At 37.9% G+C, this 72,089-nt stretch overlaps 2 protein-coding genes and 1 long non-coding RNA gene across 5 annotated transcripts; 1 reads left to right on the top strand and 2 right to left on the bottom strand.

The window, feature by feature from the left end:
- Window positions 1-29,482: 29,482 nt before the first annotated feature.
- LOC311436284 lies at window positions 29,483-31,117 on the bottom strand. Its single transcript, XR_014692720.1, has 4 exons — window positions 31,037-31,117; window positions 30,570-30,760; window positions 30,272-30,384; window positions 29,483-30,193 (listed from the first exon to the last, which is right to left on the bottom strand). It is a non-coding gene; the product is annotated as an uncharacterized lncRNA (long non-coding RNA).
- Window positions 31,118-36,948: 5,831 nt separating this feature from the next.
- On the top strand, window positions 36,949-44,743 carry GNPDA2 (glucosamine-6-phosphate deaminase 2). 2 transcript variants are annotated; one of them, XM_084518602.1, is made up of 7 exons: window positions 36,949-37,083; window positions 38,086-38,254; window positions 38,566-38,663; window positions 39,175-39,357; window positions 39,703-39,887; window positions 39,981-40,155; window positions 44,070-44,743. In XM_084518602.1, the coding sequence occupies exons 2-7, from the start codon at window positions 38,127-38,129 to the stop codon at window positions 44,126-44,128; spliced, it is 828 nt and encodes a 275-aa protein (XP_084374728.1). In that variant the 5' UTR covers window positions 36,949-37,083; window positions 38,086-38,126; the 3' UTR covers window positions 44,129-44,743. The 2 variants fall into 2 exon arrangements, with proteins under 2 accessions (XP_084374728.1, XP_084374729.1); XM_084518603.1 differs by having other exon boundaries at window positions 36,976-37,083; window positions 38,086-38,250; window positions 38,562-38,663.
- On the bottom strand, window positions 44,408-63,751 carry GUF1 (GTP binding elongation factor GUF1). Of its 2 annotated transcripts, XM_084518601.1 has the most exons (18): window positions 63,524-63,539; window positions 62,446-62,557; window positions 61,562-61,696; window positions 60,895-61,043; window positions 60,558-60,638; window positions 60,048-60,125; window positions 59,586-59,669; window positions 59,212-59,276; window positions 57,276-57,479; window positions 55,633-55,772; window positions 54,340-54,463; window positions 53,664-53,796; window positions 51,366-51,509; window positions 50,524-50,657; window positions 49,497-49,598; window positions 48,627-48,746; window positions 47,716-47,752; window positions 44,408-46,764 (listed from the first exon to the last, which is right to left on the bottom strand). In XM_084518601.1, exons 10-18 carry the CDS (start codon window positions 55,736-55,738, stop codon window positions 46,627-46,629), a joined length of 1,038 nt encoding a protein of 345 aa, XP_084374727.1. In that variant the 5' UTR covers window positions 55,739-55,772; window positions 57,276-57,479; window positions 59,212-59,276; window positions 59,586-59,669; window positions 60,048-60,125; window positions 60,558-60,638; window positions 60,895-61,043; window positions 61,562-61,696; window positions 62,446-62,557; window positions 63,524-63,539; the 3' UTR covers window positions 44,408-46,626. The 2 variants fall into 2 exon arrangements, with proteins under 2 accessions (XP_084374727.1, XP_084374726.1); XM_084518600.1 differs by lacking the exon at window positions 61,562-61,696 and having other exon boundaries at window positions 63,524-63,751.
- Between the last annotated feature and the right edge of the window lie 8,338 nt (window positions 63,752-72,089).

The raw sequence follows: 72,089 nt of genomic DNA, 5'->3' as shown, positions 1-72,089 counted from the left end.
GCTCTACTGCCTGCTGTTCTCTGAGATTTGAGGAAGGCCCTGTAGCTTTCCATGGAAAGCAATTTTGTTTTGTTCACTACACCCATTAGACATGAGTGATTAAAAAAATAACCAAAAATGTCATTTCATCTCCTGAAGAAAATCTAAATCCCGACTGCAAAATCATACTTCATACTTTCTGTCCTCAGTGTGTATCCTTTGGATTAAGATACACATTTAACAGACATGTGCAGGATATGGATTTCACATGTCTTAACATAATCATCTAAAAGTGTTTTATTGGAATACTGTAATTCATTAAATATATATATATACAGCAGCGATTTTCTTACATTGTTTAAATTGCTCACATCATTAGGAAAGCATAACTTGACCCTAGCTACAGTAAAGCTTTTAGCTCTTGGAAATTTCAAGGACTTCAGCTGTAGCTGTAGAGTCAGAGGAGAGAAATAGAAGAAAATAAGTTTGGCTCACAACCACTGGAAAAAGTAAGCATTGCTGTAAATGTAGTTAAACTCTTACTTTAGTGCACTGAGTCTGTATGAAATGACTTGGCTTGCCTCAGTTATGGCATCAGATTAAAACTAGATGTCTGAGTCAGATACTGCTTCTGCCTGTCATTCTGACAGAGTATGTCTTCCTATGAAAGGACCAAATCAGCATCCCTTAGTGCCTTGTTAATCAACGTTACTGGATTATTTAGGCAGGTGAAAAGTAATCCCTCAAAAATTTGGGGTTCTTCAGTCATGTCTACTGCCAAAGTATTTTCTGCACTCCAAAAGCCTCATTCAGCTTGAAAAATTCTAGATATGTACTGTGAAGAAGGCATCTACAAGACATATACATTAGTTTAGGTTAGCTGATTCCAACAGATACAAGGAGATCCACAATGTCCTTCACAGACCAAGAGAAACTCTGCTTTTAGAATTATCCTTGGCAATGTTTAAAGTGTACTTAACTAAGAATATAAAGTAGATAAGCAGCAAACCTTCTATCCGCTTTTCTGTAATTTGTACTACCTTTGCCTATAAATCAATAGATGCAATAGATCTCATTCCAAAGCAATCGTTTGCATACTTGATTGAAGTTGGGATTTTGCTTCAGCTCCCAGTGGTATTCTTCTGCCATTCTTCTGCCATCTATTACCACCCACCCAAGAAGGCCTGGAGGAAAGCAGCCAGGTGATGCTTTCAACTGGATAAATGAGCTGGAATCTGAAACAGCTTCCATGTGTACAGCCCATTGAGATAGGGCATCTGTCACTGATTGGTGATTTATTTAATATCTTCCTAATATCAGCAGGGAACTATTTGTTCTTTGACCTTCTTTCTTCCTCTAGTTCTTCCTTACCAGAGAGCAGAGAGGTAAGATGAAAATAGTTTCTTTAAAAAAAGGTAATTTTCTGATCAAAGCCTTTCTGCCATACCGTGTTCTTACTTTGAAGTACAGTTTCATTTATTTTTAATACATATATTTTCTAAAGTTTGTTCCAGAATATCTAAATATACATAAGTATCTATTCTCAAACTCTTGTTTAAATATCTAAAATAGGATAATATTAATAATACAGTGAGAGGGGTGTTCTTGAATTGTGGATGCACTATATGTATTAAAAAAATTAATCCAGATTGAAATCATTTTATCAAAAGCACAGGAAATTTGGAGATAGTGACCAGTCAGAATCCAAGCAAAATACACTTGGAAAATTGTAACTTCTCTTTCTTTTCCTTATAAAATCACTTTTGTATTTTTCTATGGAGAAAAATATGATAACACATTACAGTTAATCCCGTTCTTACTATAGGATATTCTTTATTGGTGGGAAAGAGAGAAAGAAAAGATGTTTGTTTAAGTGATTTGGTCTCTCTGAATTAAGTAGTTTGTCTTCTACTGCAAATATTATGCTCTCCATATAGGACTTAGCTGCCAAAGTCCACGCTTTAAAAACTAATCAGAACTGTCTGTTCAAAATAAAAGAGAAAACATACGAAAGGTTTGCAATTAGTAAAAATACATGAGAATATATTCAAAGATGACTGACTGACTACCACTTTGGTTCATTTCATTTAATGGTAGATAACTTTCTGTCCCATTGTAGGAATACCAGTCTGACCTGGAAACCAAGAATTTCAAAATCTCTCTCTGCGAAGGATAGTGTTATTAAATTTATTTATTTATTGTCATTAAGTTAGGGGTTAACCATTCATTCATTCTGTGTGTCCTACAATATGCCAAATCATGTTATTTAGAATATCATATTAATGTCCACTTCTATAAGAAACGGCAACAATTAAAATTCTGTATAATTGTACTTTTGAAATCAATTAACTGTCACTGGAGAAACCTTATTCCCAGTCCTAAATTTATTTTACTGGGAAAATATGAAAATCAGGAAAGTTTTGGGAAATACCTTATACCTTGATTATCTGTATTTTGCGTCTCTGTCATAAACTATGTCATCTGCTTTACTAGAAGTCACACAGTCATTCTTCCAGACACATAACATCTGGGGCAGTGGTGAAAGACGATGTTAACATACACTTCAGAAATCAACTAGGGAATGAAGATGCATCTTTTCAGATGGATTTATTTTAATTATTCAGAGTACAGTTGGCATGGTGATTAGAGCCACACATTTGTATATAGATTAGTTAACCCCTTCCTATATGTATTTGAAAAGAAAGTTACATTACCATCAGCATCTTTAAAAGAATAGTAATTGTGGGCATGAGCCTTTAAATACCATTTTTAACCAGCATCCACAACTTTTAATTTGTCTTACATTTACTTTGGCATTTTGATAATCATCTTTACCTTGGAAACTGTTGACAGTCCAAGGCTGACACTTTTCAGTAATTAAGGAAAGAATCAATTACAGCGATTTGCAATAAAGCCCTTAAAGATGAGGGAGCAAGAAAGCTATCTCTTTCTGTCACTTCTGTGCTGAGTTTTTAGTTTTGTTCAACACTTTTCTTGAAACAGGTTTTAGAAATCAGCTGTAATTTCCCTGATGTACTATATCAGCTACCAGACAGCACTGCAAAGGATTGATCAGATGAAAGTAAATGAAAATTAACAGAGTCCAGGAAGCCAGCTGGGATATATCTATTATTTCTCTTGCACAACAGAATCTGTTCCATGTCAATTTTGAAAACATTTCTGGGACATAATTTATTTTTGTGATATTAGAGGGAATAGCACAGAGATTTTCTGAGAACTTTAAACAAGAAAAAAAAAAAAGCCTTCTACATTAATCTTTTATGGAACATGAACAAAATGTACAGATCTCAAATAGCAAAAAATAGCACATCCTCTTTAAGAAATGTGTAATTTTCATCTTACACGTATGTCACTTTCAAACCAGAGGGAAAAATCTTCGTGAAAGAACAACAGATTGTTCAAACCTTCTCACAGAGATTCACTTGAAGGAAAAATCCAAAACAGCATTTACTTAATGATGACAGTGTCAGTAGTTAAGAAAAATTGTCCATTCTAAGGAGTAACAAGAATCAGTCTGATCGCTATTTACAAGAATACAAAAACAATAGGTAAAATTATTTTAAAAGGAGCTGTTGTTTTTCATATACCAGTTCCTTAACTTTCATAGGGAAGACAGATGGCCTCTCTGACTGGTGTATTGCAAAGGAAATGGAAGGCATATTGGAAAGGGTTGGACAACAGCCCAAAGTAAAAATTGTAATTTTGATATAATGCAGTTGAAACACTGCATACAGCAATCATTTGATAATGTCTAGCTGACTGCCTTACTTAGCCTTAATTTCAAGACCTGGAATGTTGTAAACAGATCAAACCAGATGTGTCTTTGTTTGAGAGAAGAGCCTGGGAAATGCATTTTGTAGTTGACCTTGTCTTCCAGAATGCAGCCTCGAGCCCACTCACCTCATGCCAAGTTCAACGAACTCGAGTCCATTCAAAAGAGACAAGTTCTGGAGCACAGTGTGTTTGTGAAGATGAAAAAAAAAATAATGTAGTTTTGCTGCATAGACAAATAGTCTTACAATAGTCTTTTAAGTAGGCTATTGTGTATAGTAAAACAAAGGAGAATCATCAAAAGTATTTAAAATTTAAAGCAACTCAAAAGACAACTCAAAATTCCAACTCACTGTATCTCTTTCTTATTTCTTCTTCTGTTCATATCCTCTTTAAGAGACATGCACACCAGAACAAAACAAAACAAAACAAAACAAAAAAAAAACCTTATCTAATAGATGCTTATTTCAAATACATCTACAAAGACATGTTTCTGATACCATTGAATTTCACTGTACCTTATCCATTATCTGGGTAAAAAGGCCTGTACACATATGTGAATGGGTTGTACAAATCTAACGCTAGTACTTTACAACTTAAAATGGCTATTAAAAATAAAATAAAAAAATAGGCTCAGGCTGAAAAATTAAAAACAAAAGAAAAAATACAAGGAGGCTTACAACAGGTTTTCAATATCTGATAAATATTATTAATATTCCAGTGCACTGTTCAGTCCAGTGCCATGAAGAAATTGAGGGGTTTATTTTTCCAACTGTATTAGTGGAACTGTGCTCTTCGCTATATAATGTCTTCTGGTTCTGAAAGAATGGTATCAGTTCAGATGCATACTTGCCTTTTTCCTCCAGACCACAAAGACTCTAGGGCAACAGTAGTCATTCATTTGTTCCTGAGGTCATAAAGACTCAAATAAAGTAAACTTGTTTCTTGCTGTTACCATCAGTCATATCTGTGAGGAAATGCATCTATTTCACAAATATATGAATATCCCATAAAGCAAACTGTACTGATTGTACAGTTTTTCCAGGTATCAAAATATCAGATCCAATGGAGACTTACAAAATATAGCCCTAATACTAATCTATAGGCACTAATCTTTATCTGACACAATTTAGCTGTGCCTGAAGAAGACAGATAGAGTGCTCTGGCTTGGGTGCAATCATTAACTCATTCAGATATTTATCTGAGTTATCATAAAGTAGCACAAACTCTTTAGCCTAATGCATTTTTCTATGGGAAGACATTGCTGTGTTTTGTAGCTGGAAGGGAAAAGCATTGTGACACAGGAAGGAAAGAATGCCAAGGTATAAATAAATGCAAAATATGAATGAGAAAGAAAATTGCAAGAGGAGGAAGGTGATGAGGCTATAAATATAAAATTAAGGTGAATCAAATGACAAGTCTTAATTTTTCATGATGGCAATTAGAAGCAAGGAAAATGCTGTCAGTCTGGAATTAAGAGGAGGTTGAATCTGGCAGCTCAATTATCAGATTGACAATCAGCGTTGTAAAACCCAATATAGATTCATTGCACTAATTATTAAGGAGGGAAATACAGATACTAAGTAGTTTCTGAAATATCTTTCAAATAAATCACATGAGGAGTTTAAGGATTTCAAGACTAATCCTATGCTTTACTTGTCATTCACGATAACTGATATTCATCCTACATTGGGACTGATATGTTTGAAGATACACTTTCAGAAGACTCCTAATATAAGACAATGCACTTTAAGACAGAATTGCCTTCTATCATTTTTCTGTCTGGAAGTGAATCTACACACTGTATTTTCTAGTATTTTCTAGTTTCTTCCATGTCTTTGCCATGAGGAATAAAAGTTACTGATTTGGCAGTATAGTTGCCAAAGTTGGCAAGATGGAGCTATGCATACACACAAATTCAACCTAAGCCCCTAGCTATCCTACAGGTTGCAGAATGTGCCTCATATATAAATAACATACAAATAATTAGTCTATTTGGGAGAGTCCATTTTAAGAAACAGAAAATACAGAAAACATGTGGCACTTCAGAAGTATGGCATATGCTGAATTACGTGAGTAAGCACAAAGGACTTGGACAGGCTCCTTGCCAGCAGCCAGATTTCAGTTTTGATGTGGCCACTGTGCTCTGAGGTGAGGAGAGTTTGTGTCTATGCTTGTAAAATAAATGGACCGCAGACAGCATCCAAAACTGCTGTGTGCTGAGGAGCCTGAAATGGAATGTTTACCCTCAAGCTCATGCAATGACTTCTCACAAGACCCAAGGCAGCAAGATCACACCTCTGCTACTTTTTTATAACTGCCAGGGAGGAGGAACAGAGATACCATTAGCACATATTTATTTAAAATTAATTAGAAGCAGCTGAGAGTGCAAATGTGGTACCGATATGTAACAAAGATGGACAAAGTCTAGAACATTATCACTTAGTTTGACATCAATACTGGTAAAAATAACAGACCAAATGATAAGGGAATTATTATGGAAGTACAAGGCAGACAACTGCTAAATAAACATCAACAGCATGGGCCTGTGAAGAACAGATTGTACCTCATAAACCTGAATGACTTTTTTGTTCACACCATGGAAAGAGAGACCAAGCAGAGAGGTGATAAAAGTATTTAGCTTAGTCAGTCTGCAGAGAGAAGCAATAAACTCCAGAAAGACCTAACAAAGATGGGCAATTTGATAATATACCAGAAGATTACAGTTGTGTGAAGTTCATGGAGATGTGCAAAGCAGAGAGCAATTTCAACTACACAGATGCTTTTTGAGCTAAAAGTGGTCTCACCTTGCAGAAGAGGCTGATGTGTTACTGTGAGAACTCATTAGCTCCAAAGTCTATGAGCAAACCCCCCAAACTCAAGAGTATTGAACAGATCCTGCTGCTACACAAGATGGTTCTAAACAGCCTTCCTTAACATATATCTCCCACCAACTTCTCACTACATGCCACCAATTAAATTAATTTTAATATAGGGAATGGTATTCTCTGCTTTAAAATGTGTTTATTTTTTCCTTCCAGAAATGTTCCTGACATTTAAAAATTTAGTATAAAGGCAATTTTAGAACATCCCACTTTTGAAACAGGTACCATCTGGCTATATCATATTTGACCTACCATCTGGCTATATCATATTTGACCTCAACACCTTCCCTCTTATTCATTTCTCTCTGGTTTCTGATTGTACAGTGTTATGGTATGGAGGAAAGAAACCAGACACTATTTAAGTATGATTGTCAGCTCATTGGCAAGCCATCTCTTCAGAGGAAAGTAGCTAATGCTGGTTGTGCATCATGTGAGAAAGATTGGCCTCAGAAAACAAACAGGGCTTGCTTCTTGTAGCTAGGCTGCCAACTTGATCAAGAAAGAGACTGCACAGACCAGCAAAAACACCCTCCATATCTGCTCCTTCTTTCCATCCCCACTGTTTTTAATTCACTTCAGAGCTAGGACATGAGGTCAGCATACAGTGAGGATGGGAATATGCTGCCACTGCAATGAATACTGCAACACCCAATGGCTTTGGTGTGTGACCAGCTGCTGCAGTGGTAGGAGGTGATGGTGATTTTGCAGCTCCCCAGCTCTGCTGAGTGCCTAGGACCTGGCAGGCCCAGGGGTAGTTCTTCAGTCTCAGTGGGAGAATAAGGGCTCTACTTGGCACATGTACGCATGCCTGTGGTGGAAGACAAAGCACTGACATCCTGCAAAGAAAGGATTGTGAGTGACTTCAGGGTCATGACCTCAGTGCCATTGTTACATCTGGGAAGTCTTCAGCTGTGGTCGAAGAAAAGGTATATGAGTTCTTAAGTTTCTAATAGTTGCAAGATATTTACTGAGTTTTTCTGATTTACCTTTTCTCCCTGCTTGCCTCCCCCTTCTCAAGGTGATTTGCCTTAAAGCATACAGTGGGCTCCTATAGATTTGAAAATATCTCTCTCTGAAATCTTCCGGTTAATGATGGGAAGCTGACATGATTTTAGAGCAGATATCAAGGAGCTGTTATAGCTTCCAAAACTTCTCTGTCTGCAAAATAAATTTTTAGACTGTATGAAATTGCCTGGTTTGAGCTTTCCAGTTTGTATCTGCAGATAAACAAGATGCCATAATGGTTGTTGTCCTGTGAAGTGTGACATTCATTTTATACAAGGGTGTAAAAGCATCCTGAATCTCTTTGAGACACTTCTCCTTTACAAAGTGTTTGGGTAAACAATGGAAAAAAAAAAAAAAAAAAAAAAAAAAAAAAAGCACTGGAAACATCACTTCTCCTGCTAGACTTCCTCTTTCAATTTCCTTAGCTGCATAGGGACCATAACAGCTGAGGACAGATTCCTACTCAGTTCCTACTCAGTTGCATTAATGATAGCATCTCCTAAGTGAATGAGGTGTGCTTGAGCACTTCTGCAGAGAGTATAACAAGAGAAGTGTCCCTACAAGCATTGCAAAGGTGTTTTTAATGTCATGATGTTAGAAACATAAGAAAATGTGATTCCTTTCCTAGAAGCATTTCACTTTCTTTAATCACATCCTCCCCATGCAGCCTTATGAAGTCAAGCGATAACAAGGTCTTATAATATTTCTCCTTATGAATTCTTAATAGAGCAGTGAAAAAGATAATATTAACTACAATATTAAGGTGTGTTTTAAGAAGATATATTTGATTTCTTCTTCATTGGTATTAAACCTGTTTCAGAGTTTAGGGCACAACTGCAGGATCAGATGGAGCAAGCTCTTTTGCATGGTTCCTTAGTAATGCCATCCTCAGAGCTGTGCTATATAATTTAAAACTGCAGCTACGTTTGGCAGGTGGTGATTACACCATCTTTCTTGAATTTGCTGACATCAGCCTCCCTGACAGATGGCTGTCTGAGTGCATATGGAGAGAAGATGATGGATAGCCTATATTCAAAAGGCAGTGATCACTCCAGCAACGAGCTCCATGCGTCATCCAAGTTATATGGAAACTCCATAAATCTTTTTCTTTTCTCATTGTAATCAGACTGATCATGTGCCAGGGTTTAAAGAGAGGGTCCATCCAGGTAGTTTCACAGCTCAAGGTTTGCTGAATTTTGTTAATTTGGAACTGATGCCTTCTGAAGGAGGAAAGAAGCAGATTGGTATTTGAGTTTGTTGTCAGATATGTGTTTCCATATTCTGCAACATCTTGCCATACAGGGAGTATTAGACTGAACAGCAGAGCTGAGAAGATCAGCATTTCCATAATTTTTGTTTCTTTTTATTAGTCTTAGCAATACTAATACCAAAGGTACTCTTCAGACTGAAGCTAGCATTCCTTTCCCCAAAAATGTCCTTCTTATCAAGTGTCCATTGGCTTCTTCTGAATATTTTCCACCTCTGAGAACAAGTATGATTGTGCAATTAATTCCTCAGTCCTCAAAAAAGATGTCAGTGTTGTGAGCTGACCCAGGCTTCAGAAAGGTTCTCAGGGAGATGAGGTAAGTTATAAATTCTTAACCAAACAAGTCTATCCTGTCTTCCAGACACGACCTTTCTCTTTCACAGTGTGAACTGTATTATTGCCTACAGATTTCTAGGGTACACTCAGAGCTGGTAAACCAAAGATTGCTTATTTTTTTCCTAATCTTTTCTGTAGACATGAGTTCGCAGTGCCATCACTACTACAGTTGTTTCTTTTCTTTCTTTTTTTTGTTTTTCTTTTCTCATTTGCTAGAAGACAATTAAGATACAGAAAGCTGTCTTCAGCTAGTCAATAGCAAGAATCTGTCCAAATTGTCTTATGAGAGCAGTCCTTTCAATGGCAGATCTACTAACCATCCACGGTACCTCTATTCAGCCACATAGGCCAGGACAGGGCTTAGAAGATTTCTCTGTTGGCTGTGGCTGTGAGAAGGACTTGTGAATGCTGTGCCCTTAACAGCACAATTAAGGTACACCCATGTGCAGTAAACATTAGCTGACATGTTCCTAGTTATCCAACAGCCACCCTGCAAGGCTAAGGCATTCAGACTCACTCACTCAGCTGAAATACTAGCTTAGAAATATTTTTGTGCCATAAAAACAACCTCAATGACAAAAGATATTTTTTTTTGGTTGCTCAGTGTATAAAATATAAAATATTCTAATGAGACCGGTAAGAGAAACGTTCCTGCTTTGGCTCCAGAGTGTTGGTCAGGAGTAGAGTCCCAGCAGGGGCTACAATCTGCCTTCCCAGTACTACACCCTGTTCATCCCTTCTTTTTCTACATTGTTGGTTGAGCAGGATGTACATAAAGAACCCAGGACTGTCAGGCTCACACACAAGCCCAGCAACTGAAAAAGAAAGAAAGAAAGAAAGAAAGAAAGAAAGAAAGAAAGAAAGAAAGAAAGAAAGAAAGAAAGAAAGAAAGAAAGAAAGAAAGAAAGAAAGAAAGAAAGAAAGAAAGGAAGGAAGGAAGGAAGGAAGGAAGGAAGGAAGGAAGGAAGGAAGGAAGGAAGGAAGGAAGGAAGGAAGGAAGGAAGGAAGGAAGGAAGGAAGGAAGGAAGGAAGGAAGGAAGGAAGGAAGGAAGGAAGGAAGGAAGGAAGGAAGGAAGGAAGGAAGGAAGGAAGGAAGGAAGGAAGGAAGGAAGGAAGGACAAATACTATCATACATGCAATCATCGCATGGTAATTCCTACATGAGCCTTCTAACACTAATGGTCTTGGCTAGACTTCCCCTTTGCAGTCTCAAAGAATCATCACAGAAATCTGTAACTTTTGATTTAACTCAAACTGTGTAATTATTCATGCTGAAATATAAGGTTTTTGTGGGTTTTTTTTGTTTTTTTTTTTTTTTGTTTGTTTGTTTTTTTTTGTTTTCCCTTTAACAATAAAATTAACTAGGTTGTTTGAGCAAGTCACAGTTTATGCACATTTAGTGCAAATACATGTAAATCTCCTTCTGCTCCTTCACCTACATCTTTTTTGTTGTTGTTGTATGGAAAGGCTAAATGATTCATTGTAGAAAGCTTTTTTTAAATCTGCAGTAATTTGATAGTATTTGATAACCTCTAAGACCTCTTGCTCTACAGATACCAAGTCCTTATAATCCATTATCTGTCACACAATTTCTAAACGCTGCCAACTGACTGTCTCCTATTGTCTAGCCACAGTCAGATACAGGCACCATGTGAGTCCATTCTGAGCACTGCATATGAGACAGCATCAAATGCTTAGCTATTGCCATTACTAGGTGAATCATGCCATGCCACATCATTTATTCAGGCCATCAACATAAAAAGCAATATTTCATAGTTCTGTCCTAATAAATCAGATCTGTTAAGTTGAAAATCCAGTAAGTGAATCACTGGCATTGAAACCTAATGGCCCCCAGATGAAATGCTTCATTTTTCAAAGCCTTTAATGGGCCCAGTCATTTCTTATTTCACAGGCTTTAGCAGATATATCAGCTAAATTAAAAGAACAGCATTGCTGGACATTGAATGACAATAAAAATATTGGCACTGAAAGACCAAGGGAAGACATACTGCATTCTTCTAGACAGTCTGAACTTTACTTCTAAACATTTGAACTGATATTCTGTATTGTTCTTATACAACTCATCTGCACATAGGTGAAGATGTGTAGAGAAAATGTGTCTTAAGAAAATGTATTAATTTAAGAAAACAAGAAGCCAATTTTGCACTAAAAAAAAAAAAAAAAAGTCTTTAAATGGTATCCATTTACTAAAGTATTTCTTTGTGGTGTTCAATAATAAGTTGAGCATTCACACTCATACTAAGGTTACAGAAAGACTGCACAAATCCTCAGAGTACAGAGAACAGTAAAGAGATAGTCAGGGCTATCCACTGCCATTAACGACAACCTATAGATACACCTACACATTGCTTAGTCAAGTACATACCAAAACCGATATGAGAGTATTAACTATTGCTCAAAATCAACAGTATAAAGCAATGCTCAACTCCCAAGAAGTCTGAAAGTGAAACAGTACTAGCCAGCAAGCTACTGCTTCCTTCTGCAGCATAACTGCCTTGGTGGCACAGGTTGGATTCCCATTGTTCAAATCAGCTGCAGGATCTCAAAAATACCTTTTCATGCTTATTTTCTAAGGTGCTAATCAATGTTTTATGACTAGTTAGATGCTTCTGTCTTCATAGATTTGGCCTGATTTTTTAACTGTAGAAATCTTATCTGTAAGTGATACGATTCCTTTTTCTGTCAGCCTTGGTGGATCAAGACCCCCTTAACAACATGCTTGCTCTATTTTAAAAGATGTATACAATTAAAAAGAGGAAAAAAAGGCAAGATTGAAACCATTATCACTATCAAAAAATATAAAGGTAATAGAGTGCTTACAATTATGAAAAAGTCATTGTTTTGCACATATACATGTATACATATATATATAAATCCTAAAAATACCTCCTTCCTAGCACATATATTGTCAGGCCTTGAATGTTTGTGCTGATAATTTTCCAATATTCATGACTACATTGCCTAATAAATTATATGCTGCACTCTCTCTTTGTATTTGCATATATCATTTTTTAGGTCTTGAATTGCAGAGAACTAGAATGATGTGAACTCTCATTTTCCCAGCTGGAGCTCAGCTGCGTGTGTCTGGGTCTGTCTTGTAGGTGTCTGCCTTAATAGACAGCAGAGCACTGTTACAAGATTCACTCAAGCACATAATGGGTACAGCACAAATTATTTGGAATCTCCTGCTTCAGATGACATAAAAACAATCTGTTTTCCTACTGTGCATTGGTCAAAATTCAGCAGCTTTCTATTTTCTGACAGAGCACTTCAGCTGACCATAGATTTTTCTTGCTGTACCTCACATTTCTAATGCTCATGTAATCAGAAAAATAATTGTATCAACAAATTTAAGCTTGTATGGAAAGATGAGAGATCAGCCTCCTCTTGCCTCATCTAATGAGGTAATTCTTGAACTGCATCACTACTTCCAGAAGACTGGAGCAGTAATTAAAAAATAAATAAACAAACAAATACTTCAATACTGTGAATAAGAAAGTGTCAGATAATACTTGTTGCAGGCAGAGAAGCCAGGGCCATACATGTGTGATGGTACCATACTGTTTTTAGGATTTCATTTGATTGGTATATGGGATATTGTGACTTTACATTTATACTAAACATATTCAGAAACCTCTGGAAACTGGAGGGGGACCCCAAGAATTAAATTTAGGAGTGTGATTTTGGACCCCATTTATTAGGAAGGTAGTAGATTGAGGTTTTCTACTTCCAAAACAAGTGGCTGGGTATTAGAGAAGACACCAAAAAAGAAAGAAATAACACCAGCTCTACAACCACTAACTCTGGCTGCTGTTAAAATTAAAGCAGCATGCTCCAGATTTATCAGTCATTTTCTGATTGTAATTCCTTAATTGTTTGTGGTTTTTCGTACCACATAGCCCAGCTTGTGAATCCCACGAGGGTTTCAGCAGGAGCTAGGAGCTTAGTTACTCAGAACAGCCACAGCCTAATGTATGGCCTAATGTTAGGCCTAAAATTTTAGGCCTAGCAAATTTAGGATTAGCCTGTTGTTGTGGGTGGTTTCATTGATAGCAATTTTAGACTTAGAATAAAATCCATTTTAGTTACCAAAATGCTTTTACACCTTTGAGTTTATAAAATAAGCTTGTGTCACTGTGCAAAGTACTAGGCGGTAATTATTTTGCTGGTCTTTTCTAAGGCAGAATGTTTTTTTTTGTAAATTTATTGAACAGTATGACTCAGAAAAGCAAATGGAAACATTGCCTTCAAAGGACCATTGGGTCTCCTGCTTACAGTGGAACAACTGGGAAGATAACAAGGAACAGAAAATTGCCATAAGAATTGGTATGGAGGAGAAATATCAGAACAGTGAGAAAATCAATAAAAGAGAGCCTTTGAAAAAGCAGTAGAAGTAAGGTTTGGAAAGGGAAGGCCATGTATTTTACACACATTCTCCTTGAATAATTCCTACTTAAAAGGTAAGTGCTTCAAATTTAATGTCTTTGCCACTGTTTATATAGCCATCACACCCCGATCAGTTACCTCTAATAGGACTTCCAGGACGATACTCTGAAAACAAACTGGTTTCTCCCTGACCATGTTAAGAACACTCTTCTCTGTACATTTGTTGTTTTCTCTGCTTTATCCATCTCATTTATGTCCCTGTTGTGTTCTTCACAGCCTCTTCTGTTTCTATAAGGTCTGCAATAGCAGGTTCTTTTCAGCTGACTGGGGTGCCCATGCCTACCCATTTCAAGACAACCTGAACCTGGCAGCTGGAGAGACTGGACTTGAACTCCTTTTGGGAGATTTGGGTTGTGTAGCCTTCCTCCATGCAAGCAGCTGCTACCTCTTAGCCGCAACTACTGCCAGATTCCCTTTCCTGCTCCTGTCACAGACAGACAGAAGCTAGAAGGAAGACGGGCAAACAGCTGCTGCCCTAACCAAGCCCATCCCCGAGAGACAAGACAGGGAGGCTCCACATCAGCCCTGTTATTCTCAGCACAGGTAGGAGAAAAGACAGTGTCAGCATCACCACAAGTGCTCCCAGCTCCCAGTCAGGCCTGGTCTGTGACCTCATGTCATGCCCTGACACTGGGGTGCCACAATACCTACTGTGCCACCCATAATCAGCAGTTATATGCTTATTTTTACTGCTGCATCGTTGGGGTTTGTATGCTGTGTGAAGTCAGAGCATCCATAAATATAAGTCAGACTGTCTCAGAACAGTGTTTTAGGATGATGGGTGTCCATTTCACTCAGTACCATTCATGTTTGTTAAGTTATATAAGAAAGGAAATTATTTACTACATTTTTTCATGTACAGAATTATCAGCTTCAGTCAGCAATAGGCACAGATCTAGAACCCAAAAGTTGCCATCTTTTGTGCTCAGTCACACAGCCAAATTTGCTTTCTATCAGCACTTCAGCAGTGTAAATGGCCTACATTTTAAGTAGACACAACTGGATTTTCTACCATTTTCTAGCATTTTCTTGGCTGTTGACGTCAAAAAAAAAAAGATCAAGAAATCTCTTCTTGGTTTTTGAACAACTCCAAATCAAATTTCTGATTCAAACAAACAAACAAACAAACAAAAAAAGGCATTAAAACTTCCAAATATTTCTCAAATACTGAAATATAAAAGGCATTTTCTAGTTTTCATTCTGAAAATCATACACAAATAGAAATGTCGTTTCTGAAGGTGAAAATATCTCTTCATTCCACACAGTTTACGAGGAGATTGTTTAGATTGTTTTCTGCCTAGTCCTCTTTCTTTGTGCTTTTTAGAGGTGATACAGTCTCTGCACAGCAAAGTTACTGTGTAGTGTTTGCTGCTACAAATCACATGCCGAAGCATACCAAGAAAATTTTTAATTTCTTTTTATGATCCTGCTTGTTACTGTAATATTACCAATGAAATCACTTTATAGCTCTGATTTCTACCACCAACAGACTCATAAAATTTAATTTGTACTTCAGCAGCCATCAATATGTAATTGTAGCTTCTGTCTGTGTGAACTTTCAGAACATGTAACGAGGAAAGTTTGACCTGTCTCTTTTGAATGATTTAGCATGTAAACAATCAGAAAAAAAGCTATTCCTCCTGTTGTGGGCTCATACCAGGAGGGAATATTTTTGTCTGGAGCTGCCACCTGGCTGGGATTTTGTGACATTTTCTTCTTTGCTTCTGTGCTTTTATCTTGCTTTACATAAGGGGTTATCCAAGGTTATTTTAATGGGTTATTTTAATGGGGAAAGTAAAATGTAGACTGGGTCTCTGCTAAGAGCTAAGTTCTGCAGTTCCTGACTTTATACTTGGAAGAAACAGCCCAATTAGCGAAAAGTAAACATTTACATAAACTGGAAAGTTTAACGACAGTAAGAAGGAAGCCATGGAGTATATCCACAGGCATCTCTAGAAAAATAAAATGAAACAACACAACACAGCTCGCCATTATTTAACCATCTATTCCAAAACTTTTGCTACAAACAGCTGATTAAGATTCCATTTTCCCCAGTGAGGGAAGAAAAAAAAAAAAAAAAAAAAAAAAAACGGGCAAAAAACAAACCAAAGCAAAAACCAAACAAACACCATGCATATCTAACCAAGAACCTGAGCACCGTTTCTACTCTCAATAGACAACACATCTGTCTAGCAGCCTTGAACCACCACAGAAAGACAGTTCTGTCTCCTGCAAGAGATGTCCTGCAAGCTATACGGCACTTGGCAGGTCAGAGAGAAGTCTCTGGCTTTGGGTGTATCTCTGTGTATCTCTTTGACACACTTATTGGGATACACTACTTCTCTAAACTGATTTCAGACTCTTTTAATCCCATTGTTTTAATCTAGATTCAGACAAAGTTACTTAGGTAACTTAGATCCAAAACAGCACAGAATACTGCAAACAAATCCAGCTACTTCAAACCTATGTTTCCTTGGGGCTCGCTCCCATCAACCTATCTAATTTGCAGAGATACAAAACTTTCAGTTACTATTTCCTCAAGACAGTTTCTCTCTTCAACACCTCCACTTGAAGGTAACTGTGGTGGTGGAATAATCTATTTTGGCATTACTTTTAACCTCATTATATCCCTCTTCTGTAGAGTCAAGGCATATTACATATATTTTTAAAACTTTTTATTCAGTTACTTTAACTATGGTAAGTAAAGGATTCTTCTGAATCACTTTTGCTGCATATGTGAAGAGATCACTTTTTAATGGTGCAGGCTTTGATATTCTACTATAGTATATGCATTAAACTACTGCACTTTTACAACTGAAGTCTTGTGCCTTCTATGTTATATGTCTTCTATGTTATTAACTTTAAGAATTACTTTAAAACCTAGTCTAGGCAAAGAAAATGAAAATTCAATATTCAATATTCATAACGAATACAGAATTAGGACATTTATTTCAGGCAGTGTAATCTTGAGCATTTGCTGTCTCATATCCTTTGACTGCACTCAGAAATGAACGCCTACAAGAACAGTATTATTTCAAAAGATGTAAAACAGATATAGCTGTTTTTCCTACTTCCAGCACATGTTGTGCATCTTTCTTCTTCCTGCAGTCAGTTTCTCATTTGTAAAGGAACGGGACATCCATACACACAGCTGCTCCCCCAGCTTAGCAAATTTAAAGGGACAGATCCTTTGAATTAGCTTGGCTTTCTATGAAAGATAGCTTCACCAACGCAAATCATTTTGCAGTTGCTGAAGAGTAAGAGCAATGACAAGGTTACTACAGATTAGACTGATTTCAAGTATCTTGGTTACGTGCTTTAAGACTTGACTTTTCTTGACTTTTTTTTTCTTGACTTTTCTTTAAACAATACTGAGAGCCAGGACAACTGTTTAATCTGAAAACTGTAACTGTATGTCAAATCACAGCTTAATAATTCAGCATCCTTGATAAAGGAGGAGAAAAGGCTGACCAGCAAATCTCTAGTGGGTACTAATTTCTCAAACACCTTCATTTTCTCTTTCTTCTAATAATTCACACTGATAGAAAGAAATGACTTCCCCTCCTCTTATGCCAAAATCCTTCCTTATCGTTTTTCAAAGATACTTTTGTAAATATCATTTCAGTCAGCTTAATGACACACAGGTGATCTTTCTACAAATTGATTTGGAAATAACAACAGCCTGTGTCTGTTTTATGCTCTCTGGGCACAAGAGAGTATAAAAATGACCCAGTGATAGCATGATTGACTGGCAGAGGACCTTGCTTCCAGAGAGAGCAGAGGATATGGACTGCTGAGAGCTCCCTACAGCCAGGTTCCAGTAACAGGTGAGGGAAGGATGGTAGAGGAAGGGGCCCTGCTGTGCACCACTTTCCACACCTTATGGCATTAGTGGGGCTTCCAGATACCCATGAGAGAGAAAATGCTAGGAAGTGGGGAAGCTGAGTTTAGATTTTCTCCTATGGGAATTAGGGGGATGCAATTAGGGCAGGGAGCACAGAACAGAGAAGTGGGGACAGCAGGTGAAAGAAATCCCCTCTGTCCTCAGCCCATGGAGGACTGCAACAAACTCAAGGCTTGTGACAGTAAGGAGATCAAAGGTAAATTCGCTGGATGTGCAGTTACTTTAGGAAGTAGATGTTCCTACCATTTCTATGGCTGGATTAGTGTAAAGTGCTGATAAGAAAAGGCAATTTTCTCAGATCCAGAGATAACAGGAACAGGGGAGGAGCTTTCTGTGCTAAATACTTCACTCTACATCTGATTTATCTCAATGCTTAATATATTTGAGAAGTTAAAACCACACTGGAATGACATTGTGTTGTTAGTGCAATGGTATCTACCTACTAACTTTATCTGAATTATAACTGAAGTTTTTCCTTAAGAAGAACCCTCCCTACCTGCACACAAAGCCATGTTCTTCTCACCCCTGAACAGCTGAAGTGAGTGAACCCATCTCTGAAAGTCTGTTCTTTTACTAATGTAAGACCCATCTCTGCAACATACCAGAATTGTTCTGAAGCAAAGACCTAACAAATATGTATAAATGTTTGCCTTTTAAGGCCAATTTCCACCACAAAATGCTAGTTCTATTTTACTATTTTCTTAGCAGTAGATCTAGGGTAAGAGCTTTTTTTTTCCGGTCATTCCTGCCTCTAGTGGCAGATTGGGCACTTCTACAGGAATGATTCTGTGGTAGTGCTACTAATGAATGAGAGAAAAAGACAAAACAGTTTGCAAGAGCCAGGAAGAAGTTCTATTTGGTTGTTTTGTTATTTGTTTTTTTTTTTTTTTTTTTTTTTTCCTTGCTTGTTGGTGTTTTTTTAGGTTTCAAATTGATCATTTAACAATCTGGATATACAAAAACTGTTAGAAGTGGTGAGGGGGAAGAGTCTGGAATTTCTGAAACTAGATTGGCCACCAAAAGAGTCATAACATGGAACTATGGTTTCTTTTGCACTTCTGTAATATAGAAGGAAACTACACCTCCGACAAAAGTCATGGACAGAACTGAATGTGATTTATATTCATAGGTTTTTATTATGTCTCTGTGGATGAGTGTTAGTCACTCACTGATCCTTGTAAATTACATTTCAAAGAGCAGTTGGGCATGCAAATAGGATCTCCAAGGGGAGTTGGTAGCACAGCTTACAGATGGCTCTAGGTGAAGCAAGCAAAAAAGAAATGGTTAGTTTTTAACTGTAGCATTGCCCACCTCACATACAAAGATGCGATAGATGGCTGTGACTGAGAGCTGTACAAAACGTAAGAAAAACAAATTCAACAAGCAACAACTAAACATATGAAACTAATCCTACATTGAGTAGTTGCTATGTTGAGGTTTAAATGTGTACATTCATACAGCTCCATAATGTATGGTGGTTTGTTTTCAAAGGTCAAAGTACTAACAAAGTCTAGTACTGACTAAAGGTCAGTATTATCAACATATATTGGGGCAGAATTGCATATTCCAAAGTATACCTGCCTTAATTTAGGCAGCTAGACCTGGTTTGAACATTCATCCCCTCACATTACTGCTACCTTGTTAGCATCTGTACAAAGCAGCATTGATTCATTTATATCATATATAACAACTTTCTCCTTCACCCACAGAATATGCATACTGTGTCTAACCTGTGATTGACACTTCCCAGACACCTAATGGCTGTTTTCAGGCCATTATTTCTAGATAAGCTCAGACTACCATTAGTCTACCAAAAGAACTCATAATCAAACTTCTGGATGTAGCACAGCAACACTCAGTCTGTGTTGCAAAACCATGAGTTTCACACAGCACTAACCCTAATCCATGAGCCAGCACTGTGCCTTTGTGGACAAGAGGGCTAATGGGATCCTGGTGTGCATTAAAAGGAGCATGGACAGCAGGTCAAGGGAGGTGATCCTCCCCCTCTACTCTGCCCTGGTCAGGCCTCACCTGGAGTACTGTGTCCAGTTCTGGGCTCCCCAGTACAAAAAAAGACAGGGATCTCCTGGAAAGAGTCCAGTAGAGGGCCACAAAGATGATACGGGGCCTGGAGCATCTTCCCTATGAGGAAAGGCTGAGAGACCTGGGTCTGTTCAGCCTGGAGAGAAGAAGACAGAGGGGGTCTCCTCAGAGTATATAAATATCTGAGGGGTGGGGGACAGAAGGATGTAGCCAACCTCTCTTCAGTGGTTTGTGGGGATAGGACAAGGGGCAATGGCTGCAAGTCAGAACACGGAAAGTTCCGCACTGACATGCGAAGGAACTTCTTCATGGTGAGGGTGACGGAGCATTGGAACAGGAACATTTGGAACTGCCTAGGGAGGTTATGGAGTCTCCTTCTCTGGAGATATTCAAGGCCTGTATGGACGCCTACCTGGACAGCCTGCTCTGAGGAACCTGCTTTGGCAGGGGGGTTGGACCCGATGATCTTTCGAGGTCCCTTCCAATCCCTAAAGTTCTGTGATTCTAACAGACCGCATTACACAGCAGGCTGCTCTCAAAGGGTCTTTCATTGTGCAACATATTTGTACACAGAACTGTGGCATAAAGACCACAGGAAACTCTTCATCAGAGTGTGAAGAGACAAAGTAGAAATGCCTAGCAAGACATGTTGAACTTGGGTATCTGGCTTAGAAATATACATCATACAAGTGCCAGAAAGCCTATGAAACATACAGAGGAATTACAGTTGTATGAATCATTTTGTACTGAAGCCTCCAACATATGCAGTGGGATTTACGGTATGTCTCTCCAACAGGTTAGTGTTAGTTATTAAGGTCTAAAGTCAAGATTTAAACTGAATGACAGTGGCAAGACTGGGTTAGCGTGAACACTGCGTCTAAATGCTACTTGAACTAAGATTCAGCAATAGGCATAGCTGAGGAGCAGGACAGGAAGGCTTAACAGCATCTCACTTGTATGTATTACCCATAAGTTAAAAATAAAAATATAAAATCAGATTTATCTCTTTACCTGATCATTTCATTCCCTCCCTTTTGAAATTTTCCTAGGTCTTATCTCGCTACCCTTTCAGTCCTTCTAAAATGTAGATTCTGCACTGGGGCCACACTTTCAAAGCTGTTTTCTACATCCCCAGTCCCATTTTGTTTCTTTTTTCTCTTCTCTGCTTTTCTCAAATGACCTTCCACACTATGTATTACTCCATTCTTCAGTTTTGCTCACTCCCTGATGAGATGTCTTCATCCTGTATGTTTCTAAATAATTAATATTCTTGTACATGTAGCACTTTGTAACATATTTTTCATTCTTGCACCATTCCAGGAACCTCATTAGCATAATGGTAGGATAGATGCATATTGAACTAGAATTTGATTTAGTGCAGTGCTCTCAGTTCCTATTGTAAGGTCACAATTGGATTTCATTAGAGACTAAGAATAAAGCTGCTGGCATACACTGTCATTGTTTGATTCTTATTTATTCTTTTGGAAAAATATATTAGCATTTAAAATGCCAAGAAGAGTAAATTACTAGGCACTAGAGAGATTCACCTAGCAGGACTCCAGATTGGTCAAGCTCCTCAGCTGTCCTAGTTTATCCTGGGCTACACTGGTATGCACATTATTGATGTACTACGCAGTGGGGATCTTTTCAGACACAGATTTGTTGACACTAGCAGCTGACTGGTGTGCACTCAAATTTGATTCCAAGACTGGCACTGAATCACTACCACAGGAAGAGAAGATCAGTCCTAAAGTCATTTCTGAAGAAATCCCTGTTCAATATAACAGTGCAAGAGGTGATAACACACCAGTGCCGAATCTTCCCCTGACTTCGGGAGCTTTGGATTTGCTTTGTTTTGCTTCTTTTAAGGGTGGGCTGATCTAAGTGAGGCTTGGAGCTTCTACTGCATAGATCTTTGTGCTCTTCTGCTCATTTAAAAAATAGGAACAACATTAAACTGTGTTCTCACCTCTTCCCTCCAGCATATCTTTGCCTGTATACGCTACTTGTAACAGTAAAGATAATCTCTTACCATTCTTCCTAAAATAGAATACCGAGTCCTGGAGTCATCAATCTCTGTAATGACAGCACTGTCCCAAGCTACTCAAGGTCTGCATAGTAAGATCAAGGAGGGGAAGAAAACGTAGCTTAGCGTTCCTAATTCTGAAGAGACTGAACAGACCAAAGGAAAGGACTGTGGCTAGAGACACATGAGTCAAAAGTCAGCTGCATCTCAGCACAGCACACAGATGACTGCCTTGCATTGCCTCTTAGGGGGAAATATATGGTGTGTACCCAGGACCAGCTACTGGCATGCACTTCACTACCGGAAAATGTGAAGGTCAAAGTAAAGCTCTAGAAGCAAAACAGCTCTCATCAGGTTTAATACTGGTCACTCCACTCCTTAATGTACAGGCAACCTCTGTGCTTTTGCTGCCAACTGTTAAGTCACTATGCTACTTTTACTTTTAATGTTCAATTTATTGATTATTTTTAAACAAAAAGAAACAGTAGATGTAACAACTGAAGTACATACAGCGGAAGGAACACAAGTTTTATACAGGATAGCGTGCATGCATCCATCATCTCTAGGGCACAGAAGTTTATTCTTCAAGTTCTTAATTTAGATAGGCAAGCTGAGTGTGAAGGATTGGAAGATTTCTTGTTTGATAAGATAGTAAATATTACTTTTTGCAATTGCCAGTGGTCTGCTGATTTTACGTTTTAGATTGATCATCTAACCAATTTTCTATTATCTCTAGGCACTCTACATGTTCAGTTTTTGATTATTTACTTCTATTGATCTATTAGAAATATAATTTGCTTATTTCTAAATGGATCTCAAGTCCATTTTAATGCTGTTTTTGTTAGCAGAGAATTTAAATAAACAGCAAAGGCTTCCACCAGAAACCTCAGTTGTCTCCACTTCAGAGCAGCACAGTTGATGAAAAGGCACTCTTTCATACATCCTTGTAGAAATAAAATATTCATCCTATCTTTTCAGTACTCAATCATGATAATCTTCATCTTCACTGCTGGTGAAGTGGAAAGACCTGGAAATGGGTTCTGCTTCCTTCCTGACCGTGCAGATGACTGATTTGTTCTTATCTGAGCATCACCCATTACTTTTCCTAGCTTTGTGGCTATACTGAATCATTTCTTTCTATTCTGTGCTTTCACTGAAATTAAAGAAACTGAAATGCTTTGATGGATCAAACTTAGACACTTGTACTGATGCTTAGAGTTGCAAAGGTTAGAAAAACAACTGTGCCATTTATTTTGCACTCTTGAAAAAATTTTATGGCTGGAAGGGGCACTAGGAATTCTTCTATTTCCTTTTCTCCTTACCTGGTTTTGTTGGCTTTCTGACATATCTTTATTAACTCTTCAACAGTTTGAAAGGAAGAAAAACCATTATGGTGTTTTTTATTTGTTTTGTTTTTCTACTATAAGGTCACAACCAGTATTTTTCTGTTATACTTTATTACAGGTTTGGAAATATTTTTTTTGTGGCTGTAACTTTCTGTTCTTTAACCATTCCTTTCTCACAGAAATGTGGCAAGAAGGAGAATGGTTCTATTAAAAAAAAAAAAAAAAAAAAAAAAAAAGAAGAAAGGGACAGGAATGGGAGAACCATTTCAGTGCTGAGGCAGAAGTCACCTCCCTGTGGGATATCCCTTTCACTTATTTTTTATTCTCACTTCAAATGCAACTCCTTTTTGGGCATTAAACTAACTCTACATTCAAAGCTTGGATGTCCTACTTTCTTTTCTGATGATTTTGGAGCAATTTCTTCCTCTTATCCTTTGTTAAGTGGGTCATGGACCCACTCAGAAAGTTATTCCAAATAGTTAATGAACTGAAAAGGTGTAATGTGTGCTTAATATTCTCAATATGCAGCTATCCAGAGGAACAGTTAAAGCAGGTTGTTTTTCTTCTCTTATGCAGAAGCAAGGAAAAAAAACTTTTATCATCAAGACTGAAAGACTGAGTGCTGTTTTGTCTAGGGAAGGGAGAACCAAGAGGAAACATCACAGTGGTCTTCAAACACAAGAAAGGCTACTGCAAAGACAAAAGGAATCCTTCATACTATGACCTTTGTGTAATGAGCAAAAGCAATTGTATCCAATTACACAAAGTGGAAATTTAGGTTAGACATCAGACCAGACTTTACAATAGCAAGGATAACTGAGCACTGGAGGAGACTATAAAATATCCATCAGAGAAGGTTTTAAAAGACAGACTAGACAAGAGTAAGTCTAGAGTGGTAGAGCTTCATCTGAAGCTGAGTGATAAATCAAATGGTCTCTTAAGGTCTCTTCCAAACCAATATTTTTTAATGACTTTGTGATTCTACATAGACTTATGGCTTATTCATTCCCATAGAAGTAAAACTAAAAACCTAGAATTATTTAATCTGTATTCTATTAAAACAAAACTAAACAACACATACTGCATTTTTTTTTCCTCCTGATCAAAAGCACAAGTGGGAAACCTGGATATATGTTTTGTACCTGGAGGTAAAAATTGTAGAATTACAAGTATCTTTCCCCCTGTCACTCACCTGCATTTTTTTGGCATGAAGACCTATCGCTACAATTTCCAGAATATCTTTTGTCTCCAAGTGGTCCAAAACTGTCCCTGGTATGGAACGTGAGGTAAGTGACAGAGACAGCAGCAGAATGATTAACAATGTAGCTGTTTTATTGAAGACTTTATGAATAATTTATCATATATATTATGCATTTGTTCTTATGACTGCATAGCTTCAATGACATCAGAAGAGAAAGGACAATTCTATGACAAAAGAAGAAAACCAAGCACTTCCTTGAAACATGATCAAAAGATCCTGATTTCATGGTTGGGCTGCTGTTGTCTGAAGAGATCCTTATCATAGTGCATGTTATGTAAGCCAGCACTGGCAGCAGAAAACAGTGGACTAAAAAACATTTTCAAAGAGATGTATACCTTTCATACATTGAGTTTACAAAAAAAAAGATCACAAAAAATATGCAGAAAAGCATTTAGAGAGAACACAGACACCTAAATTCACAAGAACAGCTCAGAAAATTTCTGCTATTATAGCCTCAGCTCTTGAGAACTGCAGAGCACAATTTCTAATGTCTTTGTCATTTTCTGGATGAAATTCGTTGCAAAACAGAAATTCAGCATTCAGAAGCGAAGTCTCCTAAGTGTCCTGTTTGCTGGGCATACGTCTGTTTGTGCTCTAGCATTGTTGATGGACTCTTAATTGGCATTCATATATACAGAAAAAGTCCACTTTTGAGACTCACCATAAAGTGATTATCTGTGATAAAGGTGGTATCTTTTTATCCAGATGTAGAAAGCAGTGTAAGATATTGCTGATACTGGGAGATGAAAGGATTCAGGCACAGCAGGTCAAATCCTGGAGAAAACTCTGAACTGCCTCATGTAGACCATTTATGTTCACATGAGTTTTCCACATGGAAAACTGTATCTGATTTTCATAGAAGTTCTGAGGTCCTGTGTATTTTTCTCTCATATAATTGTGAAAACAAAATCAAAACCCAAACAAAACTCTTTTTTTATATAACACTTTTTATTTTTTGTTACTTCAGAAATACACTCCAAGAATAATATGAGCATCCCACTTTCAGCTACTGTCTGTGCCATAGTAACATCTTGGTGACATAGCATTTATTGAAAATGACAGCTTGACGGATGACAGGGCAAGCCCTTTAATCCTTGTTTTTTATAGCATAGTAAGTTCCACATCTGATGCCAGAGAACATTCGACTCACATAAACAAAGCCACATGCCCTATGAAGCTTTCAGATTCCTAAAGATACAATGGAGGTATCTCTGCTACTGTAAAAAATACTATGCTCTCCCAGATGATTAATAAAACATCTCTGGTATGATATATACTACATAATATAGCATCTTCCTTTCTTAAGAGCTAGACAGAAAGAAAATCAAAGGGTGTAAGAAAGAAAATGTCAAATTTTGAGGAGAAATTGATAAAAAATTCCTCCCATGCAACTGCCAGGAAACAGCAGCTTGCCAGTGTAAGAAACTACGAGAGACAAAATGGCCTTTTCAAGGAAGGGACACCTTTTCTTTATATCTTCATATTTTCTTTATATTTCCAGTTTGCACTGCTTTCACACAGCATTGACCACCATGTTCTTAGCTGGATTCTGATGTGCCAAGAATGCTTCCCATATATAGATAAGTTTACAAAGCCAGCAATTTATTTATTTTTTTCCATAAGAATAAAGAACAACTGTACTGTGTCCATCTAGCCCAGCATGTTGTCTTGGAGAATTCAATGATAGCAGTTAGCAGCAGAAACATATGGGAGAGTGGAAAAATGTCAGGAAAATGTTTTATTGCTCCCCCAGTACCACAGTAACATTTTGTATTTGCATTAAAAAGCCTCATCTTCCCTCTATCAGATGGTCCTGTTGCTTTCAGAAGCCTTGTAAGGGCTATAGACTGTAAGATAAAGCCCAGCACAGCTTTGCAACTCTTTTTCATCTCACTAAATAGGTCTCTCATGGTAAATGCCCCCCATTTAACTTTGCCTTCCCCTTCTTAAGAGCCCCTGTGCTGGAACATTAAGTTTGCCACACCTCCCCTTCTTCTCTTATATCTTCTTACACACAAAGCTTAACACAATTCCTAGAGCACATAATAATACTGCTAAAAATGGTGATTTGGCCATAGGGTTGTGGAATGGGTGGAGAAGAGACAAGGGCAAGAACAGCTAAAATTTTCAAAGAGCAGGTCAGGCAGAAAAAAGTGGAATGGGAGAGGAAAAGCCTTTGTGAAAGGCCCAGCTCCTCTGTCTAGGAGTAGCATGGGGGGGGGGGGGGGGGTTAACAGTCACAGTAGTCCATGAGCCCATTTATGTAGGCTACTGGGAAGAAGGTTTTATGAGGAAAAAGGAATTTAGCATGATGGGTATCATTTGGTTTTGAATTGAAAGCAGCTGAAAGGATGGAGGTGACTGTCTCTTATTCTTAGTCAAAGAGCAGTAGACATTTCCCCAGAACTACCAGAGAAGGCCTTCATTAAGCAAGAGCAGTGATCTGTATGCAAAAAGAGTCTGTGCGATTTGTTCTCAGTGCACTCTTACTATACATCAGTGAATCAGTTAAGAGCTGACTCCTTCCATCCGTTTCTGCCTTCTGAAGTCACTTGTTTGTGGATTCATGCCTTGCCTAAATTGAAATCAGCAGGAACATCTACTCCTAGACATAATCTGGCTGTGTCAGTTGCCAACAGCAATTACGGAAACTCATGGGGAACATTGGCTGCAAGTTACCGAAACAGATGTCGGTTGTAGCAACACAGGCATGAGACTGAATTTCCGAATGCAAGCAGTCCTACGTGCCATGTGGAAGTTCCAACAGCTCCAGCCACAAATCAGACCAGCAGCTAAAAATCACACTTTGCAACCACCATTCACATTCAGAACACTCCCTGATTTCATTTGCCTTCTAGAATCATATACATTTCTCAGTATGAAAATGCCTTTTTATTTCCTGTGCTGGGAACCTTACCAGAGGTACAGAAAGCAGCGAGGTGAAGATGTGACAATAAACAATTAGAAACACAAGCTCGCTCTTACTACAGGAGAATAATCATCATAGTAAGAAAACTAATAAAATTGAGATCAATAATAGATGTAGATTTTTTTTTTAATCTATTGAATTTTAAAGAACATGGCAAGAAGCATTTCTGCTAGTTTTGTGTTGCCATCACTCACAAATATGCACCCTTTTTAATTAATCTCTCTGAAAATAGGTAAACATTTTGAAAAATGCTGAATACACTAATCAATGTAATCTATAAGGGTATGTCCACTTCATGTTGAGATTTGGTCTGAGCCTCCCCCACCTTGTTTTCTATTCACAATCCTATTATCATGAGCCCAATCATCAATCTTTCCAAAGTAAAAAAACTCTGTGGTGAGAACAACATTGACTTGGTAGTGTTTTAGCATAGCTTCATACACAGCACCTATCAGGCCTTGGATCTACAATTCTTCAAATACTTTACAGATCTGCAGGTCATCCCAACTCCCAGAATGTCTCTTCAACCCTCCTTCTTTGCCCCTCAGGGAAAGCTACAGGAGGTAATATGCAGCCTGTTTTCTGCATTATCTAAACATCCTGTGGGAGTGCTGGAGCAACCTCAAGAAAATAGTTCCCCGTGTATTACCACTTAAACTGCTAAACGCAGTCAAACAACTTGAAACTTCTTAAGAGAGTTCAGCACAAAACACAAGTTTTCCACTAGCAAGCAAAACATTTACATCACTGATAAAATGCAACTTAAATGAAATGGGATGGGACACAGTCATACATATTGTCTAACTTAATGAAAATAACCTGATTTTAAGCATACTGAAATGCCAATAAGCAGTATGACAGCTCGAGAAGTCTGGGACTGGTTTATATGTATGTGAGGAATGTTTTAACAATTCGTGTCCATAAAGAACAATTCTGTTCGAATCCTGTCTGCCTCTGGGCCCTGCACTGGCAATTTAATTCTTGAACCACAGATGCAGTGTGTCCCAGTCTCCCCCTCATTCTAGTCAATTTATCACTTCTTAAATTTATGAACCTGTTTGCTTTTGTTATTCCGGACTTCTGTTTCTAACACTGCTATAGATGTGTCTGTGAATGGCTGGGGAAGAATGTTTTAATTACTCGTGTGTCTGGGAGTTTCAGAACAACTGATAACAACTAGTGACTGTTATGGGATACTATGTGGATCTTTGGTATCTGGTTAGGGGGGGCTGAGAGATAAAGAGGAAGGAGAAAGAAGCTGAAGGACGGCTGGGAGACAAGACTTGAAGAGGATGTTCTATAAACTTGGCATGGTGCCCAGTAAGTACAAAGGGGGAGAGGAAGACTACGAGCCTTCAGCATGAAAGACCCCTAGAGACCCCCAGAAGAGACCCCAAAGGAGACTGCGCATGCTCCAGTAGGAGGGACTGCACCCCGGAAGCTAATTTTAATAATCTGTTTTTTTTTAGAAGTAGTAATGAATATGTATTAGTCTAGGAGCATAAAAATCAGCTGCTTGATGTAACTGGTGTGCGTCCTGGTGGAGCGGAGACTCCCGGTGCACCCAGCGCTGTTTGCTTACCTCTATTCCTTTATATTCTTTCAATAAATCCTATTTTTTTTATTTAATCCTAATTTGAATCCTGAGCCATTTATAACATGTATTTTAACAAATTATTTGCTGAAAAGTATCTTTGGTAGTTTATACATAGTTCAAAGCAACATTAGGAGAGGTTCTGTCCTTCCTGCCAGAGGATGTCAAGCACGGTAAAGCCACAGAGAGGAACACTGTGAGAGGAAGGTGGAATGAAGATGAGTGTGATCTTCAAGGAGGACCCACTGATGATGGAGAGGCGCATACACACATAGTCTGTAAAGTCTTGCATGCAAACTGTGTCAACCAAAGACCAGTGACATTCTGTAACTCCCTGTTTGGGTGAGTTGTTCAGCCATGATCAAATCATGCTTTCCCCCATGCCTACAGGGAGACAGGTACTCTTTTTGTCATATTGTCTATGGGTGCAACTCCAGCTGCTAAGAGCTCAGCAAACAGTAGTCATCCTAAGCATTTGCCCAGCTTTCCTGCCTTTCCTAGTTTGTGACTATGTGATTTGCCTCCCTGTGCCCCTAGAAGATATGGGAAATGCTGGAGTGATGGATCCTTTCTGTATGCTCTGCTTACTACTGGCATAGTTTCAAGCCTCCCTGATTGCCCACTAAGAACAACATTTAAAGCCACAGATCATGTCAACCACAAATTTATTTCACTTCCCAAACTGCACTATCCTTGAAGTGCATGAAGACATGCACAATTTTTCATATTCTGTCTTTTGTGACAGTACTACCCTACCTGTAGAATATGAATAGATTTTATGGGTTTTGATATAAATGGGTTACATTCTATGTATTTTTAGATCTTCAAAAAAGAACACGTAAAAAGTGTGGCTTTACAAGGACTTCGTTAAAGAAATCAAGGATGTAATATTAGAGAGTCAGGGACAATTCTGGCCTCAGGTCTTTCCACTTCTCTGCCTGCTGATCAACATCTTAGCTTGAGAGGTGGCAACAGAAATCAGCTGAGCCAAACCAAATAATAGTCTAAAGCTGTTTATAATAATAAAAGATACTTTCTGGAGGCTTTATCATGTCCAAATATCCTCTCTTATCCCATGTTTCATCACATGACCACTCAAAACAAGCAGCCTAAGATGTCTTTATGATATGTAAATAGATTTTTTTAGGGAATATTTAACACTGTATATATAATAATTTATACCTCTTAAAATTCCAAATGATGCTAACAAATTGATGAAAATGATTACACCTTTCAGTGACACAGTCTGATGGATGTTTTGACTGGCCTCAGGCTGGGGATAGGATGGGTGGAAACTACCACTGGCATGTGACTGGATTTTCATAGGAGACACTCTGATCCTCATATGACAAAATAATCCTGAAAAAAAATATATATATTCATTTAGAGTGAAAAAAAAAAAAAAAAAAAAAAAAAAAGTTCATAATCAGGGCTCACCTTTAGATCACCCTTTTGTCTCTTGAACTGCAAGAAGTAGGCACGTACACAAGCACAAATAATACAATCAGCAGAGAACCACTTAGCCTCTGGGGACAGGCAGTCACTAGTGTCTGTAGGGATTAAAAAAAGAATTCTCCAGGGAGAAGAATTTGCTTAGGCTTCCTCTGTTTTTTCATTTATTTTTAACAACCCCAGGTGGGGCAATGACCATTATCTTCCCTTTCAGGAAATAACGACCAAGGTAGGACCCAAGCTTCAGAAACCGAAAAAGGGCTAACCCTTATTTAAGCTCTACCTGACAATGCGTTGTTACAGCTAAGTGGATTCAGAAAGCCTCTGGTTAGAACGGTCTCATAAAAAACATGAAGTCAATTCAGGTGAATACCCATCAGTAGTTTGCTACACATTCTGCAGACTCGGTGCAAACAGACATCCAGACTTCTGCTTAAGACTAGCCTGGCTGAATAGCCAACTTGACAAAGGGTACTGAAATATACAAAAATAAGATTCTATATAATGGAAGAAAACAACTGGAAATATTATATATTAATTCCATTTTAGGGATTCTATACTTTTTATAAATATTATTTTGTTGTTGTTTGAAAGGAGCAGATAGTTGATAATTACTGCTTCACGCCAACTGCAGAAGCAAATAAAGGAGGTAATAAGTAAAACCCGTTGAGACTACGAGGTATTTAACGTTGCGTAGTTAACTAATGCCTTGCTCCACAGAAAGCAGACTTTAAGGCAACAAAAACCCACGGAAGGCGGCGACTGGAGAAGCGAGGACCCGCAGGCACAGCAGCTCAGCTCCGCTCCCGTCGGAGCGCTCCGGGGCATGGCGCCGTCCGTGAGGCCGCGCTGCCCCCTGCCGGCAAAGAGCGCTAAAAAAAAATCTGCCAAGGATAATATTTGGAAAGTCTATTAATAAATACAAGAGAGGATAAGTCCAGAATACGTTTCTTGAAGCTGCTTTCCATCTCTGGTCTTTCGAAACTTTTTAAAAACAAAACAAAACAAACACTCACACACACACACACACACACACAAATCATAATATATTTTTTTAAATGCACCAATTTTTTAAATCTCTGTTTGGTTTTGTGCAAGCACAATGAAAGGGGAACACGTTCATTAGCGCCAGGGAGACTCTCAGAGTTTCTCAGTCTTTATAAATGGCATACACACAGACATTCCCAAGCTGACCCACAACAGGTGGCCTATGTATAAGCTAGTGAAACAGTTCACTGGCTGCAAAACCAGTGAGCCTATTTCTTGTGTGCACAGCTGGGATGGGGTGGAGGATTGAACATACCCTGTATATTTCTGTGCCTGCATATCTCTGCAGTAACACCTCCTACTTCTGCTGCTTTCTCCCTGGCCTTGTGCAGCACATGGCAATATGCCTACAGCCCGTAAGAGAGAGCTTTTAAAAACATCTCCTCAGATCAGCAGCCTCTGCTGGATACTTAGTGCTGCAACCCCCTGTCCTCAGTGGCTGCTGAAGTAGTGCAGGATGCCCACACTCAGCAAACAACAGCAAGGGAGGGCCCCAGGGGACAGGTTGGGCATCTCCACATCCCGAGCTGCACACAACACCTCTTCCTGCTGTCCTGCACTGCCCGCAGTGGAAAAATGTTTTAGATGGAGCAGTCAGCATTGGGGTCAGGCCCTCCTGTTCCTCTGTACTTCACCCTGGCTTCCCTATCCTTTCAAAACATGCTGACAGGGGAGGCAGAGAAATGCAAGCAGCTGTCTATTTGCCTGACAGTATATTGTGACACCGGACTACAAATACACTACGTGCTTGCATTGTGATTTCCTGAGAGGAGATGATCAGAGTATTGATTTCCCCATTATGCATGCAGTTAAAGTGGAAAGTCTGTTCACGTAAGAACCTGAAATGACCGATGCTAGCTAGGTTTTGGAACACTGCCACCTGGGCTGCCATTCATCTGACTACATATTCATGTATTCACTCCACATAAACATCCACATTCAGGTTATTCACATTTTTTGGAAGATGTTTAAGATTAATATGAAATCAACCACCCAGAACAGATGCCTTATTTCCCCCCATCACTCAGCAGATCGCATTCTAGAAGTCCAAGCCTGCAGATGGTGGGAATCAGCCCCCCCCCCACCATGCTTTAATCAGGCTGCCTAACTGGGCAGATAGGAGTAAGCACACTGAGCAAATGCCCATATCCAAATCCCTTGTCATTCACTGTTGCTCCTTCTCAACAACTGTCACTATACCCCTTGCAAAAAGGCCTCTAAAACAATCAGTCTTCATGATGTATAAAACTTCTATGAAGCACGAGACCAACCAGAGATTCTCTGTAGATCAAATAAATTAATTAATTAATTAGTAGTGGCTTCCCATCAGATAGCACTCGAAGTAAGGGCACAAGTTTCATCTTAGACCTGCGAAGGACACTGCACTTGGTACCTCTTCTTTCTATTGTATGCATTTCAGCCCAGGTACATTCCTGGAAAGGCTCAATCATTCACCGCAGGAAAGGAGTGGATTAGGAGATGAGACAGATGAGAAAGGACAGAGTTGGAGAACATCTAAGCTATGCACTCTGAAAGGAATAAACTTGGACAACAGCTGAGAGCACTGCCAGAAGTTTCACTCAGCAACATCCTTGAGGACATCAAGAATGTCCCATGCTACAGGGCACAGCCAGACACAGATTTAGGCACTCATACCTACGAGGCAGCCAACACTCCTGTCAGTAACAGGGGCAAGATCTGGTCTGCAGGGAATGTAGCAGGCAGCTGTGCCTGCTGGTTCAGGCAAAGAAGCTTGAAAGAGATGCTTAGGGAGAAACATCCTGGCACTGCAGACATATTAGAAAATGATCATCAGCTCTCTTTATGTGGATTAATGAAGCTGTACTGAGTAGGAAACTCCAGCACTGAACCCCTACTTTGAAGAATGGAAGAACTGAAGAATTTTCCAGCAAAATAAGGTAAAATGGTGATGGTATGATACTAACACCATGCACCTCCCTCCTCATCACCTTGAATGCTTACTCTGTAGAGATCGACTCTTACATGCAGAACCAGCTGGTGCTGCGTAACTGCCTGTTTCAGTACAGATTGTACCAGAATCCATGTTAGAAACAGCACATGGTGAGGAGAACAGAAACTGAAAACAAAAGCACAGGGTGCTAATTGGCATAAGCAGCCGTTGGTATTTTCATGGTATCACAGAATCTGACGTTTCCTATTTTTACTGGAAAGTGGATCCAGTTGGATTGCTGCATAAAGCACAAACCCAAAAGACATTGCATGCCATACACTCCTCGGCTCACAGAAATGTGGTGAGACCTAACAAAGCGTGTTTGGAGGAAAGCTGTGACAAGCACAGGGATGCTTTGTGAGCAGTAAGCAATGCTTCCAAGTGGATTCAGCCCCTTCTTGTTTATGTCTGGAAGACAAATGAAGTTATCAGAAATACAGTAATCTTCAGTCACAGAAATACAGAAGTCTAATTGACCCTATGGCACTAAGCAGAGTACCTGGGGCAACTTCTACTCTCTTCAAATTCTTTCAAAGCTCCAAAAATTTTTTGCTGCATGTCAGTTTAGTACAATGAACGTAATTGCTGCCTGTTCCACAAGCCTGTCTAATTTTTAGTATACTATGCAATCTGTCTTTGCAAATCTCCCTGTGACTTCCAGCCATTGGCTAACCAGCAGGGACTTGAAGAGAAAGCACTGGGTCACTGAGTGACTCTCTGTGAGACTGTAACCAAAATTTGGGCAGCTTTTTCTGAATCCCCAGTTTTCTGCGGCCTGAGCAGATCCAGATTTTTCAATTGCAAGGTGCACTCTGTGCTTACTGAAACCTAAGTGGAGCTGCAGAGATGAGCTGGAAATATTTCGCACTCTGGATATCTGCAAAATGGTGACCACTTGTTTCAGCTCTACTAAGGCTGATATTAAAAGGAGGTCCCTCAGCTAGTCCCTCCTAGATGGGCATCTGCTCATGGTGCTTGATCAGTAAGAAAGATTATTCTGAAGTGCCTACATGGTGATATGTTATTATAAATAGTCCATTAGAGTCACATTAGAGTCATTTCCCTTCATGGGCCTCAGTGTTGGGCAGGTTCCTTTATTCTTTGAACTAAAAAGGAGGGAATCTGACAGGATAACTACTTTGTTAAAAAATTCGATTCAGCCTTCAAAGTTCAAGTGACCCTACTCAGGTAAAGTTCAATGCAGCTTGGTTACCATTGAAGTACACCAGTTTAAATTCTTAGTCACAAGCCAGACTCCTAAACATTTGGACATTTAAATAAAGGTAACACAAAAAACTACCTGCTCAGAGTGGATATGTAAAAATCAGATCACCATGACTAGTAAATGATTTAATAATGAACAGAAGGGCTCATTAAGACAAAAAAAAAAAAAAAAAAAGTAACACAGTTCCCAGAAGCAAAAGAAACACTGACATTTTAAGTAATGTGACAGAGAGATTTTAAGAAATCTCTAGTCATGCTACTCAAGGGGCTGAAACCTAATAAGGACTAATTAAGACTTCACCTAATTGCCTGCAACAACTCACTGTATGTAGTGAATTTTGCATCTACTAACAATTAGAAGGGAAAAATCTGAAGAATTACTTGGGGAAAAAGTCACCCTACTACCCTACCCATTAGGATACTGACAAGGAGAGATACAATTGAACATAGTCACAAAAGATGAGAAATTTGTTGGAGAACATGTCTAGAAAAAGCAGTTGATAATTTTGCCATGTTTGCTAAAAGGCAGTAGGTTGTTTGGAATTTAGAAACAGCAAGAAAAAGTGCAAGAAGTTCCAACAGGTGAATTGTGTATTCTCTGACCTCCACAAAAATATGCAACATGGGGAGCCTATTATTTGAATTTTATTATTATGAAATAAATACTATCTGAAAAGTGCTGAACATAGTGCAATCTCAAGGTGGAGAAACCAGCAGAACTTGTCTGAAAGATCTCAGATTCTTACAACTTCTGCAGAGTGATAAACAAAGTCAATGGACTATAGCAGGAATAGATGGTAGGGTCATAACTGCAAGGTAGGGCTAGGAATGGGATCAAAGAGATGGGAATATTGAGAGAAAGTTGAATGACTTGGGAATGCCAAGGGAAACAGAGGTAACACTAAGTGATGTTTTGTTCTGAATAAATGCATTACATAGTCTGCTGTATACAGATGCAGTTTACCTTGAAAACGCTACACGTGCTCCACATAGGTAGGAAAGAACAGAACAGAAATGTATGGACAAAATTTGGTTGTTACACAGGATCTGAAAATCACAACCTCCACAGTAATATTCTTTAAAATATTCCTGGCAACACTGATAGAAGTGGAGGTTCAGAGCATGATTCAAGAAATGGCGTAAGAAAAAGCATTCTTTGTGGTCCAGGAAACTTTGAGATAAATACTATAGGAAGAACAGACATGAGCAAAATCAAAGCGGTGAGAAATTGCTGATATTTGAAAGTTAAATTCAAATAAAATATTTTAGTTTCTGCTAAGCCCCAAAGATTTAAGATTTATTTTTGTCCTGAAGTTGCAAATGAACCTTCTAAGACCTTGGCAAACTGTTAATCCTTCCACGCTACCATGTTGTAGCAAGATTACCAGAAATACATATCATTGCTCTCACGTGAACATGACTCCTGATTTTAAGTTTTCCCTCACTTCTACCAGCTTCCCTCACTTTAATCACAGTGATTTTCTTAGGCAGTTATACTCCTGCTCAGTAGATTTACCCTGGTCTTATAAGACCAAGATTCTCAATGAACCCTATAGCACGTACACATAGACACAATTGCGCTGTTTGCTTTTACCTTTTCTTCAGTTTCCCCACTCAGTTTTGAAGCACCCTTCAAGATGAGGAGCCCTGCCCCAACCAGCAACACCCACCATACCATAACTGTTCAGAATACAGACCAGCTATGTGTATAAATCGTAGAATCATAGAATGGTTCGGGTTGGAAGGGACCTGAAAGACTCCAACTCCCCACCATAGACAGGGATGCCATCCACTAGATCAGGTTGGCCAAGGTCCCATCCAGCCTGGCCTTGAACACCTCCAGGGATGGGGCAAATCTGCCTTTAAACCAGAAAGAAGAGAAAGCAGTGGTTGCTGTACCCATTATTTTCACAATAACAATTATCAGCAGCTTTTAGCACTGCCTCAAGAAAGTTCAAGTAAAAAGAGTTCAAGTAAAAGGATCAGTTTCCCTCCTGAAGACCCCAGAGCTTCCCTAACAGCCCTTTTGCCCCAGACAGGGGCTCTGAACAAAAGCCTCACCATAGGGCCCTATGAGAAGAACTGGGGGTCAGCTTCTTCTCACAGATAACTAGTGATAGGACCAGAGGGAATGGCCTCCAGTTGCGCCGGGAGAGGTTTGAGGTTGAAAACGAGGAGACATTTCTTCCCAGAAAGAGCAGTCGGGCACTGGGACGGGTTGCCCAGGGAGGTGGTGGCATCACTGCCCCTGGGGGTGTTTAGGGAAAGGCTGAACGTGGTGCTTAGGGACACGATTTAGTGGGTGACATTGGTGGTGGTGGAACGATTGGACCAATTGATTTTGGTGCTTCTACAACCTCTGATGGCCCGTCCCGCCCCGCCCCGCCCGCAGCCGCTGCCCCGCCGCATGCGCGGAGGCTGCCTCCCGCCCGCCCGCTTCCGCTCCTCGCCGGCTGCCTCCGGGTCGCGGCCGGCCTGCGGAGGGGCGGCGGTGGCGGCGGCTCCATCGCCCTTCTCCCGCTGCCGCTCGGCGCCGCTGAGGCCTCTCCCGGGGGTGAGCGGCGCCGGGGCAGGGGCGCATTTGGTGGTGGTGGTGGGGGGGGAGGATTGGGCCCGGGCTGCGGTGGAGGCGGTCGGTGGGGCCGTAGGTCTGTCTGTAGGTCTGTCTGTAGGTCTGTCTGTCCCGCGGGGGCCCGCCTGAAGCGCCGTTCTCCGGCCGCCCTTCTCCTGTTTAACATCGCCGCGTCCTGGTAAAGCTTTGGCCTGCAGCCCTAGAGTTGCGGGGTCTCAGTTTACTGGGTGTCCTCCTGGAGGAGGCGGTGTTTGGGCTTTTCAGCACCTGTATGATAGCGTTTCCCATGCAAAGGTGAGTTTGGTTTGTTATGATTTTACGCCAGCAAGAGATGCTGTGCCTCCCTGCCTTCTTTTATGAGAGCAGCAGGTACTGCCCTGCTGAGTGCTACAGTACCTTAATGTGTGTGTCTTCTGAAACTGGTCTCTCGTCTCCGGTTAGCTACAAGTAGCATGTGTTAATTGTGGCTTGGCACCTAGGAGGCCTCAGGCTCCTGACAGTGCTGTGGGGTTTGTGCTGATACCAAGCACGCTATGGCCTGCAGAGAAAGAAGAGTTGGTTTTGACATTTTTGGCACTCAGCTGGTAACAGGAAACAAGGTTTAATCTCAGTGTTTGTGTTTCTTTGCTTTATATTTCAAGCAGAATATATTCCTTTTTTTCTCGTAAAAGTGAGAAGACTGAAATTCAAAATGACTTGCTCCCATTTTGTTTGAACTTTTCTTTATGAGTTCCTTTAAATTAGTGTGCAACTTTTAATGCATCTTTTTGACTGGCATGTGTCACTTGTAGCTTGTTTTTTGAGTGTCTGGCAGTCCAGTTTGAACTAGAACTGCAAGACTACAGTACACTGCTGTAGGTAAAATACCCTTTCTATTTAATTAGTACTATACCTTGTCATTATAAAAAAGGACTTTTACCTGTCTGTTGTCCAGGAGTTTTACAGCTATTGATGTGGTGCTTATTTTTAAAACTTTTTCTTTAGGTTTAAGTTCATTTTTACCGTACAAGCTCCTTGCTGCCATAATGAGGCTAGTCATTCTTGAAGATTATGATCAGGCAAGTGAATGGGCAGCAAAATACATCTGCAATCGTATTATCCAATTCAAGCCCAGTCAAGGAAGATATTTCACGCTTGGTCTACCAACAGGCAAGTCTTATTCAAAGCCTACATAATTGACTACACTTAGAACTGTATTTACATCACTGCTAAAAGATACTGTATTTAAAAGAACACAAACGTACTTCTGATAATGCTTCAACATGTTTCTATTTTAATAGGGATTTGGTTGTGTGTAAAAAAAAGTGGTGAAAAGGTTTGAGAAACTGAGAAATTGTAGATGAGAAATAACAGTTCTTTTAATTATGTTGAAAAGCATCATAGCAAAATGTGACTATAATGATACTTAAATAGACAAAGTGTATGGATATATAGAACAGTGGAAAAACTTTGTTTAACAGGGAGTACACCCCTGGGATGCTACAAAAAGCTGATAGAATATCACAAGAATGGAGATCTTTCTTTCAAATATGTAAAGACATTCAACATGGACGAATATGTGGGTAAGCTCTAGTGCTAATTATTTGAGAAGACTGTATACAGTTTGTTTGTTTTTTTTTTTTTCCTTTATTAACAGTTGTACACTTCCACAAAGCACAAGACTAGCATTTTATTGTTATGCTTCTCCATTAAACCTGGGGACATTTGAAGCATTTGATCTGTTTATATACCAAAATGCAAACAAGTAACTAGTCCGTGTGGATCCTGGGCTAAATTAAGTAATCACAAATCACTTCCTTCCTACAGAAAGTGTTGTTCCATAGCATTATTACATTTGTTTTGAAGACTTAATACTCTTAGTGATATGATGTATACTAAGTGAAAGTAAACAAATTGTCTCATGTATATCAACAGGAAGTCTATCTTAGTATAATTTCAAATACTTCTTTGTCTCGTTTCTTACTGCTCAAGAAAGCCTTGTCTTGCATGCCCCATATTGGCTACACGTAGGCTAGAACTAAGGCTAATTGCTGAAGTCTTGCAATATGTTAATTTGATTTTAAATGATTTCAGGGCTTCCCAGAAATCATCCAGAGAGCTATCATTCGTATATGTGGAATAACTTCTTTAAGCATATTGACATAGACCCAAATAATGCTCATATCCTTGATGGGAATGCTCCAGACTTACAGGCAGAATGTGATGCATTTGAAAAGAAAATTGAAGAAGCAGGGGGGATCGATCTGTTCGTTGGAGGTATGAGGAAATGCTCTGTGGTTAGTTATGGTTCAAACAAATATATTGACTCTTTAGACATGATCTTCAGAACATAGCTAAAACTACTTCGTATTGTAGTGTAAGAAAATTCTGTGACTGACAAAGAATTGGTATAGATACCAAAACAGAATGCTTGGTGTCCAGTTTTCTAATGATAACGTAGTTTAAGTAAGTTTTGAACGCTTTTTTTTTTTTTTTTTAAATTGAAAATGAGAAAGCAAAACAAAAGAATGAATCCTAAAACCTTTTTATTCTTTCACAATGTTTGAGAATATTTGTTGACTCGCAGGTCTGGAATGATTTGCTCTCTTTAACTTTGAAAAGGCATTGGTCCAGATGGCCACATTGCATTCAATGAACCCGGATCAAGTTTGTCTTCAAGAACAAGATTAAAGACTTTAGCAATGGACACCATTTTGGCAAATGCTAAGTACTTTGATGGAGACTTATCTAAAGTACCAACTATGGCGCTAACAGTTGGTGTGGGTACAGTGATGGATGCTAGAGAAGTAAGAATTCATTTAGTTCTAGTTGCATGTATCTGTTTTCAAGACTTGTTTGTGTTGATATGAGGACTGAAAGTAGAGACCTTTGTTTTGCAGGTGATGATTCTTATAACAGGTGCACATAAGGCTTTTGCATTGTACAAAGCGATTGAAGAAGGTGTCAATCACATGTGGACAGTTTCTGCTTTCCAGCAGCACCCTCGTACTATCTTTGTGTGTGATGAAGATGCTACTTTAGAACTAAGAGTTAAAACTGTGAAGTACTTTAAAGGTGAGCACTGAATCAGAAGTTACCTGTATTAAAATTAAGTAAGTCTAGCTACCATAATGTGTCAGAAGGCCCAACGTATAATGTTATTTATTCAAAATACTAAATGTTAACTTATGTCTTGTGAGTGGAAAAGCACTAGGAGATATGACTTACGTTACTTCCATCTGAAAGGACAGTTGCTTGATACATTCTTGACAAATCTCCTTTGAATAGAATATTTCCTTTGCTTCCTATTGGACATGATAATATATAAACTTCAGCATATAAGACATAAGACATATATAAGACAGCAGCTGTCTGGTATTGCAGAATACTGATTCTAAATAGAAAGTGGAAAAGTTTCATTTGCGTTGTTTTCTTTTAAGCCTGATAAATTTTATACTGCTTTTTCTATGGTGTCTTTCCACTTAAGTGTCTTTTAAGTGCTATCTAGTAAACTTCAGATGTGTGATATGGGGTTTGAAGTCAACTGAGGATGTTTTTCATACAGTGCAATTTGCATAACAGTCTATATTGATTGTTAATGCATTGCACTTACTCTGCTCTTTATATCTGTAGTAAGTATATTGAGGCAGGCTTAAAGTTTGGATTTTTGATATTAACATCCATGAACATGGTTACTTCAGTTTAACTGAGTCTGTAGAAGCTGAGAAAAATAGTTTTCTCCTAACTATATTAGCACAGCAAATTGTGATTGTATATGTCAGTCATCTTACTGGAATGGTTATTCGTAGTAGCTGAGGCATCTGACGTCAAAGCTGTCATTGATGACCTTTTTTTTGAGCATTTTATCACTACTGTCCTTAGGTGCATTAGATTATAAAATCTGGCTTTACTGTGGTTTGATCCTGATATCACTTGTAGCTAACTCTAACTTTGAATTTCTCAGTATATTGTTATTTGCTACATATTTGTGAGAGGGGTGGTCTTCCCCTGTGTCACACTGCTGGATAGTACTGTTTTCAAAGATAAACCTCCTTAACTGCTTGGGTGAATTTTAAACATTATCCAGTGTTCATATAAACAAAAGCTTTGCTTGAGAAAGATATAAACCTACTAACGTACAATTATTGATGAATGATGCTGATATTAAACATTGCTTTAAAAAAAAAAAAAAAAAAACAAGGGCTACAGTATGTGAATGTGCTGTTGTGTCACAACATATTATTACCCTGTAAGCACATACAAAGTGACAAAATTCTTATTGACTGGCTTAATTTTTCCTGTTCATAAATCAGTCAGGTTTTCTTGCTTTAAGGTAGAGGACAAATCAAACCTGGAATTATTTCTGAATCTTGATCTCCAGGTTGGACAGATCTTTGTTTTAAGAAAGCTGGGTAGTTCTTGATGACTGACTGCTAGTCATGGTAGCTATTTACTGCAATTTTTTACTATTTAAAAAAATCTCAAGGTACTATGTGAAACTTCAAATTCTTTCTGATAATAAATCACCACCCTGGCTGGTAACTAGAATAGCTCCCCTTCACTGTTTTTTTTAACTTGTTGAAACTGTTAGAAGCTAAAGTTATCAAGGATATTAAATGTTTTTATTGAAAGGGGGAAAAGTAACCTTCTTTACTTTTCCCTTCATTTACTTTCTTGCAGAAGGAAGCAGAAAATAAACTTTGAATTTACTAATCAATCTGAAGAAAAGTTAATTCAGGATGGCTTTTCTGTACCTGTATATGCTCCTAAATTTCTGTGTAATATTTTAACTTGATCTGGGTTGAGTAGGCAGCAAGACTCTTCATTTGAAATAATTGCTTTGGTATCTATCAAGTAAGGGATTCTGGTACATACCTTTGTTTAAAAAAAAAAAAAAAAAAAAAAAACAACTTTTGTTTCTAACTGTACTTCCTGAAACACATCAACTAACAGGATTTAAATATATTTCGTTACATATGGAAGTGACAGTACTTTGTAGGCATTTTTCATGCCTTCAGGAAGTGGATAATTCTTTTCTCTTTTTTTAGAAAAGAAAAACACTGGTTGGAAGTGTTGTGCTTTTAAAGTTCAAAACATGGTTCCAGACTGAGTAATGTGTGAAGCTGTTACTGCTCTTTCAGTACAAATCCCTTTTGTTTCAGATTTGTACTTAACATTTTCCCACTTACTGTCAAACTCCTAGAAAACTTTAATGACTTGATCTTTCCTAGGTATGTCAGACAAATAGTTATCCTTCATGAAATTTAAGAAATACTTCCTTTGCACCTTAGTTATGTTGATTTCCAAGGGTTGTGATATTTTGTCTTGTTTTAGCACAAAGATCTGCAGCTAAGTCAGTCATTACTGACTTAGCTGCAGATCTGTCATTACTGACATTTGGGAAGCTGTAGCGAGGTGGGTGTTGGCCTGTTCTCCCACGTGCCTGGTGACAGGACGAGGGGGAATGGGCTTAAGTTGAGCCAGGGGAGTTTTAGGTTAGATGTTAGGAAGAACTTCTTCACTGAAAGGGTTGTGAGGCATTGGAACAGGCTGCCCAGGGAAGTGGTGGAGTCACCATCCCTGGAAGTCTTCAAAAGACGTTTAGATGTAGAGCTTAGGGATATGGTTTAGTGGAGGGCTGTTAGCATTAGGTTGGAGGTTGGACTCGATGACCTTGAGGTCTCTTCCAACCTAGAAAATTCTGTGATTCTGTGATTCTGTGATTACTTCCAGAGACAAAAATGACCTGGGTTTTTTAGTCTGTTCTAGGTGTGTTGGCTTTTTAGTATGGTTGAATGTGTTACTTAATAGAAAAAGGAATAGTAATTTGAATTTTATTTTAATTAACCACAAAAATTAGAAATAGATGCTGAATAAAATGTTTTTTGCTGTGGTCACCTAAAGTAATGAGCTCAGACTGTACAGTTATTCAAGCTTTGCTGCAGTGATGGGAAGTTTGTCACAGGATACATGATATAGCAAAGGTATTGGTATATTCTTTGCCACTGATGATCACTCAAATATGCACTTACTGTCAGACTTCTTCCACGGTTTTTAAGAAAATCTCTACTTTTAATGTTGCATATTACTTAAATTTATAGTTTTAGAAGTTAATCTTTAGTTTGGTGCTAAACTGGACTCTTTGCAAAATGTGAATGTTGATCAGTTGTTATTACTAGTTTGTAAGGTGAAATAAAGTTTAAAAACATACTAGTGACTGAATAGCATGTATTGGTTAACACTTGGTAGGTAACGCTTCTACTGAGTTATAACCAAATAATGTAAAACTTTTTTTTCTTGTTAAATTGTTCTATTTTTCCCATCACTCTCCAATATTTTCTGAATAGAAAATAAAAGCAATATTCCAAGTCACAACTGTGGATAATCTGTATATGACCAGAAAAAGAATAGGAACTAGTCAAGTTCTAAATCAAGTTCCCAGTTGAACTACTCAAGTTCTAAATTTGCATTAATAGTCTGTTTGATTTTTGCCTGTCTAGGACCAGATATATATGATTATACTTACAAAGATAACACAATGCTAGAATGTCGCAACTCAAGCTGTAAAAGTATTAGTATGTATAAATCTAATTTTTATGACAAAATGTGATGTAAATAATTTTATGTTGCTATTGTAGTTTTTAATACAAAAGAGTGATGGGTGGATCTCTCATTATGTGTTCAATTGATTTGGAAGTATTCCAGATCTTTTTGACTGGTTGTCGTAGCTGTCTTGTCCCTGTTCAGTTTATACTGAAGATGTCAATAAGTATTTAAGTGATATATATACATATATACACACACACATATATGCATGCTGTCTTAATTTATTTACTTCTGATTTTAACCTACCTTGAATAGCCATTCTTTTTTCAGTAAACTGTTTAAAATGTGTAATTTGACGTAAAGCCCAAATAAAAATGTGGATAGAGAGACATGTTGAAAAAGTATAACAATTGTAAAGCTGGCATTGTTGCTTTCCCCCCAAGGTTTAATGCATGTGCACAATAAACTTGTGGACCCACTGTACAGTATGAAAGAAAACTGAAAGAAGAATTGAAGAAGAACTCCATGTGGGTCAACAGCAACAGTTTTAGGTAGCAGATGAGTTCACTGCTATGCAATATGTTGAAAACTGTTTAAAATGGGGAATCCATGTACTGTATTTTTTAAAAGGTCCAATATCTGTACATTCACATTCCATCTCTATTTGCTATGTCATGCATTTTGCTTTAAAATTTGGAACTCCGTTGTTGGCTGTTACAAAAACTAAATGGAACAGAACAAACCTGTGGGAGACTGCATGTTACATTTGGGGGTGGGGGTGTAGGGGGGGCGCAGAGCACTTATTTTAGCACAGCAATGTAATGCATCTGATAGAGAAAATATTTTATTTCTAAAAATTTGTAATTTTGGCTCCATTAGTGCAACTACACTTTGCATTTGTGTTTCTAGGCAGAATGGTTTTGGCCTTTGTTAAATACTATGGACTTGTAATAGCTGTACAATTTCTACTATGAAATGTTTTGTTTACATGTATCTAATGCACACTGAGCTTTTGCACTTGGTTGCCTTAAATTTATCTTATACAAACAGTTTTGGGGCATCTCAAGTCCTGCTGTACAATTCAGGCAAATAAAAAAAAACAGTGCCTATAAATGCACCCAATTGTTGAAAGTGTCATAGCTTATTCCAGTTGCAAACATTAAGCTTCTGTCATAGCACTTTCTCCTCTCATGTATTTCAACTTAACTTAGGATTTTTCAATTTTTCATAATTAAGCTTTATCCATAAGGAGAAATTTAAGTGTTCCTTTCTGGAGGTACATGTTTAACTATCAGCTGTTACCATTAAATGCCTGCAAAGAGGTTAATTTCTAGGAACATAATGTCTACTAGTTTAAATTATCATGTATTTAAATCATTGTTAACCACTGTAATAATTACCTCTCATTGTATCACTATAAATATTGAACTGCTACAAGGAATGTTATTTCCTACTTTGAAAAAGTAAAATGTAAATATAAAGCTATCATTTCCAAATTGTCTTGTTTCTAATGTAAATTCTGAAATGTGCAAGTACTTCAAGCTTTAATGGAGAGGTTAAGTATATATCTCCTTCCATATAAGAAAGAGGTTAAGAACTTAATATAGTTTCTTTTTTTGGTCGTTTGTTTTGGATCCCCAGTGGTAGATAAATACATCTAGATGAACAAGAAAATTCTTGAAGTTCACAATTTTGGTTGTTGTTCTGCATCCTGCTGCCAGTTTGTGCTTAATGTAAAAAGTAAGAAAAGGTGATGCCCTACAACATACTTACTGAAGAGCAAAATCTTTCTTAATTACTAACAAACTTCCTTTAAACAGATCTTAAGCTATCACATACATTTTCAGCTTTAACTGTGAAAGACTTTACCACTCTCAAAAAGTTAAATGAAATATTTGTTATATGCTTATACCATGTAGGTATGTATTTAATACCAAGTAAATACGAAATTAGTGTTTTGACCAGATTTCTACCTGAATTCTTTTTTTGGTGTATTGTGTGTGTGTGTAAACCACCAGCCACATTTTTACCTACCGAAAAAGTACACCCACACCCTGAACAGCCACGTTCTCTTGGAGAAGGCTGTGGGAAACAGTATCAGTAAACAACATACACAGCCTGTTCCTGATCCTCCAAAGAGGTTATTCTGTCATAGAAGATCAGGTTAGTCAGGCAGGACCTGTCTTTCAGAAACCCCTGTGGACTGACATGTCCAGTACATGCTATATATATATATAGAAGGTAAAACAAATTAAGTAAGCTATGGAATTCTAGATAGAGAACTCCACAGCCCCACTTCAGTCCTGAATATCTATGAATGGCAAAGCCTTGAATCCTTTGGGAGGTGGGCAAGTAGCTGTAAACACTGTATAGAGCATGGTCATTAACTTCTGTCTCTGATTGCTTGGTGTACATTACCAAAAGCAACAGAAAAATAAATGCATTTAACTAGTTTTTATAAGTAAGAACTCAAACTTTAACATGAAGAACATAAATTGCATATTGACAGTGCACTAGCATTAATATGTTGTTAGGATATGTCCAGAAGGAAGTCGTTATAGCCTGAATCACTCATAGTTGTAGGAAAAAGCTAGGAGTATAGCTTTTCCTGCTATGATTTCCTGAAAAGAGCAACTTCAGCAAATAAAAAAGGAAGTAACATTTTTGTGGTAACAACTGTTTTAATAAAGTATTTGAAATAATTTAAAGGTAGGGATAATTTTCTGCCAGATTTTTCCTGTTCTGTCATACAAAGGCTTGCAAGTGTTAAGAATATCAAACTTGGGTGAAAGTACAATGATAACTTTTAAATTCAGTGAAATAAAATGAAATAACTAACTTCATGATAATCTGCAGTCTGGATAAGTACAAAGCTTATATTCCCACATATTTTACATCATTTTAAGAAAATTATAAATTTATCTCTCTCTGTTATAAAGTATACATTAATTCAAGCATGCTACTGTCTGTAAGAAGATAAATCAGCTGCATGGCAGTGATCTATTTGTCAGGCTGTCTCTTTAAAACACTTATAAAGGCATCTCTTGGTACTTCCACATTGCCAATTTTTCTCATCAACTTCTTCCCTTCTGCCTGCCGTTTTAAAAGCTTCATTCGTCTTGTAATGTCTCCACCATACTAAGAAAAGGAAAAATATTTTATTAAGCTTAAATGCAACTACAGTATACCACAGTAACACTAAACTCAAGGGCTTAACCAATACTCAGAAAGCCTTGTTATATTACAAAATATTTTATACTGCAAACAGTTATCACAAAAAAACACTAGTTACAAAGAATAAGAGCAACTGAACACTTTCATTTGGACAATTACAGGTAAATTCAGCTATATACATGTTTTTAATCACATAAGCCTGGCTGACATTACATACAACTATGGTTGTACCTAATAAGGTATCCAGATATTTTTGGAACAGCAGTAGGATGCCGGCTCTAATACACTGGGCATCTTGACTACCACTTACATCCAGATAAATTAACTGAACCCTTATACAATGTTAAACAAACACCATCCAACATCAGTTGTCAGAACTCGTAACAGTTGTGAGAAAGGGACAGTCGCTTAATCTTTAACACGTTAGCTTGAGACCTGAGGACAAGATAATTGAGGCATCATGTTTTTTTTTCCCTATAGTTTTGTCCAGTCTTGTCAGCATTATGATTTCTTACTAAAAACCTACACAGAAGTTTTGTTGCAACCAGTCTCTAAGGAAGCACTTCATTATAATTACATTAATCATCTGAAAAAAACTAGTTAGGAAATGTGTGAAGTTACACATTATGCGTCTACTACTATTAGTAAGATGTTGAGGAGACAGGAGTGAACACAGACACTAGGAAACTTTGAAAAGGCCAATTACTCCTTCTGATCCCCACTTTTACTGGAAGCAACTAGATGTTACACGAAGTTAGAAGTAAAATTTTAAAAAAGTGTCTGTCAATATTCTATTTGGAACGCAAGCAGAACATGTCTTTGTGGGGTTTTGTAAGGGAATATACAGCCCATCTTAGCAAGACTCTTGGGTTTACATATATTAGAAATAATAAAAAACAAAAATAAAAAACTTACACATTTTGCCACAACATTTTTCCTGTAAGCTTTCAGTCTGTAAAACAGAATACCATACATACATTAACAGAGTAGAGCATCTCCGGTAAAGCTAAAGAGTGAGTTGTCAAAACGCTGAGCATTGCTTTTTTGCTAGATTTTTAAAAAGCACCAGAACCATTTCCATATTTTGTATACAGAAGATGAAGCTTTAAACAAGATTTAAATTCACATTTCTCAATTTGAGAAATTTTCCTTCAGGTACATAACATGTATGTAAAATTTAATTTATGTTTATTTAGGACTTCTGCTATAACTCTTTAACATTCAGGTTTCCTACATGCACATGTAGCACATGAGTTCTTACAGCATCTCTGCTTGGATCCCCCACTTTTATTTTTTTTTTTAAGCACAATTTAAATTTAATTTAGACATCAACAGCAAAAACGTGACATGAAACAACAATGAAGTAAACAGTTTGTTCTAAAAGTGAGTGCTGTTTAGAAGTAACTGTATGTGCTCAGCTTGCAAGACATTTCCTTTGCAACAGCACAGTTCAGTTCTTCATTTTGCTGACTCAGGCAGAAAATCCATTATTCCAAAGGCAGATAATCTTTTTCAACACTCAATCTTTTTCCACTGCCAGAGAGGAAGTAGACACATGTGGCAAGTTATACTTTGGCCATTAAGTGCTGACCACAGGCAATTTAAAATAAGATTGTATACATTTAAATGAAAATATTTAAGTTCTTATTCATAGTGACAGCTCAAAAGTATGTTTTATTTTTTCCCCAAGAGGTCTGGTAGCACATACAAGGAAAATACGATTCTACAGTAAAAAAAAAAGTACTTTAATATGTAAAACTAGGCAGGACATTAAAAGTTCAAGTTTTAAATAGCTTTAAAAAAAGTAAAACAATGGTTTCACTTACGTTTCTCTTGCAATTATTTTCTTGCCAATAGCAGCCTGAATGGCTATTTCAAACAATTGTCTAGGTATAGCATCCTTTAAACGTTCGCACAGGAATTTACCAGTAGCGTAAGCTTTATCACTGAAGCAGAAAGTTTTCATAAAGTCAGTAACTCCTCAAATATATCCGTAGAACAAAGTGTTTGAGAAAAGAGTTATAACAAAGGCTTTCATTTTATCTTCTAAGTTAAACCGACCAGATAACAAATTTACTTCTAATGAGTTGTCTCTGTATGTCACCAATTACAGAAGGCTTTCAACATGTAAGTTTAAAATATTTGTAATAAATATCCCAATCATCTATCACACTGAAGCTGTACTGAAAAATTTCACAGCTTTAAAATGCTATTTTGAACTAGAGGGGAATTTCAAGGGGAAATTTTATTTACTGTTTCTGTAATAAGTACATCATTTGACCTTTCATACCTACATTTTAGAAATATCTTATTACAATGAAAGTTGGGTGGTGTTTTAACGTACTATAGCTACCTGCTAATCAAAGTTATCCAACCATATTTAGCTTATGCATATACATCAGATTTTGGAAAGAGAAAAATGACAAGAAGTCTAGAGAATTACAAGACAGCATTTGAAGGAGGACAAAAAACAAGAAAGTTGATCACCATTCCTTTCCAATAATCCTGAGAAGTTACATAAAGGAGAACTAACAAAGACATTGTGAGAAGAAAACAAAGCAAGGAACTCACTCCTGAGACACTTATGTAAACTGAATCATTTTAGCAAGCATTTATCATATATTAGTAATACATGTTTTCATTGTGTATTAATAAGAAGTCTTAGTTCTTTAGAATAGAGAATCCAGTCAACCTACCAGTGTATGATAGTTGCCAGTTCTTCAACTGGATTTCCATTTAGAAGAATATCCATTTTGATAAGGTCTGCTGCCTGGTATCCTGCATCTTCATAATCAAAACTAAACAAAAAGTAACTTAAACATTAGCGATGGTTTTGTAAAAAATATATTCTGCATTCTTTGTTCATTAAATTTTAACTTTTATAAACAATTCTTAATGCAACACTTGAGCATAATGTTTAATAGTCTCACAGTAGGTCACTGTTATCCAAAACAGCTCAGACTTCAGCGCAGATAAATCTCGTCTCCAAGGCAGCAGAGGACAACATCTTACCTTCCAGCTACTAACCAAGGCAAATCAATCAAATATCCACACGCTTATTGCAATCTCTTCAAGAATATATTCAAACACTTGGAAGTGTCAGTTGGAAATTCCTTAAAACTCCAGTCAACAAAACCCTTCAATACAGCCTCTAAACACTAAGTATTGTAGATGTCAAATGATTCAAACGCTAACGTTAGACTATTTTCTTCTTCTTACCCCTCTTCTTTGATACACTGTTTATATGACCCATATTATCATAATCTCTGAAAACTACATTTCCCTCTGAAAGAAGGGAAATTGTCCCCCTCTACACTGTCCTTGTGAGGCCCCACTTGGAGTACCGTGTCCCCAGCATGAGAAGGATGCAGAACAGAGCAGGTCCAGAAGAGGGCCACAAAGATGATCAAGGGCTGGAGCCCCACTCTGTCATTACAGATGAGAAAGACCCATGTAGAAGTGAGTGACATTCTGTAAGTCATACTGGATAAATAAGTATCACAAATGCAAACGATTATTAGGTAGTAATGCATATTAATTGTTTTTCAGATTTATTTCCACTCTTCTTCACACTGAATCTAACATATTAGGGTTGAAGTAGAACTAGATTTGCAGCACTAACAAAGGAATATTCTTTTTTATGCCCTTCCATGTTTTCTTTTTTCCACTTCCTCCTCATGGTCCAGGGCAGAGGGAAAAGGAAGAGGGAAAGAATATAGTTACCTTGCATAACCAGAAGACAGAGACTTAAGAGCATCATAAAAATCCACCACAATTTCGTTCAGTGGAAAAAGGTATTTTAGCATAACCCTGTGTTCATCAATGTACAGCATATCTTTCTGGACTGCTCTACGGTCCTAGACAATAAAAAAGTATTTCAGGTGACCTTGAAACATTTTCTACAAATAAATGCAGAGCAGATTAAAATGAACAACTATCTGTTCTTAAAAATATTTTATGAATTCCTTTCGATAGATCATATAATTCTCTGTGATAACATATATAATACAAAACAGTATAATTGTATCTTAATATGTTAGAAGTTAATAAAAATACTGTGAACAAATTATAAAAAGACAATAGACCTAGTAGTTGAAATAGTTTTAACTAAAAATATTTCAAATGCAGTTTGGGAAATGCATTTTACCATCACTATTGTAACTGTACTCTCCAGAGAAGCACTGTAAAGCAATATGAAGCCTCAGTAAGGGTTGACAAGTATCTTACTTCATTAATTTACTTCTAAAAGACCTAAGATCTTACTCTCCTGCTGCAGATTCCATTCTTTCAGAAAAAGAAAACTAGCTATGAACTTTTCTATTACACAGTGCTCAAGCAGGTACCTGATTATCATCGAGCTTGAACTTTCAGTACAGGGATTCCATACAAGTAATTTTACACAGTGTAAGATACAGTTTAAAATATTTTCCGTCAAAATAATTTAGTAATTACTGTCAAAGATAGCAATATATTAGATAACAGTGACATCTAGAATCTTCACTTTTTTAAAGTATGATATGAAGATTTTAAAAATGCCTATGACAAAACTAAAACCGTATACCAACCTGACACAAAACAATTATTTTCCCAATATATTCTTGAGGTGTTACAATAGTACCAAGAACAGTTGGCTCCAAATATTCAGATACTGAAAGTTTATCGGGAAACTGAGCAGGGTTGATAATGGTAATCTCTGCTTTACCATACTCCTGAAAAACAGACAAACAAAAAGCAACCGATACTGTTATTTCACAAGCAGAGTGAATTACATGCTTAGGAAACGAGACAAATACAGCACTGGAAAAGGCTAAGAAGTGTTTCAATTATTTGGGGACAACTGTGAATTACGGAACCCAAATTCACACGAAGCACAACTTTAAAAAGAGACTTCTACATCACATACAGCAGTTCCTGGATTAGCATATCTTTAAACATGTCACCTAGATCATCAGTTGCATAATGAACCAGAAAAACTGTTTTCTCTGAAATCAGTGAAAATGAAGACTACAAGAACAAAACACGATATTCCATTTCCTCTTTAAGTTCTGTATCAATTTCAAAAGGTTAGTTTCACACATTAATTTAATTGTCCTTAAAAAATAGGGCACCTTTCCAGTTTTAGCTATGTAAATAGCACAACTTATTATGTACAGTGGTAATTGGAGTCTGTATGGATCAAAAGTACAATATTTTATACGGAGCTACATATAAATGTTATGGCTGGGAAGTCATCAATGAGGCAGCTGTTGTCCAACATTTTTGGTTGTCCTTCACTGATATCTCTTATTTATTGTCCATTGGTAAGTTCCCCCACTGCCCTAAACATGAAATCATTATTCTCAATCTCTTCAGCTACTAGCATCAAAATTTTTGACACTAAAAGCTTAGAATCCCATGCAGTATAAGGAAGTTGGTCCATGTAATAACTTTGCAGGAATAGCTTAAGAGAAAATAGTGTTAATATTATAATAATAAATTTAATTAGCCTAGAAACTATTATTCTGTTTTAAACACAAGTATACGTAGAGTTCAGACTCAAACGACTGAAGATTAACTTGGAGATTACTAGAATTTAATGTTTCAATGTTGGATTTACTATTAAATAACATTTTTTCACTTCTGAGCTTTGAGAACAACTGTAATAAGTTTGAATCTTGACAGTATAACACTCTCGCCTCTGTATCCCTCAAGCAAAGTTGGAAGAACTGAATACTCTTCTCTGTATCTGGTTCCTGAAAGTGTTTTTGGGAAAAATGATAGAAATTACTGTTCATTAGGATAGCCAATTAAGCATTTTATCCATTTTTTTTTTTTTTTTTTAAACAGAAGTGCTCAGAGCTAGCCAGTGGTATTCACAAAAAATAGGCTTAGAACTTAAACAGTGGGCTTAGAACTTAGGTTTCTGACTCCTGTGCAGGTGTTTTCATTATCTAGCTTTTCCAGTTCAACATCCCTTTATGAACAGGAGTTATCCTTCTGAAATATGGACAAAAGGAAGGTTGTGTTTCTTATTTGTATGTGTATAACCCACCTGCACAACAAAGCAAGTGATTATATCACTTTCCTCAGGAAGACAGTGTTTTTGAACAAGGACCCAACATTCTGCACTGTTTGAAAACTTCATTCCAGTGTCCCATACCAGCAACCAAGAATCACCTATGCAACAGAGGTGTCAACTGCTTAATTCATAGCTGCTACACTTCCTAAGGGAAAAAAAAGCTCAAAATAACTGCAGAAAAGTTCTACGTCTCAGAGGTTACTGTATCTGCAAGGTTTCTCATTCAAGTTCAGAATTCACAGATTTTCTATACTGTTTAGAAGAACGTTGAATATTAAGGAGTTAGCCTATTTGCAGTTTACTCTGTCAACAGATGTTCTGAAGTCCAGCTTTGTCTGCCTCAAACATGGGAATTTTCACTGCAATCTGTTCAATGAGCTTTGCATATAGCTGTATCACTCTGATAAAAAAAACTGACTCATCAGTTCCCACTGCCAATCTGCAGTAGTGTTACAAGCTATTCCTAAAAACGTTAACATTTTCTGACTGGTGAAGTCTCAAGATTATTTTCCCTGCTTTAAACTCAGCCCAGTCAGTATGCACTCAAAAGAATATAGCAGGAAATGTTGCATTGCATATAGTGTCATATATAAGGTATATTGTATGTTGTGTCCTCTGTCTTCAAATACAGGTGTACAGGTGAGCACTTCAAGTGCAAAGAGAAAAAAGTTAAAACCTATTTTAACTTAACAGTCTTAAGAAAACCATTAAACATCTATGTTTTTAATGTTTACCATAAAATAAAGTACTAGTCTATGTAAGAAAGTGTACATGCTTATTAGGAGGCTTTTAAGCTGCTGTTTACCTTTATCAACTTTGCTGAAGAAAGAATAGCTTTATATGGAACAGTAGGTGCAGTCAAAATAACAGACATATTATATTCTTGCTCCAAACGTTGATTAAAAACTTCCATATGTAAAAGACCAAGAAAACCTAATCTAGGGAAAAAAAGAAGTCTTGTCAGTCTAAGTATTTCTTTATCACCTGAAATTTCAGAGTGCTTTTTTTCTTCCCTCTGATATGTTTACACAGATAGTTTGGCAACATCAGGCACAGGAAAGAACATCTAAGAGATTAAATAGAAGTCCTAAAAATGAACACAGTCTCTGAAAACAAACAGTATCACAACAAATTACATACTCCATGTGAATACAGAACATTACAAAAACTTTTGATCTTTACCTATCATTAAACTGAATTAAAGCTTCTAATCTTTTACAAGGAGGCAGTTCTTTATTCTGAGGGTAGTGAGGTACTGAAACAGGTTGCCCAGAGAAGCTGTGGGTACCCCATGCCTGGATGTGTTCAAAGCCAGGCTGGATGGGGCTATGGGTAAACCTGGTCTGGTGGGAAGTGTCCCTGCCCATGGCTCAAACCATTCTATGATTTTGAATTCATTTTAGTTCAATTTTCAGTTGACTTAAATCTGCATTCTCAATTTGTGAACAGTTCCAAAAATGAAAAGAGTATAAAAGCCTCACCTCCATCCAGCTCCTAAGGCAAGGCTACTGTCACGATGAACTGTCACACTGGAATCATTCAATGTCAGCCTTTCCAAAGCACTCTTTAGATTATTATATTCTGTTTGATCTACAGGATACATTCCTGTCAAAACATATTAGACACAAGTGCTGTGATGGAGAGCTTTATCTTTACTTAGTCACACTTGTAGTGTGTACCTTTCAAATATGCCTCTTACCATGAACACAATAATAAAATCAGGAATAACTTACTTTGTTCTAACTAGAAATTTAACTTTTTTTTTTTTTTATTCTGAAAAATATTATGCTATTGTACTTTAAAAAGTCTTCAGAAGAAAGTTTTAGATCACCTTGGAGAAACAGAAATTAACATTCAAACCATAACAGTAGAATAATCATCTAATAGTAGAATAATCATCTAATCCTTCACAGCTGTGAAAGATGCAGAACTGAGTTCAATTTTGTGCAGACCTACAATGTAAACAAACAGCTTCTGCATAAGTAAATGAGCAGACATATCTCAGGGATGTCCCTTCAACATGTAATTTTTTAAATGAATAAAAGCAGTTGTCTGTATAACTGCTGCTTGAACTAGGTTCCACTTTTCACATCATGTGTTCACATGATGTAGATTCCTCTTCATCAGGATGCAACACATGTACACACGAAAAACCACATTATTTACAGGATTACACTTTTCCCTTCTATATACACAGACAGCATATGTAGTAGTTACTGAAGGTGGCAGCAACAACTCAGTAGAACTCACTGACCTTAGCAAGTCAAATATTTTTTAGTTACCTTGAATATTAGCTTTGGTACTTTACCACATTTAACAAAAATGAAAAAGTTGCTCATTTCTTTAAAGAAATAGAGATTCCATAGTAAGTATACAGAAATTAATTATTATCAAGATGAAGAAGTCTATTCCAAGAAAACGGAATTAATTTTTCAAAGTGTTAATCCTTTTCCAGCTACAAAAACTACTGACATTAGAAGCAATAACCATGGCTAAAATTACACATTAGTCTCGTATTCATCTAAAACCAGCCTGCAATTATTATTAATCTTACCTGTTAAATCACAAACAGGCAAAATTACACAAGGGGAAATTACACAAAGCTATATAAATGGTGTGTGCCTCTGCAGCTTAATTTTGCTACAATTCTAATCCTTATAACACTTAATATATGCAGACATTAGAAGCTCTAATAGCTTTTAGAAGCCTTAACAGCTCTCCTGCTCTTGCTGCTGGAAAAAAAATGGTTTCCCTTTAATTAGTTTACTCCTCACCTGCAAAAACCATTGGCTTCGCTGACTTAAAGCCAGGCAAAGGCTCCACTGGCTGTTTATGCATAAACAGTGTGTCTCCTATTTGGGCTTCTGTTACTTCTTTCATTCCAGCAATCAGGTAGCCCACCTGTCCTGCATATCTGAATAAAATTGGGATTATATAGACGTGCTTCTTTGCATTATCACTATTTCCACTATTTTTCCCCAGTCCAGTCAGGTATTCAAATAAATCACCCCCCATGCAGAGTCCAAAACCACATTTATGCTGTTTCTGATCTGAGTTGTGAACTTCATCTCAGGGGATGAACCACGTGTTGATTCAAGTAGATGTACTTATGTTACAATTAAACAGCACATTTACTTCTGGACTTTGAATTATGTGCTATTCCCAATTTGAAAGCTAGAGCTAGTCAAGGATCTAAGATGCAGAAGGCAGAACAGTTCTTAGCTGCCACCACAGCAACTCTCATACACTAAATGGGAAAAACAAAGACAAACACCCTCCATCAGTACGCTACTATGTTGAGGAACCCATGGCAGATAAAAAAACAGAATTGTTTTTGATAAGAAAATTAACTCCATCCTAACAGCAGTCCCATACGGTGCCGTGTTTTGGGTTCATGACAAAAATGGTGCTGGTAACATAAGTCTTCTCACCCCCCCGCCCCAATTCTCACTCTGACCCTTCCAGGCTAGCAGGTGGGTGAGAGGCTGGCAGGTGTCACAGCCAAGGCAGCCAAACTGCCCAAAGGGATATTCCATGCCACATAATGCCATGCTTACTAAGAAAAAACAAATTGCATGATCTGTTCAAGGTGGCCACTCACTGACTAGCTGGATTATCAGGCTGCTTGTGGGTGGTGGTAATGACTGATTTTATGTTACTTTCCCCACCACCACCTTCCCTTTCACTTATTGTCTTTATGTCAGCCAATGAGTTTTCCCTCATTTTCACTTCTGAGTCTCTTCCATGCCCTGCTGGTGTTGGGGAAGTAAGCAAGTGGCTGATTGAGTGTTTAATTGCTGGCTGGGTTCAACCCGCCATACATAGTAACATAGTCTCTCACTTGAGAATCCCCCAAGAAAGTCAATGTGTACTTGGAGAAACTAATAAGGCTTCTCTACTAATTCTGAAGTGCCTGATTTTCTTCCCACTGCTGCCATGAAGAGCCAGTTTCTGGAAGCTGTTGCATTCATGGATTTAAAGTTTTCCACCCTCAAAATATGCTGCAGTAATTGCTAAGATGAAGTCCCATTCCCTTCTACTCTCAAACAAGATAGTTTCTAGAAATAAACTGGACAGCTAAATAAGAGTATCAAATGCTAGTTTTAAAAAGAACTAGCTGTCCAGATTTTACATGTACTGCAGGTACATGTAAAGGTACATGTACAGGTACATACAATGGCTCCCTCCCCCTGGTAGTGCCTGAAAAACAGTCCTTTAAAGGTTGTGTCAGCACACCCACAATGAAAAAGACTGACATTTAGCATTCAATTGTAAACAGTAAGAAAAAATTAAAAAAAAAAAAAAGGAATAAAAAGCAGAAAACCCAGCCTCACTATTCAAAAACAGAACAGAAATGCAGGATTTTGCATCTTACATCAATTTATGATTTTTTCAATTGAAAGAAATTTTTACTTACAGTTTATCTGTTGGCTGTTCGTTTGGAGTCAGAATTCCTACTTCATTAACTTCATATCTTTTCTTTGTGTGTGCAGAAACAATTTTATGCCCTTTCTCAATCTCCCCGCCAAAGAGTGCAATGTTAGCTATGACACCTCGGTAATGATCAAAGGTGGAGTCGAATACTAAAGCTTTCAATGGATCAGTAGTATTAAAACTGGGTCTGCCACAAAAGATTTAAAACAATACAGTTAGATTTATCATTCAATATGAAATGAACTAGCACCCCCACTCCAAAAGCATCCATGTTAATATAGCTAAACTATGGAGTAATTTTCAGTAAACAAACACATACCAGACCTCATTTCACTGTTTCATTATGTATTATGCAGCAGGTCTTTACATTTAGTTTTTCCTGTGTGCAGTAGTAGTATAAATAGAAGAGAACCAAACGCATACCCATCATTCCCATTTCACAACAAGTGGAACTGATGCATAAAATATTTTATTATTTAGAAACAAGATCTGTTATATACCAACGATCAGACTTAAAAAAAAAAAAGTCCATCAACACTTTGTTATCTTTCATGGAAGCTTAAGCTTGGATTTCATTGTGATTTCTTTTAAACGATAATTAGCTAATAATTGTAGTTCTCATATTAAGTAATAGAAAAAAGCAAAATGCTGGTTTGAAACTTAACTGTAATTCAGAAATTTTGTCATCAAATTCCTAGATAAAGTAAATGAAACTTAACTTTAAAATGAAACTTAACTTTAAAATGAAACTTAACTTTAAAATGAAACTTAACTTTAAAATGAAACTTAACTTTAAAATGAAACTTAACTTTAAAATGAAACTTAACTTTAAAATGAAACTTAACTTTAAAATGAAACTTAACTTTAAAATGAAACTTAACTTTAAAATGAAACTTAACTTTAAAATGAAACTTAACTTTAAAATGAAACTTAACTTTAAAATGAAACTTAACTTTAAAATGAAACTTAACTTTAAAATGAAACTTAACTTTAAAATGAAACTTAACTTTAAAATGAAACTTAACTTTAAAATGAAACTTAACTTTAAAATGAAACTTAACTTTAAAATGAAACTTAACTTTAAAATGAAACTTAACTTTAAAATGAAACTTAACTTTAAAATGAAACTTAACTTAAAATGAAACTTAACTTAAAATGAAACTTAACTTTAAAATGAAACTTAACTTAAAATGAAACTTAACTTAAAATGAAACTTAACTTAAAATGAAACTTAACTTTAAAATGAAACTTAACTTTAAAATGAAACTTAACTTTAAAATGAAACTTAACTTTAAAATGAAACTTAACTTTAAAATGAAACTTAACTTTAAAATGAAACTTAACTTTAAAATGAAACTTAACTTTAAAATGAAACTTAACTTTAAAATGAAACTTAACTTTAAAATGAAACTTAACTTTAAATATTGAGTTCAGGATATGAAACACTAAACTCTTAAATTGCCTTTATCACTAACACCATAACATTCAAAAGAAATAATATACCCTCAAATACTGAGCTTCAGGGGAGAAATCAATGTCTTTAAATGGAAGCTATATATTCAATGAAAACATCTTTAGTGGCTTTCCTCTCAACTTTCGTTATGAATTGAATTCATTTCCCTCCCCTGCCTCTTAAGAAAAGAGGTCTTCCCTGCTGACATCCATTATTACTTTAAAAACTTCACCATAGATACACACATTCATTTTTTAAAAGGTATCTTAAATGTAAAGTGCCATTTTTTCTGATTTACCGTTCAAAAATTAGATTTCTAGCTCAAAAATTAGATTTTCCCCCTACCATCTCTTTATAAAATATAGACCTGATTATAAGTTAATAGTAAGTGTAAAGCTACTGCCAATATACTGTATAAATACAACTCGTGGTTCCCTAGATAACCTTACAAGGTATTGTAACTTACGGTGGAATCTTCTCAATGACCTTTTCAAGAACTTTTTCAATGTTTGTCCCTTGTTTAGCAGAAATCTAAAACAAACCCAACAGTAATTTTATCAGAAATGTGTTTTTCACTTATTCAGTATCCATTAAAAGCATTGTCTTTACTTAAGATAGTTTTGCTGGTCATAGACAATACTACCCATACCAGCAACGTGAAGCACAGGATGCTATTACTATGAAATGCTTACTTGATTATAAATGCCTGTAATGAATCAGATAAATACATGTAGACAGATGACAGCCTGTTGAATTATTTGTGCGTACACAACTTTCCTTAGCTAGGAAGTAGATACAGGTATACTAGCAACTATATTATAAACCTTTAAGAGATCTTACCCTTATACATTCATTAACAGGGATATCGAACAGTTTCTCAATTTGTTTTTCAACTCTTTCAGGGTCTGCATTTTTCAAATCAATCTGAAAAACAACAAATTGCCAAATACATAGGCAATGGCATCTTATGCACAATCCAGCAATGTAGTTCCCAAGCATACAAACAAAGGAATCTTCAAGTGTATTCACAATACTGAACGTTTTTAGAAAAAGATATGTATCAAGAACTTTTCACTACCATGTTTAAAAACTGTGCAATTTCTCATTGTTGGTTACAAAAATGCTTCTGCATGTATTTTAGGAAATAAAAATGAAATTTCCAGTATTTACTGTAAAATATCAAAGACAACAAATACAAAAGTTCTTATTACATACTAGTTATTTTTTCATTACATGCTCCGATTTAAGGACACATTATTCATTACAACTGAACTATTTAGTATGAAATTAAAACTGTATTACCTTGTTTATGACAGGAATTATTGCAAGTTGTGCTTCAAAAGCAAGATAGAAGTTTGCCACCGTCTGAGCCTGAATACCCTAGAAAATATACATTAGAGACATATAACACAGAATTTCCCTGTTTCTTTTTAAGCATATTGCATATTCTTTTTTGGCATATGCTACCTACTCCTTCACCTGGGCGATGCAAAGTGGTTAATTCATTATACATATTGCTGAGAAAGAAAATTCCCAAGTATCATTTCTCATTATCTGAAAGCAGAAAAATTAATAACGTATGTGTAAGTACATTTTTAAAGATAGCAATTATTTACAGATAACGCCACATTAAGGAAAAAAGAGCATTCATTTGACCATCATAAATGATGGTACAATCATAAATATGCCATAGTAAGCATTGTCTAAACACTGTGAGAATATGTCCATATTTAAAATCATTTCCTTAAATAAACTTTGGTTTCCTTAAGCAAACTGCTGAAATTCTAAGCAGAAAAAAAGTAAGAAATCTACCTCATTTGCATCCACTACAAGTATAACACCTTGACAGGCAGACAGTGACCGGGATACTTCATAGTTGAAATCTACATGGCCCTGTGGAAAAAAAAAAAAAAGTTTATTACTTCACATATTTCTGGAGTCCTTTTCAAAGGCTTATATATTGTAACAGTTTAATTTGTGCATCTGTCCATCTAAAACACAATTCAACAAATAATAACAAAAAAATAAAAGCTAAAAAAGGGAAAGAAAACACTGAATAAACACAAAAAGCCAGAAGTCTGATAGATCATTTTTAAATATAAAGACATTTAGCTTTGTGTGATTGAAACACTGTTTGTACTTAACTTACTGGTGTGTCAATAAGATTTAAGAGGTAGTTTACTCCTTTATGATTGTAGAAGAGAGATGCAGATTGTGCTTTAACTGTAATTCCCCTTTCACGTTCCACTTGCAGTTTATCCAGCACTTGTTTATTACGGTCAGTTTTAGCAATTGTTCCTAAGATGAAAAAAGTTTCATTAGCCTCATTTAAGAGACAGGCTCTGCAAATAATCCACTCTTGAAAATGCCACTAACCAGAAGAACATGGGACTTGCAGCTTCCTGAATAAACAGGATACAAAACAGTATGTTAAGTCTAAATTGGATCTTCAGGAGTAGCTAAATAATTTTGATGTTTAAGTAAACTTTAACTCTTATCACTGGATAGTAGCTCCATGGCTCCAAACAGTGTTCATCTCAAGGGCAAAAGGAGGTTTATCACAGAGTCTGGAAGACCCAAATTCAAAACTCCATTCTATAGCATTCTATAGAAAGTAAAACTGCCCACAGGGACATTTATAAGGTAATAACAAATAATAACTTTGATCTAAAGCTTCTCTCCCAGGTTTTGTTTTACCTACTCCTTAAATGAGGAAAAGCAAGACTCTTCCAAAGGGTATTTCTGAGTAACTAAGTAAACCTCTACTCGTAAATTGGGCTCTTCTTGGTAGACACAGCAACTGCTTTATAGCTTACCTCAAAGCACCCTCTAAGGTAACCTTTGTCTCTCTCCTCCAAGGTAAGCCTAGTTTCTGTGTCAGTTGTATCTATAGAGATCCCTTAGCATTTCTGTCATATTTTCATTTTGTAAGGGGATTTAGATTTCCTTCCCTGAATAATGACACAAAAATAAGAACACTGAAGACAGTATCTCAGGGGAGGCCAAAATAAATACCTCTGAAGAAGAAAGCAACACAACTGCACTAACACTTAGGGTGGAGGAAAAAGCAAGTCTATGAATCAGTTGAGAGTCCATAAAATTTACACTTGACTACTAGCAGTTATTCTACACACTAAATCTAAATCAAAACAGAGCTGTACTTATACAGGATTATCAGCTTCAGTACCAGTGAGCTGCTCCACCATGTAAGACAGTTGTCTACAGTTTGCTTTCAAGAAGGAAGCACACTTACATATTAAGTAAAAACAGTTAGTTCCTCCTTTCAATCGCACTTCTGAAAACTAATTTAACCAGAATGCCTAGGTCATGATCGGTCCCCTTTTGTCCATCCCAAAAGCTGGCAGTAAGCCTTATACTTGCTGTGTACTGGTCTAATGGATGACCAGTCAGGAATGACAGGAGTACCATCTTAAGCTAGGAACTACACTCCTTTTCAATCTCTTTCCAGAATACATTCCTTTCTTGAGAAGATTACACACTTTCTAACCCCTACTTTAACTAGGTCTCAACCAGAAGGAGAAGTACTTTATATTCACATATATAATTCTACAACATTTGCAGCCTGAAAGTACAAGCAACTTACTGGTAAGAAGTACAAAGGTAATAGCAAATTTAGTAATAAAGCTACAGAAATTTACATATCAAGAGAAGGTAGTGTGGATGAAATTAGAACACTTACCTGTAATTTCCAGCAGTCTGTCTGCTAATGTACTTTTGCCATGGTCTACATGAGCTATAATACTGAAGTTTCTTATGCTTTCCACAGGATATGTTGACATATCTATTTTTTCCTGAAAAACAGAAATTTCTTTTCACAAACCACAGATACGATCTCTATGTTCAATATGACTAAACCTTTAAAAGAAATGTAGTTTTTCTCTAGAATACGCACAGGTGGAAAACCTTAAATTGTCATCAGTGTTTAAAATGCTAGCATTTTAGTCATACATAAACATATATTTATTACTGTGATTTACTAGTTTATTGATCAAAGAGTACGCAAAAATGTGTTATGAAAAGTAGTATGTTCCTTTGAATATAGGAAGTTGGAAAACTTAAAACAGTTTGTTAAACTCCTTCAGAACAATGCTGTGACATTACCTGACAATTCAGATAGCAATGACAGCCTTATGATAAGAAGCACCTTCGTTGAAAAGGAAGCTAGAGGTAACATGCACTTTGGCTAACGTAAAAATAAATAAATAAAATTAGAAAAAGCCTGACTACCTTGGCTCACACACAGAAGAGGTCCAGCACTAAAACTTTCTTTTTTGTTACTCCTGCTCATTACAGGTAATACAACACTTTTAAGACTGGCAGCTTTGCTTTTCAAAGCTTTTGCAAGACCTTTTTTCATCAGGTACCAGGAGACCCCTAGTAACAACTGCTGAAAAAAATGATCCCTAATTTCAGAGATACACTTACTCATCTCTCTTACCCAGACCATGCTTACAGCTCCAGGCCTGACAGAAACAGATGTCTGGAGATCTTTAGCAAAGCCTCGAGACCTATGCTAGCATCAGTGCACAGCATAAAGGCACGTTATATGTTTTAAGCACTTGCAGGTGCCTCGGCTTGCAAGTCCAAGTCCTCCTACTGCCAGAGTGAAGGGGTAGGGCTCCTGCAACGGGAAGTCTGACTCGAGAAGACACCACCTGTTTGGAAAAACCGTCTTCTACACGCAGGGCCGTTAAATCCGGGACCCGCTCCAAGCAAACCCCGCGCAGGCTACTCCGCCGCCACGGGAGGGGACTCACCTTGCCGCCGGAGCTGTAGGGCCGCCGGCACGCCGCAAGCCCCGCAGCCAGCCCCGCCGGCGGGCCCCTCGGGGCGACACCGGGGCCGGGGCTGAGCAGCCGGGCCCACCACGAGGCCGCCCGGCTGCCGAAAGCCATGGCGCCCGCCGCTGGCTCAGCCCCTCACGGCGCGGCCTTAGCCCCCATGGCGGCCCGCCTCCGCTCGATCTCCTCAGCGCCTCGGCTCCCTGATACCTCCCGCCCCGGCACCGCCTCACGTCCCGCCCGCCGGCGCCTAAGATGGCCGCCGCCACAGGAGCCGCTGGAAGCGCCCATAGGTAGTGGAGGAAGCTATATGGAAAACACCTCCGCCTCCTGCCCGCCCCTCGCGAAAAAAAAAAAAATAAATTAAAAAGTAGTTCGGTCCCGCTGCAGTTACCGACAGAATCGTAGATTATCCTGAGTTGGTGGAAGGGACCCGCAAGGATCATCGAATCCAGCTCCTGGTTCCACACAGGACCACCCAAAAATCAGACCCTGTGTTTGAGAGCGTTGTCCAAACACTTCTTGAGCTCTGTCAGGCTCAGTGCTGTGACCGCTGCCCTGGGCAGCCTGTCCCAGTGCCCGACCACCCTCTGGGTGCAGAACCTTTCCCTAACCCCCAGCCTGACCCTCCCCTGTCCCAGCTCCATGCCGTTCCCTTGGGTCCTGTCGCTGTCCCCAGAGAGCAGAGCTCAGCGCCTGCCCCTCCGCTCCCCTCGTGAGGGAGCTGCAGGCTGCCATGAGGCCTCCCCTCAGCCTGCTCTGCTTGGGGCTGAGCAAACCAAGGGACCGCAGCTGCTCCTCACATGTCTTGCACTCTAGACCCTTCATCACATCTATTGCCCTCCATTGGATGCTCTCTAATAGTGTTACAACTTTTTTATACTGTGATGGCCCAAACTGCACATAGTGATGCCACATCAGTGCAGAGCAGAGTGGGACAATCCCTTCCCTCAACCAGCTAGCAGTGCCATGCTTGATGCACTCAGTATATGGTTGGCCCTTTTGGCTGCAAAGACATGCCGTCAGCTGTTATTAAACTTGACATCAACCAGAACCCCCAGGGGTTTTTCCACAGAGCTGTTCTCTAGCCTCTCAACCCCCATTCTGTACATTCAGGCCTGTCAGCCTGACCTGAGTTCCAGGGAAAGTTATGGAGCATATCATCTTGGGTGAGATCACACGGTACTTGTGTGGCATCCAAAGGATAAGGCCCAGACAGCACGGGTTCACAAAAGGCAGGTCGTGCTTCTCCAGCCTCAACTCCTTCAATAATTGTGTGACCAGACTGGTAGATGACGGAAGGGCTGTTGATGTAGTCTACCTGGAGTTCAGCAAAGCCTTTGACATGGTCTCCCACAGTATTCTCTTGGGAAAACTGGCTTCCCATGGCCTGGACAGGCATACTCTTCTCTGGGTAAAGAACTGGCTGGAGGGACGTGCCCAGTGGGTAGTGGTTAATGGACTTAAGTGCAGCTGGTGTCCCGTTACAAGTGGTGTCCCCCAAGGGTTGGTACTAGGGCCTATCTTGTTTAATATCTTTATTGATGACCTAGATGAGGGGATTGAGTGCACCCTCAGTAAGTCTGCAAACGACACCAAGTTGGGAGGTAGTGTCAATCTGCCTGAGGGAAGGGTGGCCTTTCAGAGGGATCTGGATAGGCTGGACTGCAGGGCTGAGCTGAATGGGATGAGGTTTAACAAGGCAAAGTGGCAGGTCCTACACTTTGGCCACAATAACCCCATGCAGCGCTATAGGCTTGGGGCAGAGTGGCTAGAAGACTGTGAAGAGGAAAGGAACCTGGGTGTGTTAATTGATGCTCAGCTGAGCATGAGCCAGCAGTGTGCTCTAGCCAAGAAGACCCATGGCATCCTGGCCTGTATCAGGAATAGTGTAGCCAGCAGGAGCAGGGAGGTGTTTGTCCCCCTGTACTCTGCTCTGGTGAGGCCGCACCTCAAGTACTGTGTTCAGTTTTGGGCCCCTCATGACAAGAAGGACATTGAGGCCCTGAAGCATGTCCAGAGAAGGGCTACAAAGCCGGTGAGGGCCTGGAACACAAGTCCTATGAGGAGCGGCTGAGGGAGCTGGGGTTGTTTAGTCTGGAGAAGAGGAGGCTCAGGGGAGACCTCACTGAACTCTACAACTTCCTGAAGGGGGTCAGCCTCTTCTCTCAGATAACTAATGATAGGATCTGAGGAGATGGCCACAAGTTGCACCTGGAGAGATTTAGATTAGATGTCAGGAAAAAAAAAATTATCTCAAGGAATGATCAGGCACTGGAACAGCCTGCCCAGGGAGGTGGTGGAGTCACCATCCCTTCCCTCGCAGTGTTTAAGAAGCACCTGGACGAGGTGCTATGAGATGATTTAGTAGCTTATTGGGTAGTATTGGTGATACGAGGATGGTTGGACTAGATGATCTTGTAGGTGCTTTCCAACCTTGTGTTTCTATGATTCTATGATACAGCCAAGGTTGCTGTGTCCCAAGTGCAGAATCCAGCATCTGCTCTTGTTGAACTTCATGTAGCCGGTGATTGTCCAGCCGTCTAATTTGTCAAGATCTCTCTGCAAGGCCTCTCTACCATCAAGGGAGTTAACAATTTCACCTGATTTAGTGTTGTCTGCAAAGTTAGTATTCATTTGAGTCCTGTACCCAAAGTCTTAGCAAGAACATTCCTCGGACTTCTTTTCTGTAGCTCTTTTTCTAACCTCCATGAAGTACTCAGAGAGAGGGAGAGCATAAATTTTATTCATTATCAAAATGATATTTTGTTTTATTAATCTCAAATATTACAAGCATACCACAGAACTGTCTCCATTATTTTTTTGCTTTTGCTAACAGTCCTTTTTTCATACCTTAGGAACTGTGCTACTGTAATCATTACTGGCTATTCTTCAAACACAAGGAAAATGTGTTTAAATGTGTTTGTCTTTTTGTCCAAATTCTAGCTTTCACAACAGAGGGGCCTCTAGCTGTTAATACTGATTTTAGAATTGCTCTTCAGATATGCTTTATGCAGGCAGTTCAGCAAGAAGCAGCAAAGAAAAGCTCTGATAGGTTAAGGATCAAACTAGAGGGTTCCATTTTGAGCTTGACATGAACCAGCAGTGCACATTTGCAGCTGAGAAGGCCAACTCCATCTTGGGCTGTATCAACAGAGGCTTGGCCACTAGGTTAAGGGAGGTGATTGTCCCCCTCTACTCTTCCCTTGTGAAGCTCCAGTTGGAGTGCTGCATCCAGGTCTGAGGCCCCCAGCACAAGAAAGATGTTGATCTGTAGATACAGCAGGCCCAGATGGAGATGACCAGAGGAATGGAGCACCTCTCCTATGAAGAAAGGCAAAGGGAGCTGGGGTTGTTCAGCCTGGAGAAGAGAAGGTTCGGGAGTGACCTTATTGCAGCATTTCAGTACTTAAAGGGGGCTTATAAAAAAGATGGAGAACAGCTTTTTGCTCGGGCAGACAATGACAGGTCAAGGGGGAATGGCTTTAAACTAAAAGAGAGGAGATTTAGACTAGAGGTTAGGAGGAAATTCTTCATACAGACGGTGGTGAGGCACTGGAAAAGGTTGTGGATGCCGCATCTTTAGAGGTGTTCAAGACCACGTTAGACGAGGCCCTGGGCAACCTGGTCTAGTGGGAGGTGTCCCTTCCCATGGCAGGGGGATTGGAACAAGATGATCTTTAAGGTCCCTTCCAACCCAAGCCATTCTATGATTCTGTGAACTCTATGATTCTATGATATTTTTTTCCTGAAATACTTATTTACAGAGGGATCTGTTGTCTTATATGCCTGCTGCATTGTCAGCATACAGCTTTCTGGCCTTCTCAGTTGTGCTTTGTAAAATTTTAGGAACAGAAGAATGGTGTTTTCTCAGAGCTGCTTTCCATGCATTAGTCTTTATCCAAGACTTTCATGGGTTAACATTGCCTTTTCCAGATATTCTTCTAGTCTATATTTTTCCTAATTTAGCTTGTAGTACTACCTGCATGTTTTTTTGTTTGTTTGTTTGTTTTTGGTTGTTTTTTTTTTTTTATTTGAACATTTTGCATTAAGGTTTCACCGACTTGGGAAAACATATGCAGGCCTAAGGTCATTCCTCAGCTTACATATGCTGGCTTTATCTTTCTCATTTGGGCAATATAATCAGAATTTCAGCTGTAGCTACATAAAATATTTCGGAAATGCCAATAGGTCACTTAGCTAAGAAAACTACAAATGTATTTGTCAGATTCACAATCTAAAGTCATACCAAATAAAGCAAGATATAGTGTATTTTGAGATTAAAACCATTTAAAGGAAGTTTAATAGCAGAATATAAATACAAAATTCATAAATTCATTTTAAGTTACAATTATTTCATTTCAACAAGCTGCATAAAAGTATCTGATAAATAGTCCAGACGATGCAAGACTTCTTCTATGTATATGAGCCAGAGAGCATGCAGTAGGAGCATGCATTTGCTAGGATAGTTTACTATGCTGTGCTGATCACATTGAACTCAGGTAGTAATGGGATAGAGACCTTTAGCAAATTCATGAAAATGTATAGGGAAGGATGTTCTTGAATGTACAATGAGTGTGACAAGATCCATGAATCCAAAGCCATGGTCCATAGCATACAAAGAAGTATAGCAGCCATTTTTGGAGAAAAACTTTGTTCTGGCTCAACATAGGATGTTTGATGCACTGCAGACATTGACTTACCAAAGTGTAGTAACAAAGAACTTAAATACATAGCAATCCTGTAACTGCTAAATGGATATTATCTTCACTATCCTAAGAGACGGGAATACAAACAAATCTAAATCTTTGTTATATAGTCAAATTTCTTTATTAGTAGGAATTAAACTATGCTTTATAGAATATCTTCAAATGTCACCACTACAGAGCAATGCAGACAAAGTTAGAGGAATTCAAAAAAGGAAAACCCTTCAGAGGTAGCTAAATTGCACGTTCAGAATAGCAGCATACGTTTTTCATTATGTGTAATGACACGCACAAAATTGTGTAGTCACAAAAATACCCGCAGAAGCAAAAGTTATTACAAACCAAATAGTGTGACTAAGGTTGCACTTACACTCCACACCTGCTCCTTAGAGAACCTGCACACCAGGCTGGCTGAATATAGCTGTGATTCAAGGAGGTGTGCTGGAGAGGTTGCTGTATGAGCTCAGATGCTGCATCTTCATGCTGGAACCTCCCTTGGTGGCATGGTGTCAACAACTATGGAGTGAGTGCTGGTCCATGCAGAAAGAGATTGGTCCTTAATAGTGAGCTATTGGCAACTTGACCTATTTTAGTATTCTGAAATAAATTAGGATAATCAGGAATGGGCCTGCTTTTCAAGTATGACTCCTAGTCATGCCACAACAATATATTAAACAAGTTCAGATCACTGATCTTTCATTAAGCCACAGTAGAGCAAAGTAAAAATGACAGAGAGAGTCACCTGTCTTTACCTTCATTTTTCAGCTTGCACAAATGTAAAAGAAGCAAATGTAAAGATTTTTCAGCTATTTGCTTTGAGCTCCATATGTAATGAAGTATATTTACTAGAACACTTATGGAAAGACTTACAGTTCAGCAAAATAATAAATGTTAAAGTATTTACAGGACAGCGTATTAGTGGCATAAACATGAATTTTCAAGTGATCCATTTATGTGTCAAAATGTGATGGATGGATGTACACAATTAACATTTCCTGTACTCCAAAAGCCATTAGTTATAATGAGGGTAAATTAAATGTAGCTACCATTAGCTGTATTGACTAACATTGAAGCCAACTACATAGAATGATGAATTCAAATATTTATCAATTCATGACTGAAAATATGAGAAGAAAAAAAAAAAAAAAGAGAGAAAGAAACATAAATTTCTTGTGTAATTCCTAAGACAAGAATTTTAGTATAGCTAAGCATGAATGCAGCATTGCATGTCTTATCAATAATTATTTCAGTTTAAGAGCTAATATAATTCTGACATAGTTTCAGATCAGTCAGTATTCTGTGTTATTTCCTGGCAATTGTGCTCAATAGAAGCAAATATGTTCTCTAATTGATGTGGTATCACAGCCTGAATTTTAATAGGGGCTGTATGTTTTCCTATAAACTGACAAAATTGCAGAAGTAAGCGTTTACACATTCAGTGATTTTAGTCATCTGCTAAACTTCCTTAAGTGTGACAGTCACACAGAATGGAATAGCATATCAAAATGCAGTGAAGAATAGGAAAGGTAAACAAGCATTCCCTCGATAGGAAAATATGAGATGATAAAATGCAGCCTAGGTTTCTTAGCATAAGATATATATATATATACATGCACAAGATTGATAATGAACGGTATCTATGAAGCACAGCAGAAAGTATAACACTTTCTATTCAATCGGGAACATATCAAATTTAGAAGCAATCTTTGATAACGCTATGGGACTGTGGAAATGTAGAAATGAAAACAGAATAAGATTTCATGGTGGTTGTTAAAAAAAAAAAAAAAAAAAAAAAAAAAGGAAAGGAAAAGAAAAAGGGGGGGGAAGGGTTTCTGTATATCCTTTGTAAGGATTTCTGTGCAAGAAGGTAGGTAAAGCAGATCAAAGATTTCTATTCTCCACCTGTAGTTAACTGCACATTAAATAGCCATGCCAAAAACCTTTTCTGTCACTGGGAGGCACAGCTGTGAGTAGGGGTGATTTCCTTACTGATAAATTTGGCAGAACTTTCCCCTTTCTCTAGAATGTGTTCTTCTAAGCCAAATTTACAGGCTTTCAATTGCATAGTAATGAACTGAATTAAAAGAATAAAATTTACCTTGGGGAAAAAACAACAACAGCAAAACACAAGTAAAACCAAAGTTAATAAATTTCAGCCTTGGAACTTCTAAACATTTCATATGACAGGTCACTAATACTCAACTTCTCAATGTATGTCTACACAGCAGGGTGAGGTGCCTGAAGAGACACCTGAATTAAGTAATCTGGTCAGCCAGAGAGTTTCTTAACCAGAAGGAGAGTCACTCCGTTTGCCTCAGGTTACCTGTTTGAGTTTGACAAGTCCTTGTTGTTCTTGTGAGGACAAAAAAATAGATTTTTTTTTTCTCCTTATTTTTCCTCTTGCAAGCAGAAATGTAAAGTGCAATGTCCAAACAATACTTGCCATTGTATCTGTGATTGTATACCTTTGTATACCTTATACCATTGTATACCTTTCTCAGCCAAAGTTAAGGTGAAGGGACAATGGTGCAAAGTGAAGGCAGTGGCTGGAGTAACTATTTCGTCTCTTCAAGTTGACAGTGAATTTCTGTTTTGGAGCCTTTCCTTGACATTAACTTGTCACATTACTGCAATATGTCAACTTGTTCTCAAGTTGTGCTTGAAAATGCAGCTTAAACTTCTATTTCTCAGCACTTTGTGGTGACAGTTGCCAAACATTTCTGCTGTAGCCAAGCTGACAGAAGTAGAAAACACATGTATTTCTTGCCCTAAAAATAAAATAGAAAAGGCAGTTAGAATCTTCCTGTCTAATCTTCAAAAGCCATAGCAGACTCCGAGTGAAATAACAGTGATTTAGTCTCTGAAAGTAAACACCTGAGATTATTATAGTCTGTCTAATGAAAAAAAAAAAAAAAAAAAAAAAAAGGAAAGAAAAGAAAAAAAAAAAAAAACAGACAGCTTCATTTTTTCCCCATAAGTCATGCCAAATTATATGCTTCTAGGCCATAGCCTACGGAGGAAAAAGAGTATAGTGAAATACATAATTTAACAGAATAATTGTTAGTTTTCTTCATACCGGATAGCTTTGTCATTTAAGACATTCATCTTCTACACTCTACTTACTAGAAAGACAATGCTTTAGTTCTGTATACTTCCCTGGGTTTATAATTCCGATGCATTTTACTAAGCAGTAATGATGAATATTTCTTCTCCTACCTCTCCCCCAAATTAGGTTATTAAAATAACAGCAGCTTTGCATGAGTTTACTAGTCTAATGGAAAATCGCCTGCTTTAAGGTTTTATTGAGGAGGCTTACTGAATGTTAGATGGACTCTCATCCATTAGGAGGAAATACTTCACTGTAGTGAGGCACTACTCACTGTAGTGAGGTTGCCAAGTGAAGTTGTGGATGCCTCATTTCTGGAGGTGTTCAAGGCCTTGGCAAACCTGATCTACTGGGTGGACTAGGCTACTGATCTAGGCAACCTGATCTACTGGGTGCCTACGGCAGGGGGGCTGGAGTTAGATCATCTTCGAGGTTCCTTCCAACCCAAGCCATTCTATGATTCTGTGATTCTATTCACTTGATTTGGGTTTACAAAATAATGTTTTATAGGTAGCATCATTTTAACAAACTGCGTATTGAGAAAAAATACGTGAACAGTAAAGATTACTGATGAGAGAAGTTTTATTTCTAATGAAACATAAAAAAAAGTCTCTAAGACTTTCTGGATTTAGTTCTTCTTTTCCCTTGAATACATTCAGTAATTAAAGGATGACATCTTGATTTAGAAGGCTGTCAGTGACATAGAATCTTTTTCCACATGGGGGAATTA

Source organism: Aythya ferina, assembly GCF_964211825.1.
Source record: "Aythya ferina genome assembly, chromosome: 4".
NCBI lineage: Eukaryota > Metazoa > Chordata > Aves > Anseriformes > Anatidae > Aythya > Aythya ferina.
Note: the sequence above shows the minus strand (reverse complement) of the source record. Positions and strands in the feature narration are given on the sequence as shown.

Excerpts from the sequence above, each read along its gene's own strand:
- GNPDA2 (XM_084518602.1), top strand. The coding sequence starts at position 38,127 with ATGAGGCTAGTCATTCTTGAAGATTATGATCAGGCAAGTGAATGGGCA. Across the intron at positions 38,255-38,565 it reads CTTGGTCTACCAACAGGCAA|TACACCCCTGGGATGCTACA; the intron begins GTCTTATTCAAA and ends TTTAACAGGGAG. Across the intron at positions 40,156-44,069 it reads AACTGTGAAGTACTTTAAAG|GTTTAATGCATGTGCACAAT; the intron begins GTGAGCACTGAA and ends TTTCCCCCCAAG.
- GUF1 (XM_084518600.1), bottom strand. The coding sequence starts at position 63,661 with ATGGCTTTCGGCAGCCGGGCGGCCTCGTGGTGGGCCCGGCTGCTCAGC. Across the intron at positions 50,658-51,365 it reads AAATAATTGTTTTGTGTCAG|GACCGTAGAGCAGTCCAGAA; the intron begins GTTGGTATACGG and ends TTTATTGTCTAG. Across the intron at positions 46,765-47,715 it reads AAAATGTTGTGGCAAAATGT|TATGGTGGAGACATTACAAG; the intron begins GTAAGTTTTTTA and ends TCCTTTTCTTAG.